We start from the raw sequence: 72,089 nt of genomic DNA, 5'->3' as shown, positions 1-72,089 counted from the left end.
AAGTGATGGAAAAGATGTTTCAAGGGGTCTAACACCTGGAGGGGGGCATGGCGGAGTGGGATAGATGCCAAAAGTCCCCGGGAAAAATCTGGATTTGACGCAAAGCAGCGTTTTAAGGGCAGAAATCACATTGAATGCTAAATGACAGGCCTAAAGTGCTTTAAAACATCTTGCATGTGTATACATCAATCAGGTAGTGTAATTAAGGTACTGCTTCACACTGACACACCAAACTCACCGTGTAACGCACCGCAAACAGCTGTTTGTGTAGTGACGGCCGTGCTGGACTGGTGCGCACCATGGCGAGAACAGGTATGCAGTGGCGGGTTCACTAAACAGGTATACAGTGGCGGGTCCACTGAACAGAACAGGTATACAGTGGTGGGTTCACAGAACAGGTATACAGTGGCAGGATCACTGAACAGGTATGCAGTGGCAGGATCACTGAACAGGTATACAGTGGCGGGTCCACTGAACAGAACAGGTATACAGTGGCGGGTTCACAGAACAGGTATACAGTGGCGGGTCCACTGAACAGAACAGGTATACAGTGGCGGGTTCACAGAACAGGTATACAGTGGCAGGATCACTGAACAGGTATGCAGTGGCAGGATCACTGAACAGGTATGCAGTGGCAGGATCACTGAACAGGTATGCAGTGGCAGGATCACTGAACAGGTATGCACTGGCAGGATCACTGAACAGGTATGCAGTGGCAGGATCACTGAACAGGTATGCACTGGCAGGATCCCTGAACAGGTATGCAGTGGCAGGATCACAGTACAGGTATGCAGTGGGCTGAGGGCTCACTGAACAGAACAGATATGCAGCCAGGAAAAGCTAAGCCTAACTAATCTTTCCCTAGAGACAGACAGCAGCTCGCCCTACTCTCTCTAATGCAGGCACACGAGTGGCCGTAATGGCCGCCGCTGCCTGCCTTATATAAGGGGGGGTGGGGCTCCAGGGGCTAGTGTAGCCTAATTGGCTACACTGGGCCTGCTGACTGTGATGTAGAGGGTCAAAGTTGACCCTCAGGTGCATTATGGGGCGAACCGAACTTCCGCAAAACGTTCGCGTGCGGCACCCGCACGCGAACCACCTAAGTTCGCGCGAACCACGTTCGCCGGCGAACCGTTCGGCTCAACTCTAATTCCCAGGAGAGTTGATCCACGGATTTATCTGACTGCCATCTAGAGTCGGCAAGGGTTTTTTTCCCCCTTTTAAGGCTAATTGGCCCTGGCCTTGTAAGGTTTTTTGCCTTCCCTTGGATCAACTGAGATATGTGTGGGTTTCTCTGATTTAACATGATGGACTGATGTCTTTTTTCAGCCAATGTTTTTTCAACCAATGTTACTATAGGGGATACCTGAAAGCGAGCGCACTGGAAAGCTGGTATATGCTAGTGAAGTGAAGGTGGAATATGCTACGGAGACACTAGAAAGCTGGAATGCACTACTGGGGACACTAGAAAGCTAAAATACATGACTGTACATGACATAACACGATAGCTTATATATTTTGCAGGGAGGAACAGAGCTAGCTGATTAACCATGGAACATGTGAAACTATTGGTGGCTGGATGAATAGTCCAACATACAACAGATACAAATACAGAAGCTGCAGTGTCTCACTTTGCTCTCGAAGGGGCTCATGGTGATCACATTGGCTCCTGACCGGTACACAAAACTCATTTGCAGTGGTATCTAGGGGCGTTTCTTGGGTAGTGCGGGCAGGGCGACCGCCCCGGGCGCAGACCAGCAAGTAGAAGAAGAAAGCGCAGGCAGAAGGACATAACCGCTAGGGAGCTGGTAACACACGTTGCAGGCGAATGGAAGAAGAAAGAAGATTACCAGCATGATCAACTTCCTTGACTAGGCTGCCTGCATCAGACATCAAGTCATCATTACATCACCACCGCGTGATTGATGACACTTGATGTCCTATAGCGGTACTGCAGGCTGTCAGTGTGACGCGCCCATGGAGGAGTCGGCTTTCCGGGCTCTCTTTGCCTGTGTGTTTTCCTGGTCACTGCTTCATCCTGGATGAGTGGCTGGTCATTAGTAAGTAGGCAGATCTACTTGTGACCTGTGGCTGTGTGACTGTTCCTAAAGAACAAGGGTTCGCGTGTCCACAGGGTTGGGGGGAGGGGCACAATTTTTACACCCTTGCTCTAGGTAAAATTTAGACTAGAAACTGCCCCAGTGGTATCAGAAGCACGACTGTGGTGAGTGCGCACAGAGCTGGGCTATAACATTAAAGTTTTTGAAGTATACTTTTAAAAGCTTGCAGTGTTATAGTTTTTATCATATTATTTTGTTTTTATGTCCAGATTTTACGTTATCAAAGATATTATTTCTATGTGTAAAAGGGTGTTTCTGCAGAGAGTGTGGTTTGGGTTAGGCCCCACCAGGGGGGTAGTTAGGGTTAGGCACCACCGTGGGGTTAGGGTTAGGCCCCACTGGGAGGGAGTGGTTAGGGTTAGGCGCCACCAGGGGAGTGGTTAGTTTTAGGAGACACAGCGGAGGGTTCCGTGTGAGGGTAGGGTTGGGTTAAGCTGTATTGCTGAATTGCGTAACAATTTTTAAAGTTAATATCTTTTCATTGTTTTTTCCCACCTGTTTTTAGAACAGTATTTATCATTAACCAAGTTTGACAACTATGTTTATCATTATCAGATTTCGTTATCCACTTTTTTCATGGTGCCCTTTTTTCATGGTGCCCTTTTTTTCATGCACGCGTCTTGGCAAAGAGGATGTATATCTCAATAACATACACTGAGAACAGGTTAAAATATTGCAATGAAAAAAAGAAAAAAATCAGTTCAGGTATGATTCACATTGCAAAAAAAAAAAAAGATTTTTATAAATATGGTTTCACTAGACAATTGCTAGGTGTAGGTCGCTGCACAGACTCGTTGGCTGTAGGCTAGAGGAATGCTTCTCATGGGGAAGATAGAGGGACACTGCACAAGGTACAGCGGGATGTTGCTATGGAAGAGGAAGCCTGCTTCTCATATGGCCATAGGCATAACCAAATCCTTGTTCTTCTGGCTAAGGCCTAAAGTTCATGTGAGAGAAACTCTTCTCTTCTCTATATGGAGGGTGAAGGTTTAGTACATGGAGAGGCTGACCAGGGAAGAGAGGGCTGCTGCATACAGGTGTTGGGAGTTTGGAGAAGCAAATAGTGTAAATCTGAACCTTACATTTTTCCTAACCCCGAGGGAGTTTTGTATGAATTGACATCCTTTATCAACAGATGATTTAGTTACAACCAAAGTTTCTCTTTTGCAGAGCATTGCTTCCGTATGTGTTTCTTACAATAAGTCAGAATCTTGCAGAGCCTCGACAAGCATCCTTCACTTTGTAGGACTTACAGCCAATGAGACACAAATTGGCCCCAATTCACCAAGATAAATCAAACACGTTATCAAACATTTGATAATTTACCTCATGAGTAAAATCTGATTTTGAATTCACTAAGGTGTTATAGATTTATCGAATGTTTTATCAATAAAATGTTCAACAAATCTATAACACCTTAGTGAATTCAAAATTAGATTTTACTCATGAGGTAAATTATCAAATGTTTGATAAAGTGTTTGATAAATCTTGGTGAATTGGGGCCAATGTAGATTTCTTATTAGATAAACTGTTCACCAAAACACGTCAGACAACTGAAATATATTCTTGTAGCTAAGCCACACTACTGCTGTTATGTACTTCCTGTTATTGAGCGTATTTTCATGAGCTCACCTCCATTTTCCTGTATCAGGACTTGTATTCTCATAGAAACACACAGTGCAGTTCTGATAAAAAGTCTGAAAGGGCCAGCCTGGGGTTTTTATTGTCTCTTGCATGTAATTTAACAGAGTAACCAAGCAGCTGAAAACCACTAGAAAAGTATAGGAGAGTAAAAGAGACCGAAAAGCCCCCTATTAAAAAACACTGTTTGGACTGGTTTGCCTTCTTACAACAGAAGATATTTGCGAATTGTGATAATTGCCCCATGTCATTTAAAAATTTAAAAAATAAAAATCTAAAATTGTGTAGTAGAATCTTGGCTCAGTTGATTTGTTTTTTTTTTAATCAATCATTTTTTTTAATTGAAACAAAAGAAAGCATACATAATAAAGCATAATACAAAACATAAGCTCCATTGGAATAGCAAACAGGATGAATATCTTCACAAAGAAAGTGAGTTGTGCAGGAGACATGTGTCCTAATTAGAACACATTTGTAGCAGTAGAAAAGAGATATATAAATTACATATTCTTCCCTGTACAGCTAATAGGTTTGCTAAACAATGCACAACTATGAACATAGAATGAATAAACAAAAACAAACCAAACCAACACATAACCGACCAAGGAGTTTGACTATCAAGAATAACCTACAGATCCTAGAGAATCATGTTGAGCACATCCCCAAACCACCAGAGCTAAAAAAATGACTCTGTATACAAAAAAACCCAAAATGTTACAAAAGGTTATGCGGGCTTAGGTTTATGTGACCGCTTAAAGGGACTCCGAGCTCAAAATAAATAAGAAAATAGTACTCACCTGGGGCTTTCTGCAGCCCAGTGTAGGTCGGGAGTCGGGACGTCCCACAGCGGCCTCCTGGCTCTTCTCCCAAGGCCTGTCCATATATGGCTGTCCGGCAGCCCCCTGCGACACTGAGCCGAGTGTCGGGCTCCTTCTTCCGTATATGTCATAGCTGACGTCACACACCGGCTGCCTCGTGTCATCACGGCGGCCGGCGTGACAGTATGGCGCATGTGTGATTAAATCGCGCATGCGCAGTACTGTCACACCGGCCGCTGTGATGACGCGAGGCGGCCGGCGTGTGACGGTGGATGCTGAGGTAGATGAGGTGTTCTGTGTTAAATAGTCAACTACGTCCTGGCAATATTGGGAGTTGATGGCACGTGCCTTCTGAACACTGTACTTTGGTCAAGGGCCACAACGAAATCACATCAGCAAGACCTCAAACAGACCTGCCGGGTCGCCTGCCTCTGGCTCTGGCTCTGCCTTTTGTTTTGTTCATATTGGGGGGGATGAAGTGAAAGGTATGTACTGGTTAATACAATGTTCGGTCATACAGGTGCAGTGAAAAGTTTGCAGTGACTGCTGGTATAACAATGTGCAGTCAGGTGCAGTGAAAATGTTGCAGTGACTGCTGGTATAACAATGTGCGGTCACAGAAGTGCAGTGAAAAGGTTGCAGTGACTGCTGGTATTGGTATAACAATGTGCACTCAGGTGGAGTGGCAGGCAGGAGGTGCTGTACTGTGTAATTCTGCGCCTGAGCAGTACAGCCCGGAGGACGTCCGATGACGTCAGCGCGCCCGCGTGGGACGCAGAAGAGCCCGGCCATGGAGCGCAGAAGAGCCCGACCTGGCAGCCGGCCTGGCCAGGTCGGGTCGGCCACCGAAGACGACCGGAAGCCTCTGGAGCGGCGGCGTGGGCACCTCCTGCCTGCCACAGGCTGGAGGAAGCCCCAGGTAAGTGGATAGGGATTTTTTTTTTCAAGGTTTCCCTGGACCTTCACTTTAAAGTTCCCTGGAGAGAACTGCTGCCGCATCCGAAGCTTAGATAGATACATTTAAATAAACAGAAAGTAACAAGTGAGGAATGTTACACACTCTTTGGCTGTCCTCCAGCTCCTGCACAGTCAGAGAGAGTGAGTCACATTCCACACTTGTTACATTTTGTTTTGCTTAAATGTATCTATCTAAACTTCGGCTGCAGGGAGCAGTTCTCTCCAGGAACTTTAATGCTCTGTGTGTAACCCTTCCAATGCTGGTCTAGTAAAAAAAAATGCTGGTTGCATATAATATGCTGTAAATAATGTTTTAGAGCAAAGTTGAAATGCAGGGTTATATTCCGCTTTAAACCTTATTTAGTAGAAAAACACATATATTTGCACAGATCTGTACTTCAGTCTTGAAAGAGGGACAAATGAGGGAGAAAGAGGGACAGAGGTTCCCAAAGAGGGACTGTCCCTTCAAAAGAGGGACAGTTGAGCGCTATGAATTACATATCAAAAGAGAGATTATGTGAGGTACACACTATACAATTTTCTGTCATATTTACCTGCCAGATCAATTATTTCTAACATGTCCAATCTGAATTTCTATTGATTTTTTATGTTCTTATTGTTTTTAATTGTTGTTTTAATTGTTTTTACGATCCATTTTCATTCAGTTCTATGAAAATTGATTAAAAAAACAATCGAAAAAATGATGAAAAGAAAAGGATCGGATAATAGAAAGATTGATCGAAATTCAGATTGGACAAGTTGGAAATAATGGCTTTTGCAGGTAAATCTGCCAGAAAATTGTAAAGTGTACCTAGCATTAGATTTTAGATGTACTTTAATTAAATCTGGACTGTGCAATTTCTGTGACTGATACATCATTTTATAAAAAGGAGATCTAATCTTACCTTCCAGTAATGAACACTTAATTATGTAAAGCTGCTGATAAGTTGGAACTTTGACTCCTACCTTTCTCTTACAAAGCAGAAATAGAGACTTGCTGCAGATCTCTGTTACAATCGAAACTGAAAGCTCTAACTTAGCCACAAAGCACTGCAGGACTACCACAGTTATCAGAGTCGTGACAAAGTCCAGGCTATGCACTTCTGCACGCATACAGGTCATTTTATGGCTTTCTTAGTTAATATTTAGTTATAAGAACTGGCAAAGATGTAATCTTTGTTGTTTGTGAAAATTCTTTGCACAGAAGAGAAACATCTCATGAAGCTTGAAAATATTCTTTGAGTTACTTATTGCCATCAGTGTTTTCTCTTGTTTTGTAAGATTTTCATCTATCATGCTATTTTCGCAGCTCCCCACTGCCAATAAATAACTTTTAAACCTTTGGGCAAGATCGCTGCAAGGTAAAGTGCTTGTGGGTCAGTACACAGTCTCCCTGTACTGCTGTGCACGAGAGCTGAGCTAAGCTGAAGCCACACGAGGCAGATCTCCTCCCTGCTGTTAGCCACTTAGCTTCACTGTAGGAGGCAGATCTCCCCCTCCCCATGACTGTCTGTAGCTTACAGAAAGGTCAGGGAATTACTCATCAGATATTGTGCAGCAGGAGGAGGGAGAGGCAGATAGCAGGGAGGAACAGCTGCTGTATTGTCTGGCTCTTCCTGCAGCACACTATTCGTCTACCTAGACGAATAATTAGAAAGCAGCAGGAGAGAGACAGCACATCTGTTTCTAAACAAGACAAGGGAAAAAAGATTTGTACTTATGAAAGGAACATATCTCTTCATTTAAATTGCATTTTGAAAAAGGGCCACAGAACCCCTTTAAGGCTGGTTTTACACTTGATTTTCATATTGTTTTGCATAAGACAGAGCGGTTGTTTCTCTCCTGCTCCTTTCTAATTATTCGTCTAGGTAGACGAATAGTGTGCTGCAGGAAGAGGCAGACAATACAGCTGCTGTTCCTCCCTGCTATCTCTCTCTTCTCCTCTCTTCCTACCACCCTGCCTCAAGCACGCTCATATACATGCAGGAACTACCGCAACATAGACATGCAATCTGCCTCTGATGCCTTGGCACCTCTCCTCACACAACCATTCACTGACCCTGACTCAGCAGCTGCACACTATCACTGCTCAATCATGCAAGTCATGGATGCAATCGCACCCCTCACCAATGTCCGCCCGCACCATGTCAGTCACCAACCCTGGCTGACCAAAGCTACTAAACAGCTAAAGGGGGGCTCTAGAGTAGCTGAACGCCATTGGAGAAAAACTAATACTTATGAGGATTTCATTACTTACAAAAAAGAGTTGAACAAGTTGAAAACCGCTCTCTCTTCTGCAAAACAATCATACTTCTCCTCCCTCATATCCTCCCACTTGCACAATCCAAAGCGCCTGTTCGGTACTTTCAACTCCCTTCTCCGTCCACCTACTCCTCCTCCTTCTTCATGCTTATCAGCTGAAGAATTTGCAACATACTTTACAGATAAAATTGCAAAAATCTGTAGTGTGTTTTCCACGCAGACATCAAACTCCATCTCCACTCCTCTTGTTGACTGCTCTCTTTCCAGTTTCTCTCCACTCTCCGAACATTCGCTCTCTTCCCTTATCTCCAAATCCCATCTAACAACCTGTTTTTTGGATCCTATCCCATCACATCTCATTCCACAGCTATCCACATCCCTGCTTTAACATCGTTGTTTAACCTATCCCTCTCCACTGGAATTTTTCCATCCTCACTCAAGAGGGCTGTTGTAACACCACTACTTAAAAAAACCATCTCTAGACCCCACCGAACTTGCTAACTACCGCCCAGTGTCACTTCTCCCATTTGCATCTAAATTACTTGAACGTCACATTCATGCTGAACTAAGTCAGTATTTATAAGCAAATTGCTTGCTTGATCAGTTCCAGTCTGGCTTCCGGCCAAACCACTCCACAGAAACAACCCTCACCAAAGTAGCTAATGATCTCCTCACAGCTAAATCCAAAGGCTATTATTCCATACTCATCCTTCTAGATCTGTCATCAGCATTCGACACTGTCGACCACCCTCTACTCCTACAGATCCTTTCATCTATAGGAATAAAGGACCTGACTCTCTCCTGGATATCTTCCTACCTCTCTGGAAGGTCTTTCACTGTTTCTTATTCAGATCAGGCCTCCTCTTCACATCCTCTGTCTGTAGGGGTACCTCAAGGCTCTGTCCTCGGTCCCCTCCTCTTCTCCATCTACATGCACGGTCTTGGTAACCTAATCAGCTCATTTGGTTTCCAATACCACCTTTATGCAGACGATACACAACTGTACCTCTCGGCCCCAGACCTTAACTCCCTCCTCACACGGGTTCCCGACTGCCTGTCCGCTATTTCCTCTTTCATGTCCTCTCGCTTCTTAAAACTTAATATGAATAAAACTGAACTAATAGTCTTTCCACCATCCCTGTCCACCCCTTTGCCTGATATTACAATAAATGTTAACAACACGTCTATAACATCAGTTCCCAAAGCACGGTGCTTGGGGGTAATATTTGATTCTTCTCTCTCATTTACTCCTCACATTAACTCCCTAACCAGCTCCTGCCATTTCCAACTGAAAAACATAGCACGTATCCGACCTTTTCTCTCCCATGACACAACCAAAATGTTAGTACATGCTCTTATTATATCTCGATTGGACTATTGCAATATATTGCTTGGTGGACTTCCAACTAACCGACTAGCACCGCTCAATTCTGTACTGAACTCTGCTGCTTGACTCATTCATCTTTCCTCTCGCTCTTCCTCTGCTGACCCTCTCTGTCAAGCTCTTCACTGGCTACCAATTAATGAGAGGATTCAGTTCAAACTCTTAACCCTAACCTACAAAGCTCTCCACAATCTCTCTCCCCTGTACATCTCCTCACTAGTCTCCAGATTCCAACCCAACCGCAATCTCAGATCTGCACACGAGCTTCTTCTATCCTCTTCTATAACTACCTCCTCACATTCACGTGTACAAGACTTCTCACGTGCCTCACCCCTCCTCTGGAATGCCCTTCCACAACACATCCGCCACTCTCCCACCTTTGAAATCTTTAAACGCTCCCTCAAAACCCACCTTTTCCGACAAGCATATTCTCTAGCTTAGGCCATGCACCCACTAAATAACCTAATTACGCACTGCCTGTACATATACTGTATACTTCCCCCACCTCTTGTTTCCACCCCATTCCTTTAGATTGTAAGCTCGCAAGGACAGGGCTCTCATCCTTTTGTGTCATGGAATGTTATTAATTTAATTGCTTGCACTCTGTTAGACATTTATACATTTTAGTCATCATGTTAAAAGAAATTGTAATCAGCAGTGCTGTATCTTGTATCAGTGTTCACATTTAATGTATATCATTGTCTGTATCATTATGTATCCCTTGTTTGTTTTCTTACATTGTACAGCGCCACAGAATATGTTGGCGCTTTATAAATAAATAATAATAATATTGTGGTGCAGTGCTCCTGTCGCATCCCACCACATGCAAAAACATTAATCGGAGTGTGCCAACAGGGTCATATGCATAGTACCAACGCCCCTGCTTAGTGATGTACTCCCTCCTGGGCAGAAAGTACGTACATTGATGTACTCCCTCCTGGGCAGAAAGTACGTACATTGCTGGGATTTCCTTCAGTCCACGCATAAGCACCTTAATGCACCATGCTCCATTGTTTACACTACCTGTGTTGCCTATAGACTTCCAATACCCAAAGTGCTGTGCGTTAAGGGCAGGCAGATGGAATTTAAGGTTGATAAATGTAAAGTGATGCACCTTGGAGGGACCAATGGTAGCGCACCATATAAAATAAATGGCATACAGCTGGGAACATCAGACTAAGAGGAGGACTTGAGAATACTAGTTGATTATCAAACAAATAAAAGCAAATACAATTCTGGGATGCATAAAAATGGAATTAATATCTACTTCATCTGTATAAATCACTTGTGAGGCCACATCTGGAGTATGGAATACAGTTTTTTGCACTACACCATAGAAAGGACATTGACCTTCTGGAACGGGTACAAAGACGGGCAATTACATTAATCTGAGGGAAGAAGGAAGATCTCACTTAGCAAGAAAGGATGGACAAACTGGACTTATTTAGCTTGGAAAAAAAAGGTGACTGAGAGGTGACCTGATTAACACGTTTAAGCACATCAGTGAGCAATACAAAAGCTTGGCAGATTAGCTTTCTGTCCCTAGTGTTATATGACAGACAAGGGGGCATGATGTGCGTATGGAGGAAAAAAGTTTTTGCCAACTATTTAAAAATAAGTCCTTCACAGTAAGAGAGGTTAAAATCTGGAATGCCTTACCTAAGGAAGTAGCTATGCCAAACTCTAAATTTGCATTTAAAGAGGGCTTGGGTGCTTTCCTTGCATTGAAGGGCATCCACAGATATAATTGCTGGGTAAATCCCAGGAGAGTTGATCCAGGGATTTATCTGACTGCCATCTAGAGTCGACAAGGGTTTTTCCCCCCTTTTAAGGCTAATTGGCCCTGGCCTTGTAAGGTTTTTTTTGCCTTCCCTTGGATCAACTAAGATATGTGTGGGTTTCTCTGATTTAACATGATGAATTGATGTCTTTTTTCAGCCAATGTTTTTTCAACCAATGTTACTAGAGAGGACACCTGAAAGCTGGTAGACACTACTAGGGATACTGGGAAACCACAATACCACAAAGGGACACTAAAATGAACTGCTTAAATACACAACTGAGCGCACTGGAAAGCTGGTATATGCTATAGAGGCAAAGTGAAGGTGGAACATGCTACGGAGACACTAGAAAGCTGGAATGCACTACTGGGGACACTAGAAAGCTAAAATACATGACTGTACATGACATAACACAATAGCTTATATATTTTGCAGGGAGGAACAGGGCTAGCTGCTTAACTATGAAACATGTGAAAGTATTGGTGGCTGGATGAATAGTCCAACATACAACAGATACAAATACAGAAGCTGCAGTGTCTCACTTTGCTCCCGAGGGGGCTCATGGTGATCACATTGGCTCCTGACCGGTACACAAAACTCATCTACAGTGGTATCCAGGGCCGTTTCTTGGGCAGTACAGGCAGGGAGACCACCCTGGGCGCAGACCAGCAAGTAGAAGAAGAGGGGCGCAGGCAGAAGGACATAACCACTAGGGAGCTGGTGATGCACGGTGCAGGCGAATGGAAGAAGAAAGAGGATTACCAGCATGATCAACTTCCTTGACTCCTCCTAGGCTGCCTGCATCAGACTAGTGTTGGGCGAACACCTAGATGTTCGGGTTCGCGAACGTTCGCCGAACATCGCCGCGATGTTCGGGTGTTCGCGCCGAACTCCGAACATAATGGAAGTCAATGGGGACCCGAACTTTCGTGCTTTGTAAAGCTTCCTTACATGCTACATACCCCAAATTTGCAGGGTATGTGCACTTTGGGAGTGGGTACAAGAGGAAAAAAATATTTGAAAAAGAGCTTATAGTTTTTGAGAAAATTGATTGTAAAGTTTCAAAGGAAAAACTGTCTTTTAAATGTGGAAAATGTCATGTTTCTTTGTACAGGTAACATGCTTTTTGTCGCCATGCAGTCATAAATGTAATACAGAGAAGAGGTTCCAGGAAAAGGGACCGGTAACGCTAACCCAGCACCAGCAGCAGCACACGTGATGGAACAGGAGGAGGCGCAAGGGGAGAAGAAGGCCACGCTTTTTAAAACACAACAACCCAAGCCTTGCATGAGGACAAGAAGCGTGCGGATAGCATGCTTTGTACCGCCATGCAGTCATAAATGTAATAAAGATAAGAGGTTCCATAAACAGGGACCGGAAACGCTAACCCAGCAGCAGCACACGTGATGGAACAGGAGGAGGCGCAGGAGGAGAAGGCCACGCTTTGAGACACAACAACCCAGGCCTTGCATGAGGACAAGAAGCGTGCGGATAGCATGCTTTTCACCGCCATGCAGTCATAAATGTAATAAAGATGAGAGGTTCCATAAACAGGGACCGGCAACGCTAACCCAGCAGCAGCAGACGTGATGGAACAGGAGGAGGCGCAGGAGGAGAAGGCCACGCTTTGAGACACAACAACCCAGGCCTTGCAGGAGGACAAGAAGCGTGCGGATAGCATGCTTTTTACCGCCATGCAGTCATAAATGTAATAAAGATGAGAGGTTCCATAAACAGGGACCGGCAACGCTAACCCATCACAGATGGTCATTGTTCATGTTACTTGGTTGGGGTCCGGGAGTGTTGCATAGTCGTTTCCAATCCAGGATTGATTCATTTTAATTTGAGTCAGACGGTCTGCATTTTCTGTGGAGAGGCGGATACGCCGATCTGTGACGATGCCTCCGGCAGCACTGAAACAGCGTTCTGACATAACGCTGGCTGCCGGGCAAGCCAGCACCTCTATTGCGTACATTGCCAGTTCGTGCCAGGTGTCTAGCTTCGATACCCAATAGTTGAAGGGTGCAGATGGATTGTTCGACACAGCTACGCCATCCGACATGTAGTCCTTGACCATCTTCTCCAGGCGATCGGTGTTGGAGGTGGATCCGCACGCTTGCTGTTCTGTGGGCTGCTGCTGCATGGGTGTCAGAAAATGTTCCCACTCCAAGGACACTGCCGATACCATTCCCTTTTGGGCACTAGCTGCGGCTTGTGTTGTTTGCTGCCCTCCTGGTCGTCCTGGGTTTGCGGAAGTCAGTCTGTCGGCGTACAACTGGCTAGAGGAGGGGGAGGATGTCAATCTCCTCTCTAAAGTCTCCACAAGGGCCTGCTGGTATTCTTCCATTTTGACCTGCCTGACTCTTTCTTCAAGCAGTTTTGGAACATTGTGTTTGTACCGTGGATCCAGAAGTGTATAAACCCAGTAATTGGTGTTGTCCAGAATGCGCACAATGCATGGGTCGCGTTCAATGCAGTCTAGCATGAATTGAGCCATGTGTGCCAGAGTCCTGCCAGAATCCTCATCATCCTCTTGTGAGCGTTGTGATAGTTGTTGTGATGCATCATAGTCGTCACCTTCTTCCTGGTCTGCTTCTGCTGACCATTCGCGCTGAATTGTGGAAGTCCATTGTGCACCGCTGTGGCCCTCGTCAGTGGTGGCAGGAAATTCCTGCTCCAACTCCAGCTGTTCCTCCTCCTCTTCTTCATCATAGCTGCTGGGGCCAGCGTTTCCTGAGGCGGATGGCCTGATGTTGGTACCATCACGCTGATCGTTTTCTCCTTTAGATTCCTCCAGTTGCATCATGACAGCTGTTTCCTTGATTTTCAACATTGACCTCTTCAGTAAACACAGCAGTGGTATGGTAATGCTGACTGAAGAGTTGTCACTGCTCACAAGCAACGTGGACTGCTCAAAATTTTGGAGGACTTGGCAGAGGTCCAACATGTTGGCCCAATCGGATCCACAGAAGCTTGGCAGCTGTCCGGATGCGCCTTGGTACTGCGCCGTCATGTACTGGACCACTGCACTCTTCTGCTCGCAAAAGCGGGCTAGCATGTGCAGCGTAGAATTCCAGCGCGTAGGGACATCACACAGCAAGCGATGGTGGGGGAGATTGAAGCGCTCCTGCATCTTGGTGAGTGCCCCCGAAGCAGTACTGGAATTTCTACAATGTTTGGCCACTCGTCGCACCTTCAACAGAAGATCGGCCACGCCTGGGTATGTCCTCAGGAACCGCTGAACTACTAGGTTCATCACGTGCGCCAGGCAAGGGATGTGTGTCAGCTTAGCCAACCTTAAAGCGCGAATGAGATTACTCCCATTATCACACACAACCATGCCCGGTTTCAGGTCCAGCGGTGCCAGCCACAAATCCGTCTGTTCCTTTATTCCCCTCCAAATTTCCTCCCCTGTGTGCTGCTTATTCCCAAGGCAGATCAGCTTCAGCAACGCTTACTGACGCATGCCAACAGCTGTGCTGCACTGCTTCCACGATCCTACTGCTGCTGGTGCTGGGTTAGCGTTTCCGGATGAGGTACAGCTTTGAGATGCGTTGGAGGAGAAGGAGTCAGAGAGGTAGGTGCTGCTGTTGTTATCCAGTGGGAGGGACGGCGGTGCAGCTGTTTGCGGCGTGGGCAACACCCGCGCCGTAGCAGGTGAGGAATCTCTGCCAGGCTCCACAAGGTTCACCCAGTGCGCGGTAAGGGAGATGTATCGACCCTGGCCAAACGCACTCGTCCAGGTGTCAGTGGTGAGGTGAACCTTGCAGGCAATGGCATTCTTCAAGCTTCGGGTTATTTTGCTGACCACGTGCTCATGCAACTCAGGCACTGCAGAGCGCGCAAAGTGGTAGCGGCTGGGAACCACGTAACGTGGGATGGCCACTGACATCATGCACTTGAAGCTGTTTGTCTCCACCACTCGATATGGCAGCATTTCCCAGGCCAGAAGCTTGGCTATGCTGGCTGTTACTGCCACGGCCCGGGGGTCATTTGCTGGCAATTTCCTCTTGCGATCAAACATCTCCGAGACAGACAACTGAATCGTAGGGCTGCACACTGAAGGGCTGTTGGTTGTTGTGTTTGATGAACACTGGGAGACCTCAAGAGCACTACTCCGGAAAGTGACAGTGTCAGCGTCTGATGTTTGTGAATGTTGTGAACCACGCAATGGCTGGGCTACTGCTGCTGCTGAGGCGGGTCTGGTGGTGAGTCTGGTGACCCCAAGGGAGGCAGTGTTGCTGGTACCCTGTCCTGCCGCGTTTGCCCACAGAGTGGGATGTTTGGATAGCATGTGGCGGCTCATGCTGGTGGTGGAGAGGTTGTTAATACTTTTCCCCCTGCTCAGGCGGGTCTTGCACACCTTGCAAATCGCCATTGTACCATCCTCAGTGCAGTCTTCAAAGAAAGCCCAGACTTTGGAGCACCTGCCTTGCTGGCGATTTCTGTTTGCGCCTCTTTTGCCTCTCACTTGAACTTCCACGCTTGTGGTGCCTGAAATTGCGCGCCGCCTACCTTGTGGCACAAGGCAAACTCGTGCAGCAGTGGGTTCTTCAACAGACTCATCTGTGCTGCTGCTACGACGGCGATGTTCTCGTTCACAAACAAAATCTGGGTCTATGTCCACATTGTCCATACCCTCCTCTTCCATCTCCTCAAACTCGTCATATGTCATTGTGGGGGGCCGCCGCCGTGGAGTAGAGCTCCCCAGAACAACCTCTGCGCAGCTCACTCCAACGTCGTCTTCCAGATCTTGTCGGCTGACCTCCTGCAATTGCAACCCCTCCTGCCCAACTTGCTCTGGGATTTGGGTTTCAAAGTCCTCGGACTCGCCTTGCATTTCAGTGCGCGGTGCATTTCCCACAGTTAATGGTTGTGAATCCGGGCACAACATTTCTGGCTGTTCCTCCATTGACCTTTGAAAGGTGGAAGTTTGTAGGGCTGGGAATAGCTCCTGCGAATACCCCATTGTGTCCTGAGGTAATTTATCGGACTGGTTATCTGGCAGTTGTGTGCGTGGTGTCGCTGCCGGTTGTGTCAGCTTTGTGCCCACTGGCTCCTTGTAACTGGCTGAGGACTCGGACCTTGTGCGTGATGTGCTGATGCTGCTTAACCCACTGCTGGATGCTTGAGAGGTCATCCAAGTAATTATCTGGTCCTGTTCTTTTGGATTTGTGAGGGTTGTTGTCCTGGACAACATGGGCGGTATTGAGTGGGTTTTCTTGGGTGCTCCCCTGTGGCCTGTACGTGAACCGTCAGGGGAAACACCTCTTCCCTTGCCCCTCCCTCTTTCACCGGATTTCTTCCTCATTTCACTTATCCTTAAAGTACACGCTGACTGGCAGCAGTACAGTGGCAGTACAGTGGTGGGTGAGCGGTGTACCACTATTCCCAGCAGCGACACAGAGCACAATGCTATACAGTGGTGGGTGAGCGGTGTACCACTATTCCCAGCAGCGACACAGAGCACAATGCTATACAGTGGCGGGTGAGCGGTGTACTACTGTTCCCAGCAGACACAGAGTGGCAGTAAAGAAAATTCTATATAGTGTGGCTGAGCAAGGTACACAGAGTGGCAGTAAACACAATGCTATATAGTGTGGCTGAGCGAGCGGTGTACTACTGTTCCCAGCAGACACAGAGTGGCAGTAAATACAATGCTATATAGTGTGCTGAGTGAGCGGTGTACACAGAGTGGCAGTAAACACAATGCTATATAGTGTGGCTGAGCGAGCGGTGTACTACTGTTCCCAGCAGACACAGAGAGGCAGTAAACACAATGCTATATAGTGTGGCTGAGCGAGGTACACAGAGTGGCAGTGAACACAATGCTATATAGTGTGGCTGAGCGAGCGGTGTACTACTATTCCCAGCAGACACAAAGTGGCAGTAAACACAATGCTATATAGTGTGGCTGAGCGAGCGGTGTAGTACTGTTCCCAGCAGACACAGAGTGGCAGTAAACACAATGCTATATAGTGTGGCTGAGCGAGGTACACAGAGTGGCAGTAAACACAATGCTATATAGTGTGGCTGAGCGAGCGGTGTACTACTATTCCCAGCAGACACAGAGTGGCAGTAAACAGAATGCTATATAGTGTGGCTGAGCGAGCGGTGTAGTACTGTTCCCAGCAGACACAGAGTGGCAGTAAACACAATGCTATATAGTGTGGCTGAGCGAGGTACACAGAGTGGCAGTAAACAGAATGCTATATAGTGTGGCTGAGCGAGCGGTGTACTACTATTCCCAGCAGACACAGAGTGGCAGTAAACAGAATGCTATATAGTGTGGCTGAGCGAGGTACACAGAGTGGCAGTAAACACAATGCTATATAGTGTGGCTGAGCGAGCGGTGTACTACTATTCCCAGCAGACACAGAGTGGCAGTAAACACAATGCTATATAGTGTGGCTGAGCGAGGTACACAGAGTGGCAGTAAACAGAATGCTATATAGGGCTTGATTCACAAAGCGGTGCTAACCTACTTAGCACGTCTAAAGTCTTTAGACGCGCTAACCAGGGTGCTAAGTAGGTTAGCACTGGATTTCTCAATCAGATCGCGCGCTAACTTTGCGCGCGCAAAGTTTTACGTGCGCAAAGTTTTATGCGCGCTAAGTTCCATAGGCTTCAATGGGCACTTCGCGCGGTGCGCCCTGCGCTCTGTGCAGTGTGCGCGTAAAGTTTTACGCGCGTAAAGTTTTACGCGCATAAAGTTTTATGCGCGAAAAGCTTGTTTAGACGTGCTAAGGGGGTTTTCACAGGCGTGCTAACAGTTAGCACCGCTTTGTGAATCAAGCCCATAGTGTGGCTGAGCGAGCGGTGTACTACTATTCCCAGCAGACACAGAGTGGCAGTAAACAGAATGCTATATAGTGTGGCTGAGCGAGGTACAAAGAGTGGCAGTAAACACAATGCTATATAGTGTGGCTGAGCGAGCGGTGTACTACTATTCCCAGCAGACACAGAGTGGCAGTAAACACAATGCTATATAGTGTGCTGGGTGAGCGGTGTACACATAGTGGCAGTAAACACAATGCTATATAGTGTGGCTGAGCGAGCGGTGTACTACTGTTCCCAGCAGACACAGAGTGGCAGTAAACACAATGCTATATAGTGTGGCTGAGCGAGGTACACAGAGTGGCAGTAAACACAATGCTATATAGTGTGGCTGAGCGAGCGGTGTACTACTATTCCCAGCAGACACAAAGTGGCAGTAAACACAATGCTATATAGTGTGGCTGAGCGAGCGGTGTAGTACTGTTCCCAGCAGAAACAGAGTGGCAGTAAACACAATGCTATATAGTGTGGCTGAGCGAGGTACACAGAGTGGCAGTAAACACAATGCTATATAGTGTGGCTGAGCGAGCGGTGTACTACTATTCCCAGCAGACACAGAGTGGCAGTAAACAGAATGCTATATAGTGTGGCTGAGCAAGCGGTGTAGTACTATTCCCAGCAGACACAGAGTGGCAGTAAACAGAATGCTATATAGTATGGCTGAGCGAGGTACACAGAGTGGCAGTAAACAGAATGCTATATAGTGTGGCTGAGCGAGCGGTGTACTACTATTCCCAGCAGACACAGAGTGGCAGTAAACAGAATGCTATATAGTGTGGCTGAGCGAGGTACACAGAGTGGCAGTAAACACAATGCTATATAGTGTGGCTGAGCGAGCGGTGTACTACTATTCCCAGCAGACACAAAGTGGCAGTAAACCCAATGCTATATAGTGTGGCTGAACGAGGTACACAGAGTGGCAGTAAACAGAATGCTATATAGTGTGGCTGAGCGAGCGGTGTACTACTATTCCCAGCAGACACAGAGTGGCAGTAAACAGAATGCTATATAGTGTGGCTGGGCGAGGTACACGGAGTGGCAGTAAACACAATGCTATATAGTGTGGCTGAGCGAGCGGTGTACTACTATTCCCGGCAGACACAGAGTGGCAGTAAACAGAATGCTATATAGTGTGGCTGAGCGAGGTACACAGAGTGGCAGTAAACACAATGCTATATAGTGTGGCTGAGCGAGCGGTGTACTACTATTCCCAGCAGACACAGAGTGGCAGTAAACAGAATGCTATATAGTGTGGCTGAGCGAGGTACACAGAGTGGCAGTAAACAGAATGCTATATAGTGTGGCTGAGCGAGCGGTGTACTACTATTCCCAGCAGACACAGAGTGGCAGTAAACAGAATGCTATATAGTGTGGCTGAGCGAGCGGTGTAGTACTGTTCCCAGCAGACACAGAGTGGCAGTAAACACAATGCTATATAGTGTGGCTGAGCGAGGTAAACAGAGTGGCAGTAAACACAATGCTATATAGTGTGGCTGAGCGAGCGGTGTACTACTATTCCCAGCAGACACAGAGTGGCAGTAAACAGAATGCTATATAGTGTGGCTGAGCAAGCGGTGTAGTACTATTCCCAGCAGACACAGAGTGGCAGTAAACAGAATGCTATATAGTGTGGCTGAGCGAGGTACACAGAGTGGCAGTAAACACAATGCTATATAGTGTGGCTGAGCGAGCGGTGTACTACTATTCCCAGCAGACACAAAGTAGCAGTAAACCCAATGCTATATAGTGTGGCTGAACGAGGTACACAGAGTGGCAGTAAACAGAATGCTATATAGTGTGGCTGAGCGAGCGGTGTACTACTATTCCCAGCAGACACAGAGTGGCAGTAAACAGAATGCTATATAGTGTGGCTGAGCGAGGTACACGGAGTGGCAGTAAACACAATGCTATATAGTGTGGCTGAGCGAGCGGTGTACTACTATTCCCAGCAGACACAGAGTGGCAGTAAACAGAATGCTATATAGTGTGGCTGAGCGAGGTACACAGAGTGGCAGTAAACACAATGCTATATAGTGTGGCTGAGCGAGCGGTGTACTACTATTCCCAGCAGACACAGAGTGGCAGTAAACAGAATGCTATATAGTGTGGCTGAGCGAGGTACACAGAGTGGCAGTAAACAGAATGCTATATAGTGTGGCTGAGCGAGCGGTGTACTACTATTCCCAGCAGACACAGAGTGGCAGTAAACAGAATGCTATATAGTGTGGCTGAGCGAGGTACACAGAGTGGCAGTAAACACAATGCTATATAGTGTGGCTGAGCGAGCGGTGTACTACTATTCCCAGCAGCGACACAATGACTGGGGGGACTCTGGCTAGCGTGGCTGGAGCGCGAACTACCCTGCCTGCCTACCCAAAGCTAAACCCACAGACAAATGGAGGAGATATGACGTGGTTCGGGTATTTATTTACCCGAACCACGTGACAGTTCGGCCAATCAGAGCGCGTTCGGGTCCGAACCACGTGACCCATTCGGCCAATCACAGCGCTAGTCGAACGTTCGGGGAACGTTCGGCCATGCGCTCTTAGTTCGGCCATGTGGCCGAACGGTTTGGCCGAACACCATCAGGTGTTCGGCCGAACTCGAACATCACCTGAAAAGGGTGATGTTCTGCAGAACCCGAACAGTGGCGAACACTGTTCGCCCAACACTACATCAGACATCAAGTCATCATTACATCACCACCGTGTGATGACACCTGATGTCCTGTAGCGGTACTGCAGGCTGTCAGTGGAGGAGTTGGCTTTCCGGGCTCTCTTCACCTGTGTGTTTTCCTGGTGCCTGCTTCCTCCTGGATGAGTGGCTGGTCACTAGTAAGTAGGGAGATCTACTTGTGACCTGTGGCTGTGTGACTGTTCCTAAAGAACAAGGGTTCGCGTGTCCACAGGGTTGGGGGGAGGGGCACAATTTTTACACCCTTGCTCTGGGTGCAATTTAGCCTAGAAACTGCCCCGGTGGTATCAGAAGCACGACTGTGGTGAGTGCGCACAGAGCTGGGCTATAAAATATACATCATGGCGGTAGCAGGAAAAAAAGGGCACCGGCTGAGGGTGGACAAAAGGGTGATGCCCTAGACTCTAATGCAATTATTGTTAATGCGGCAAAAAAAGCAGAAAAAAGGGCGCCATGATAAATATCATTAACAACATTATAACATTAAAGTTTTTGAAGTATCATTTTTAAAGCTTGCAACGTTATAGTTTTTAACATATTATTTTGTTTTTATGTCCAGATTTTACGTTATCAAAGATATTATTTCTATGTATGAAAGGATGTTTCTGCAGAGGGTGTGGTTAGGGTTAGGCCCCACCAGGGGGAGTGGTTAGGGTTAGGCACCACCCGGGCGGCAATTAGTTTTAGACATTACCAGGGGGGTGGTTAGGGTCAGGCACCACAAAGGGGGTGGTTGGAGGGTGGTTAGGGTTCGGCACCACCAGGGGGGTGGTTAGGGTTAGGCACCACCATAGGGTTAGGGTTAAGCCCCACTGGGAGGGAGTGGTTAGGGTTAGGCGCCATCTGGGGAGTGGTTAGTTTTAGGAGACACAGCGGAGGGTTCTGTGTGAGAGTAGGGTTGGGTTAAGCTGCATTGTTGAATTGCGTAACAATTTTTAAAGTTAATATCTTTTCATTGTTCTTTCCCACCTGTTTTTACAACAGTATTTATCAGTAACCAAGTTTGACAACAATGTTTATCGTTATCAGATTTCATTATCCACTGGCGTCATTTTGTTATCCAGCCGCGCCATTTTTTCATGGTGCCCTTTTTTCATGCACGTGTCTTGGCAAAGAGGAAGATGTATATCTCAATAACATACACTGGGAACAGGTTAAAATATTGCAATGAAAAAAATAAAAAAATCAGTTCAGGTATGATTTACATTACAAAAAAAAAAAAAAAAAGATTTGTATAAATATGGTTGAACTAGACAATTGCTAGGTGTAGGTCACTGCACAGACTCTTTGGCTGTAGGCTAGAGGAATGCTTCTCGTGGGAAAGATAGAGGGACACTGCACAAGGTACAACGGGATGTTGCTATGGAAGAGGAAGCCTGCTTCTCATATGGCCATAGGCATAACCAAATCATTATTCTTCTGGAAAAGGCCTAAAGTTCATGTGAAAGAAACTCTTCTCTTCTCTATATGGAGGATGAAGGTTCAGTACATGGAGAGGCTGACCAGGGAAGAGAGGGCTGCTGCATACAGCCAGGTGTTGGGAGGTTGGAAAAGCAAATAGTGTAAATCTGAACCTGACATTTGCCATTTTTCCTAACCCCGAGGGAGTTTTGTATGAATTGACATCCTTTATCAACAGATGATTTAGTTACAACCAAAGTTTCTCTTTTGCAGAGCATTGCTTCCGTGAACATTTGCTACTAGTATGTGTTTCTTACAATAAGTCAGAATCTTGCAGAGCCTCCACAAGCATCCTTCACTTTTTAGGACTTACAGCCAATGAACTGTTCACCAAAACATGTCAGACAACTGAAATATATTCTTGTAGCTAAGCCACACTACTGCTGTTATGTACTTCCTGTTATTGAGCGTATTTTCATGAGCTCACCTCCCTTTTCCTGTATCAGGACTTGTATTCTCATAGAAACACACAGTGCAGTTCTGATAAAAAGTCTGAAAGGGCCAGCCTGGGGTTTTTTATTGTCTCTTGCATGTAATTTAACAGAGTAACCAAGCAGCTGAAAACCACTAGAAAAGTATAGGAGACTAAAAGAGACTAAAAAACACTGCATATGGGCCCGTTCACACTGCACGCGTTTCCAGCCGCGTTTTGGAAACGCGTGCAGGTGGCCAAAACGCACGACATCAGACATTGCATAGAGTGCAATGTCTGATGTTCACACAGCATGCGTTCCGGACCTATGCGGTCCGGGAACGCATGCTGCACGCAGATTTTACAAAAACGCGCGGCTGTCCCATTCACTTTTCAGTGATGGGATCAGCCACGCAACGCATACGAACGCGGACATGCGTGCGTTCGTACGCGTTGCGGTCCGCATGCGTTGCGGTCCGCATTTTGTAGTCTGAACAGGCTGGTTTGCCTTCTTACAACAGAAGGTATTTGCGAATTGTGATAATTACCCCATGTCATTTAAAAATCTAAAAAATAAAAATCTAAAATTGTGTAGTAGAGTCTTGGCTCAGTTGATTTTTTTTTTTTTAATCAATCATTTTTTTTAATTGAAACAAAAGAAAGCATATATAATAAAGCATAATAAACAACATAAGCTCCATTGGAATAGCAAACAGGATCAATATCTTCACAAAGAAAGCGAGTTGTGCAGGAGACATGTGTCCTAATTAGAACACATTAGTAGCAGTAGTAAAGAGATATATAAATTACATATTCTTCCCTGTACAGCTAATAGGTTTGCTAAACAATGCACAACTATGAACATAAAATAATTAAACAAAAACAAACAAAACCAACACATAACCGACCAAGGAGTTTGACTATCAAGAAGAACCTACAGATCCTAGAGAATCATTTTGAGCACATCCCCAAACCACCAGAGCTAAAAAAAAAATGACTCTGTTTACAAAAAAAACAACAAAATGTTACAAAAGGTTATGGGGGCTTAGGATTGTGTGATTGAAGCCATAAAGACATATCCCAGTCCTCCCATGGACCCCACAGCTCCCTATGGGCATCTGAAACATCATGCATTCTAGCTGTTAAATCTTCCAACCGCTTAAAGAGTAACTGTCAGGCTGCAAAAGCTAATTTAAACCTCTATTCTCCTGTGTTAAACAGTTTAGAAGGAAGCCAAAAAGGCAATACTGAAGTTAAAAATCTCTCTTACTTTTGATGTGTGCTGAACAGCAAGACCCAAGCTCTTAAAAGGACGACAGGCCGCATACCATACTGCAAAGCATTCTGGGGCTGCTTGGGTCCTCCCCTCGGCTGCTAGTGAGAAGTTACAGTCTCATGTTACAACAGCCAGCACTGAAAAATCTCCGGGCAGAGTATATTGCATGAGTCCGCTATTGTTCCTAGCCACATGACTAATTAATATTCACTGCACAGTAGTGTTGTATTTTTTCTGAGTGTAATCATCAGGAAGCAGGGAGGACATGAGGACACATTTGTCTTCATAGGAGACAGACAAACATGGAGCCTGCCATGAGCTGTCAGGAGCATCATTCTCTGCAAATACTATATAAAAATTCTGTGAAATCCAAACGTGGACAGTGAAATGCATATGTAATGTAAGTACAGCCAATCTTTAGCTACTGATATATGTGTTTTTTTTTCTCTGAGACCTTATACCTAACAGCTCCTCTTTAACATCATTAATTTTGTCTATTGGCATTGGTTTACTAGGGATCGTAGAGGATTTCCAGAATTGAGCAATTAACCTCTTAGCTGCAGAAAATATGTGTAGCAGGAGTTTCCAGCTTTTACGAGGAAAATTCTTAACGGGAAGGCCAAAGACATTAATGGGTTTCAAAGACTTCTGAGATAAGCGAAAAGACAGTATTCCAGAAAGGTTGAATTACAGGACAATCCCAAAAAATATGCATTAACGACCCAACCATATCTTTACACAGCCAGCAATTTCAAGAAACATTTGGAAACCAGCTATGTAATATCTCTGGGGTTCTATACAATAGCATAAGAATTTTATAGTGGTTTTCTTTATGGACCGTGCATAGTGTAGACTTTGCAATAGCATGCCAAATCTTATACCACATTGAAGCTGTGATGTCCATGGAGAGAGCCCGAGACCAATATTTCATATACCTGTGATCAGGTAAAGTGTCATCTGGAAAGGCACAGAGAATCTTATAAATAGAGGAGATTAAATTATGTACATATCCTTCAGGCTAATCAATCCCTCGCTGTCGTCCTGGGCCACATGGATACTCTGTTAGGCGGCCCGATAATTCTGACAGTCAGGGTGTACTGGGCAAGTGTGGAGCGGCCGCACAGATACCCCATTGTACTCTTGTTGCCGGAAGTGTGCTGTGCCTGCGCAGTAGTACTTAAAGTGATCTGAAACTCTGACATAATATTCAGTAAAAATGTGTTTTACTTTGTATTACTCATACAGTTATCATTTTTGCTTTTGTGCACATGTAATATTGTCTGTTTACAAATTACATGTTTCCAAAGTGTAGTTTTTCTTGCCCTGAAAGCTGCCATTGCAGTTTATTCTTTTTCTATTATAACTGCTTTTTATTATATATTAAAATCTTCTAATGAGCTATTCTGAACACTGTGTGTGCCTGAAGAAGAGACAGTTTCACAGAGAGTGTTTATATACAATCCAGTGTTGATACATTTGTGTTTAACAAGTAAAAAAGATACTGTTATCTCCAGTTTGGATGCGGTTTGAAGCTGAATAGAAGGAGAAAGTGCTGTGTTTAACCATTTCAGTGATGTTCTGCTAGAATTTTTTCCCGGGATAGTAGCTTTCAAGCTGTGAGGAATCTTTTAGAGCAAAGTAGAAATGCTGGCTTTTAGACCACTTTAGGGAGCACAGTTGGCTGGACTGCACCTGGCCCGACTGGTGTCGACTGTTGGATTTACCGGGCTGATAGCGTAGGATCCCTCCAAAGTTGCGAGCGGTGATAATAGTGAACTAACATTCACCTAATCTTTGCTTCCAGTTCTCCTTGGCAAAAGAGCATCACATGACATGCTGTCAGGACCTGCCAGGGTATTACACGCTGGCATATCCTGATGTCACATGATGCCCTGTTGCCATGGAGACCCAGTACTGAAAGTGGCGATTAGGTGAGTGTTAACCCACTTTTCTTGCAGCTCGCAACTCTGGAGGTAAATTTAAAAAAAATAGAATGCGGGCGGTGGACCGCTGCCGGCTGCCTGGACCGCTTAAACTGTTTATGTTACTACTGCAAATAAATGGACCTTTGTTTTATACAACTGTGTGCTGGCTGCGACCCCTCTATACTTCACAATTTTCTGAACGCTAAACCCTGCCTTATGTCACTTACTGTCCTTAGATTCTTACACTCCAGTCACTGTCTCATATCATCCTTAGTGACATGAGACAAGGATTGGGGTGTAAGTACCTGAGGTTAGTGACATGAGGAAGAGATTAGACTGTAAGCTCCCGAGGTCAGTGATTTGAGGGGGGAGGGATGCCTCTTGCACATAAGGCTTCTGTAGGCATGTGCCTTATGGAAAATTCGGCCCTGGCCAGGGTAAAATAACCAAATGATCACTTGAATGCTCATTTACAAGAATTTCAAGTGGTGACCAATACATCTACTCAACGCTACTTCACCAAAACTGCTCTGATGAGATATAACAGAGAGGGTTGAAAGAGCTGCTGTCAAACGAATGTTGCTATCTGTACTATGTGCTTTATTTTTATATGTGCAGAAGGAGATAAAGAGAAATGAGCAGATATAACTTCTCACATGAAGCATCGTAGAAGCAGGTGTGGTTGATAGCGGATCTGTTCCTTTCACTTTCACTTGTGTATGACTGTCTATAAAAGCCTAGCTATCACCAGTCATATAGAGCTCTGCATCTTCTACCTCCTGCTGCAATAAGAGTCTCCTCTGCACCAGCACCAATACACACCAGTGTGAGTACCTTGCACCATATTGCATTTTGTTTTTTCTGTGTTTTTAAAGTTACACTTTCTTTTGTTGATCATTATCTGTATGCATTGCAAGGATCTTAGCAAAATGCATTAAAGAAAACCTCTAACTAAAAAACATTCCCCTGGGGGTACTCACCTCGGGTGGGGAAGACTCCGGATCCCATCGAGGCTTTCCTCGTCCTCCCGTATCTTCGGTGGTCTCGCTGTGCCCCTCTGAACAGCGGGGATGTAAATATTTACCTTCCCTGGCTCCAGCACAGGCGCAGTATTGACTCTCCGCTTGGAGATAGGCGGAAATATCCGAACGCTGTCGGCCCGCTCTACTGTGCAGACGCCTATCACCGTGCAGAGAGCCGCAACAGCGCCCCCGCTGGAGCCAGGGAAGGTAAATATATAAAGCCTTGTCAGGCTTGTCGAGCGCGGATTGCGGGACACTTCGGGGGAGCCAGCGCTGGATTACCTGCAGCTTCAGGGATGGGGGGAGCCTCATTGGGACCCTGAGGCTTCCCCATCCCGAGGTGAGTACCCCCCACACATACAATTCATTATATGATTTTTTTTTCACTTCTGTGTCACTTTTTACAGTTTTAAACTGGAGCTCAGGGCTTAAAGGGTCAGACAGAAGTCCACATCTGCATAACAAGGCTCAGTTGATAATTTTTGTCATCTTACCTTCTGTCTCCACCCCATTCCTCTCTAAGCATATAAGAAGAGTTTTCTAATGTTATGTGTTTCTGTTTTCTAGTCAGAGCCAGATCATCCACAAGGCAATTCTAGGCAGCTGCCTAGGGCCTTAAGAGAGTCTAGGGGGCCTGTGGATGCTAGCCCCCACCAAATCTAACTTAAAAAGCCAGGTGACCATCAGTGTTGGGCAAAAAGTGTGATCTTGCCTAGGGCTCCATTTTATCTTAAACATTTTCTGTTTCTATTGCTAGTGTTTCGGTGGCAAATTAACCCTGACTTAAATGAGGGCAATGACAGGAAGCCTGCAGAAGTTGAAGTATGTTACAGGAAAGCATAGGCCAGGTTCAAGGAGGGGTCAAGACAGGAAACAGACAGAAATTGGTCAAGTTGCAGCAAAGCTAAAACGAGGCAGCAGACCGTCATTAGTAAAGTTCAGATGGAGGTCAGTGTAGGTGGTATGGTGGCAGACATGCTTAAAGGAATACTATCGATACCCAAGTGTTCTAAAATGACAATGTACAAATAATGTCTAAGTTGTTGTGTAAACATTTTCCTACCTTTTATGTTAAATATCAGAGGCAAAAGCTGTAATTTATTGAGGGTAGGATTAAGCTATATTGGGACAAATCAATTGCAGAAGGGGTGTCTGCTTCAATGCACAGCCAGAGTTGCATATCAGACTACAGAAAGCAACTATCAAACTCTGAAAGCAAAAACAGTATGAAAAAGCTGTGACAATTAGTTACATTTCCTGTGCTGTCTTCAGACACGTCAGTCAGAAACACAGGACACAGGAGCTGCAGCTGTTGGGAGCTCTCTTCTCTGTCACACACAGAGCTACACATAGAGTTAACTGATCAAGTGTGAGGGGAATTTCCCCTCTCCTCATGGCTCAGTCAGCCGTCAGTTTTGGCGTCAGTAAAGTTTAAATGTATATTGATAACAGTAAACAAAGAAGTTGCTACTAAAATGTATACACCAGTACTTAGCAGCACTTCCCAAACAATTCCTGTGCAGATTGAAAAAAATATGTGAATCGATAGTATTCCTTTAAGTTGGGCTAGTTCAAAGATCAAGGCAGGCAGCAAAACATCAGGTTCAAGCAAAGGCTGAGTCAGGAAGCAGACTGGCATAGGTCAAGTTCAGGAAAAGGTCAAGGTGATTCAAGGTTATCAACAAGTCTTGGACCTGTTATTATTATTATAATACTACTCCGCTGCACCCACCCCTTATTACCATTACCCCCCCCCCCCCCCCTGGATCATGATGTGGACTGACTAAAAGTTAATCCTGCATTTATTGATGATGGATAGCTGTATGGACTGATGTCATGGATTCAAGCTGTATGCACCTGTTTCCATTACACTGCTCCGGAAGCAATTGAGCCCGGCAGTGCATGTTTTTTTTTTTTTTTTTGCTTTTATTAATTTTTAGTATTTATAGTGCCAACCTCTTCTGCAGCCCTGTACAGAGTATATTGTCTTTTCACTTATCTGTCCCTTAGAGAGACTCACATTCTAATCCCTGCTATAGTCATATATCTATGTATGTATTGTGTAGTGTATGTAATGTCTAGGGACATTTTTTGGAGGAAGCCAATTAACGTATCTACATGTTTTTGGGATGTGGGAGGAAACCAGAATGCCTGGACAAAACTCACACAGACACAGGGAGAATATACAAACTCTGTGCAGATAGTGCCCTGGCTAGGTTTCGAGCCAGGGAGTCTGCAAGGTAAGAACGCTAACTAATATGCCACCATGCTGACCACTATGCCACCATGCAGACCTCTATGCCCCCATGCTGGTATTGGAATAGTCACCACACGCTGTCAGAATTAACAGTATAGGGTGCAACATGCAACAGTGTAGGGTTTTCAATACTTACTGTGGTGTAGGAGCCAAGCCAGATCACCCTAACCAGCAGTGCAGTAGGCATTGTATGCTTGTGCCCACAGACAGTCCTTGGGTAAACGACAGCTCATTGGCCCCCGAAGTCCCCCTCGCTGCTCTCGCTCCCTCTGCAGAGTGGCAAGTGGAGTGTTAATGAGACAAAACTCACAGCCTCCTGATGTTACACAGTGAAATCTCTCCAAAGCAGTGCCCCATGGTCATCTCCTTGGTGACAGCAATGTCATGTGATGCACCAGTTCATGTATGTGTCACATGATGAAACCCACTGTTACCTGACTAGGTGTGTGGGAGACACATCTGGCAATCCATGAAGGAGAAGGGGTGGACATCTGACTACCAATAGAGGGGCACATCTGATTATATGGTAGAAGGTGGGCACATCTGACTATCTATGTGAGGGAAACAGGGAGGCACATCTGGCTATGGGGGAACATCTTATTATGGGACTTCTGGCTACCTATATGGTAGGAAGGGAAGAGGGGCACATATGACTACTTTTTTTTTTGGGGGGGGGTAATAGCAACATTACCTTGTATGGTTTAATGTAATAAGGAAAGGGAAAAAGGGGTGGGGAGAAGCATGAATTAAAAGGCATGGCCTGTGTTAAGGGGTGGAGATTAGGGCACCAAAGCTTATGTGCCTATAGGCTCCTGAGCTGTAAATCTGGCCCTATTAAGCACACAACAAGTTGAGCACTATTTGTTGTTCTTTGCTCCTTATTTTTGAGATTACAGTGAATTATTTGACCATATTAGGACAATTTATCCTCCAGAACACAACAGAAGTCTTTGACAGCATGCATTTTCTTGGATAAAGCCCGATTAAAAAAAATGTATATGTATATGATCTCCCCAAATAATATTAAGTAAATTCAAATCAAATGAACAATAATGTTGTGCTATGTGTATGTGCAGATTACAAATATTTAAAAACCGATCTAGTTTTTGAATTTGAAAAATTAGCTCAATTTATCTTTATCCTTTCTTAGTAGAGACTAATCTGCACCTCTTAGTATGGAACCTGTAGTGAAAATGGACTCTCCTATTTGCCTGATTGAAAACACGGAGGAAAAAGGGAGACCAAAGCTCGTGGTGAACCAAGAGGCCATTAACATTCTTGCCAAGATCAACCAACCAGTGGTGGTCGTGTCCATTGTTGGTCTGTATCGAACAGGGAAGTCCTACCTGATGAACAAGTTGGCCGGAGCTCAGAGAGGTGAGTGCTCAATGATTAGACAGAGGATTGACTTACGAGGTTGTAGAACACTGAAGAACATGCTTAAATGATTACAGGCCTGGTGCCCTGACATCATTGGTCATGGAAGCATTTGAAAAACTGATAATGACTTATCTGAAGTCCATCACAGATTCCCTGCTGGACTCTTTGCAATTCGCCTACAGGCCTAATAGATCTGCAGACGATGACGTGAACATGTGTATGCATTATGTACTACAGCATCTAGACACCCCAGGAACCTACACCAGGATCTTATTTATAGATTTCAGCTCTGCATTTAATATCATAATTCCATCACTGCTGCACAGCAAGCTCTCCCAGCTACACATACCTGAATCCATCTGCAAATGGATAACCGATTTTCTAACCGACAGAAGACAGCGTGTCAGACTTGGTAAACTCACATCAAGCTCTCTGACAGTCAGTACTGGTGCACCCCAGGGCTTTGTGCTTTCCCCACTGCTCTACTCACTTTACACCAATCACTGCATCTCCACAGATCCATCTGTTAAGGTCCTGAAGTTTGCAGACAACACAACAGTAGTTGGTCTCATACAAAACGGGGACAAGTCTGCATACAGGCATGTAGTGGGACAGCTTTCCTCCTGGTGCAGCAGCAACGACTTGGAACTAAACGCTCTCAAAACTATGGAGAGGATAATAGACTTTAGGAGATCTCCCCCCCAGCACCTCCCCTTAACCATAAATGGATCCACAATAACCCAAGTAGAGTCATTCAAGTTTTCAAGTTTCTTGGGTCCACGATCTCAAACGACCTAAAATGGGACAACAACACTGCCACTATTGTCAAGAACGCTCAACAGAGGATGTACCGTCTACGGCAGCTGAAAAAGTTTGGCCTACCTCAAAATCTAATGGTGCAGTTCTACACTGCAATCATCGAATACACCATAACATCATCTATGACTGTATGGTTCGGCTCCTGCTCAGCATTAGAAAAGGGGAGGCTGCAGCGGATCATCATCATCATCAATCAGCGGGAAGGATAATTGGCTGTAGTTCACCTTCCATGCAGGATCTTTACGCTAGCAGGTGCAGAAAGAGAGCACCCAAAATTGCCTCTGACCCCTCTCACCCAGCTCACTCCATTTTCCAGCGCATGCCTTCAGGAGTAAGATTCCGGTCAATCGCTACCAAAACCTCTAGACACAGGAACAGCTTTTTTCCTCAAGCAGTAGCCATACTTAATGCTGAACCACGCTAGAGCTGCTAGGACCTGAAAGTAATCAGCTAGAACTGAAAATGAACAATTCTCACATTGCTTACTGCCAATATACTTGCATAATGTCCTTGACTTGTAATATACACACTGCCTGTCCTTGTATTATTTTTGTTTATGTTTGTTAAGCAACTGCCAAGACAAATTCCTTGTAGATGCTAACTTACTTGGTGAAAATAAATTGATTCCAATTCTGATTCTGATTCTGATAGGAGTTCATAAACAAAAAAGGCAGGGGTGCCTACTGCCAGTCACTGAAACTTTGCAACACTCACCCTGGTCATATCATAACTCAATGAGAATTATTGTAAGGTTAGTTAATAGATTTTTCTCTGTTGAATTATCTTGTGTAGACAACTCAAGGCAGCAATGCCTCGGCTGGCTTAACTCCGGCTGCCTCCTGTTCAGTATATGCAGAGTGGCACAGGGAGCTCTTTCATATTTACCCATTCTGGGCTCTGAATCTGATCTCTTCTTCCGCCATGCAGCAGCACTGTATGCGGACATTCTCCTTTGGGCTCTGATCACATCATGTGATCGTAAACCAAAGGAGAACGTCTGCATACAGCACTGCTTCATCTGCATCCAGATTCATCACCTGGAATAATTTAATAGGAAAGCGATCCTAGTGCTTTCTTTGCATATGGCTTGTGAAGGCTGAAGAGTAGGCGTATGCTGAAGAGAGAAAATGGGGGTGGGGGGGGGTGACAGGGTTCCTTATGCAAATGTGTCAGCATGACTGTGGCCATGCAACTATTCCCCATCTAATAACAAATATTTAAGAAAAGTCAGCCCACATTTGCTAGATGACTTTATGTTCTTTAAAACTGTGCAACCCGAACTGGTTAGGGCTCATTCTCAAATTCCATTCATTGTTTTCTTTATTTTATATCTTAAGGCTTCGCTCTGGGCTCAACAGTTCAGTCCAAGACCAAAGGCATCTGGATGTGGTGTGTTCCTCATCCCATTAAACTGGATCAAACACTGGTCCTCTTGGACACAGAAGGTCTGGGAGATGTAGAGAAGGTAAACCATAAACTAAGGTTTCTTAGGACACCTGATCTGAAAATAAACTAATGAAATAAATGATTGTATCGATCTTCCTTTTCCTAAAAATATTTTCTTTAGATTTTCCACAGTTTTATTTTATGTTTAAATCTACTTTTTAAGTTTTAACTGTTTTATTTTATTTTTTATTTTTTTGCTCAATGTCACATTCATTGAAGTATGCCAGAGCTAAAAATCCATGAACTATTGACCCTTTTTATCTCTTCTACTGCTCTCAAAAGCCATTTTCTTCTAGAAGAGTGTTTTATAGTTGGAAATTCTGATCAGTAGTCACTTCCTGTCTGAGTCAGGACTGAGTCAGCCACTTACATACCTGATATTTAACCCTTTCAGGCAGAGAAATAAGAAAAGGAACACAGCATGATTATTTGTGTGGTAGGGACTGTACATACCAATGTCTAGCTCATCATGTTACAGGTCACTTTGGATATCCTTTAACACACATAGAGCAGGTCATATATTATGACCTAAAGCAGATAAGTACTTTCACCACATTTTCCTTTTCCAATAGGACCTCAAGGATACTGTCCCCTGGTGTCCTTATATCATCTGTGTGGCCTTTTATTAGGACTCTCATCTTGGTGCTTCATATAGAGTATTTGTTTTTCTTCTATGCTTCTTATTCCCATTCTTCTTTTATTGATTTATTGCTTTGATTTATTGCTTTGCATTTTTATTTATGTGCTCTAACTTTATAAAAATATATATCCACAACGCTATTTGGTAAAAGTACTCACATTTTTATTAAGAATTGTTGTGCATAACATGAAAAAAACATTGATTTTAAGCCAAATATCACCTGTCCCCTTTAACATATTATGCCACCAATCACATACACACCTCACTCACACTCTAACTGCAGAGAATTGTTTTGGACAAAAAAAAGTTTGATTGTCCACTTAAAATAATGTCCACTCCATATATATTTTGTACTTTGGCTGTTTAGTATTTGGGGGATAATTTTACCCACTTCTCCAGCTAACTTTCAAAGTACTTAGTTCCCATGCAATGCTAGTGGATTCCACTGGATTCCACTGGATTCGGCCTCCTTATACCTGAAAAAGTCACTGTTTCTTGCTACTGATTTACACCCTTAAACAAAATTCTATTAGCGAGTGATTTATGTGACCATTTTTGCATTATCATAGTTTTTGCTATCATAGACATCCTAATTTCAAAATAGTGAGAAATATTGTAAAATAGACAATTCATTTTTTTAAAAAGGCATTGGTGCAGACAACATTATTATTTTCATAAAAATGACTGTTTTTTGTGTAATTTTTTTCCCCCAAACATTATTTAGTGCAAAATATGAAGGTTCACAAAAATGTCTCCTCTGGTTAAGTTGTGTTTTGTTTTGTTTCCCAGCAAAAACAATTCCCGTTTTCCCACATAGTACACACACATATATATATATATATATATATGTATATACCACATACCATCTTACCTATGCTATTGATCTCTACACATAATTTGCATTTACAAAATTGTATTAATTCAATTTCTTTTAGTGCATGTATTGTTCACTTTCTGATTTCTCTGAATTTATCCCACCTGGAAAGTTATGGAAGGTTCTAATTATGAAAAAGGGCCGATCATTTCCATTAATGTTTTTCCATTTTTTTAGGGGGATAACAAAAATGATATCTGGCTATTTAGCCTGGCTGTGCTTCTGAGCAGCGCCCTGGTGTATAACAGCAAAGGCACCATTGACCAGGATGCCTTGGACAAACTAAAGTATCCTTTTATCACAGGCTGCAAGGAAGTATTCTACGTAAGACCATAATACATGGACATTAACTAGTAGCAGTCAGCAGACTTAAAGTGTACCTGAAGCCACATGTGACATGATGAGATAAACATGTGTATGTACAGTACAAGACATATTAATGACCAGGCTGTTTTACTTGCTTTTTTTGCTGCCTGAAAGAGTTAATATCTAGGCATGCAAGTGGCGGCTTCTGTTTTGTCTGTACCTTGTCAGGAATATAGTAAACATCACTGATAAGCACATTACAGCCATAAAAGTTCTCCTGGCAGAATACATCTCATAAGGGCAGGGAGGGATAAAATACAAGAACTATTAGCCTATTCTCTAACACTGGGACACTTAATAGGCTGCCACTGATTAGAGACAGTAAAACATTCAACCTACTCTGTAAATGTTTAAATATAAAAGAAAACCCTGGGATACTTAAAACAAAAAGTAATTTTTAGGAGTAGGAGGATAAATATAATTGTTTATCTTATCAGTTTATTTTCCCTGTGGGTTCACAATAACTACATTTTATTCAAGTTCAATTCTCAACCAGATCTTTACTAAAAGAACACATTTGTAGCATTAAATACATATAAAATATAACTTTTATTTAATATCAATATATTTGAAGTTATATAATAAAAGTTCGGGCGCACCAACTTAACGCGCAATCAGTAACAGCTTTGGACATGCAAACGACTTAGCACCCTAGTTTGCATGTCCAAAGCTTTTAGGCGTGCTAACTATGTTAGCACCCTTTTGTGAATCAAATTGCAAATTTTTTCACAAAATGGAAAATAGCATTTTTGGTGTTAAAATTACTTTGGAAAAAGTTTGCAAGCAACACTGTTTTTTTTGTTTTTTTTGTTTTTTTTAAACGTTGGACTCTATTCACAAAGGGCAGTTTGGTAAAATCATTTTGTTGGGTAAAATACCTTATTCAGTATTTTCCAAATTCACTTAAGTTTTTCCGCATGAGGCAGAAGAAGTTTGCCGAACAAACATGCCTAAATTCTTTAAGACCTTTACCAGTCGTCTAGCAGGGCAGCCATGGAGCTGCATGTATGTTTCTCTGCAGTGTATCTTGTCATCCCTTTAGATGTGCTGCAGCCACCAGGGGGAGCTCTTCTGTACAACAGTATACAGATTTTAACATCTAAAGGGATGCCGAAAAGCCCTCAAAATTATTTCCCTCCTCTGCTTTGCTTCAGTGAAAGACCCACCTGATTCTCCATCGCATCAAATCAGAATGAGAAGCAGGGCTGTGGCTCACCCCATTGGCTGCCTGTCTCTCCCTAAAGGCTGTCTGTCAAATCTACCGCACAGAGACGGCATGGAGAGAGCGGGTTATCGGCTGCTATGAGCTGGAGAAAAATACCAAACACTTTTGCCCGGTAAACCAAATGTGGAAATCTTTGTGAATTGCAATTTCTTGACATTTCTTGAGACAATTACAGCACAAGTTAGTAATTTACCTCACCTAATATTAATTTTCTGTGCAGTAATCAGTTTAGTGAATTATAATTAGGTAAAATCACATGAGGCAAGACAATGCAACCCAAATGTTAATAACATGAGATAAAATGTTAAAACTCCTTATTTCAATGCAACAGATTAGTAGGGGAAATCACTGAACTAATAAAGGTGAAATCAAAAGACAATGAGGACGAAGAGGGAGAATATTCCAGGTATTTCCCCATATTCATCTGGGCAGTCAGAGATTTTATTCTGAAGCTGGAGATTGATGGAAAACTGGTCTCAGAGGATGAATACCTGGAGAATGCTTTAAAGCTTAAAATGCGTATGTATTACAATCTTACAATGCACATCATGTGAACACAATCTTAAACTTTTGATGAACATTCTTGTAAATGAGATCTTATAGCATTAGAACCAGGCATAATAGAATAGTAAGCAATGTTGCGTATTTGGCCAGCTTAAGATTCAAGGTATATGTGGTTCACTGTAATGAGGTTGAGATCAGTGAGCTGTCTACGGTGGCACCTACAATTTACATAAAGAGATCTTTGTTTAACCACTTGCCGACCGCGCACTCATACCGCGCGTTGGCAAAGTGGCAGCTGCAGGACCAGCGACGCAGTTCTGCGTCGCCGGCTGCAGGCTAATTAATCAGGAAGCAGCCGCTCGCGCAAGCGGCTGCTTCCTGTCAATTCACGGCGGGGGGCTCCGTGAATAGCCTGCGGGCCTCCGATCGCGGCTCGCAGGCTAAATGTAAACACAAGCGGAAATAATCCGCTTTGTTTACATTCGTACAACGCTGCTAACAGTAGCAGCGTTGTACCAGATCAGCGATCCCCGGTCAATCAGCGGCCGGGGATCGCTGTCACATGACAGGCAGGAGCCTGTTAGAGACTGCACAGGACAGATCCGTTCCTGTGCAGCCTTGGATCTCCGGGGAAGGGAGGGAGGAGAGGGAGGGGGGGAATTTCGCCGCGGAGGGGGGCTTTGAGGTGCCCCCCCCGCAACACCCAGGCAGGCAGGACCCCCCCAGCACATCATCCCCCTAGTGGGGAAAAAAGGGGGGCGATCTGGTCGCTCTGCCTGCACCCTGATCTGTGCTGGGGGCTGCACAGCCCACCCAGCACAGATCAGCTAAAACAGCGCTGGTCCTTAAGGGGGGGTAAATGGTGGGTCATCAAGTGGTTAAGGACAACCGAGGTGACATGTGACATGATGAGATAGACATGGGTATGTACAGTGCCTAGCACACAAATAACTATTCTGCGTTCCTTTTTTTCTTTCTCTACCTGAAATAATTAAATATCAGGTATGAAAGTGGCTGACTCAGTCCTGACTCAGACAGGAAGTGACTACAGAGTGACCCTCACTGATAAGAAATGCCAACTATAAAACACTTTCTTAGCAGAAAACGGCTTCTGAGAGCAGGAGAGAGATAAAAAGGATCAATAGTTAATACATTTTAGCTCTGTCATACTTCAATGATTGTGTCATCGAGCAAAAACAATAAAACAGTTACAACTTAAAAAGTAGATTTAAACATAAAATAAAACCGTGGAATATCTTAAAAAGTCATTTTAAGGAGAAGGAAGATAGAAACAATTGTTTATTTCATTTGTTTATTTTCACCTTAGGTGTCCTTTAAATACACTTCTGTATTACCAGTTAGACCAAATAAGAGATGCTCTTCTTCTCATCTTGTGGGTGCTGTGGAAGCCATTGTAGTGATCCAACACAACTTTTGAGCCTTAGGCCATTTTCACACCAGCAAAAGCATTATAGGTGCAGTTCACTATAAGTGAGGCTCTTTAGCGCTCACTTCCTGTGGCCAAAATAAGAACTGCATGGAAATGTATTGAAAACATACGCTTCCATGCATGTGTACCACAACAGAAGCGCAATACAGTTTGAAAAATCTAACTAACTGTAGGGCCCCCTAGGTGTCACCATCTAATACTCCCTTGGATCCCTGCAGAGTTTTGCCAATGGAGCACACTCACCTGCCTCATCCGTCCACTGGCTTGCTGCTCCTGTGTCTTGTATCCATACCCACTAGCAGCCTGCACCCTGTGACGCAACGGCATGTACATTGTATGACCACATGTATGCGGCAAGGTCAGATGGTAAAGGTGCCCTGATGGCTGAAGAGAGGACGCAGGAAGAGTGTGCTGGTGGGCTGGTGAGTGAGCATCCTGCTGCCAACACTATGCCCGAGCCTGGGGAGCACTATGTTAGGTGGAGGAAATTATTACACAATAATATAAAAATATAATAAAAAACACTTACACTTTGTCCCAATTATTCAAAAATACTTACCCATGTCATTGATGTTTTCCCATTGCTATCATAGCACAGACATAGGAAGAGCTTGGCTTTTTAAAGGAACCTTAGGGGTGACCGCTTAAACCAGACAACTAAAAAGATGTGGGTGACAGAAATGGGAATTCTGCAAGTGAATGTAAGGAAATAAAACTGATACTGATATGGTGATACCCTAAATGACCCTGATTTCTCTTATGTTTTATTCAATTTACAAAAGCTGAAAAATCACTGAAGAACATGGAGTACAACCATCCAAGGAACTGCCTCCGGATGTATTTCGGAAAGCGGAAATGTTTTGTGTTCGATCTGCCGACTGCAGATAAGGAACGTCTCCAGGCGCTAGAGGAAGTGTCCGAAGGGGAAATCAATCCTAACTTTTTGTCTCAGAGCCAAAAGTTCTGTGACTATGTTTTCCAGAACTCTAAGGTGAAGAGGGTGAAAGATGCAATGATAGTCACGGGACCACGTAAGTTCATCTATGGTTCTCTAAAGGGAAATTAAACTACATACTAGAGATAGTTTGCAACTGGCGGTAATGCTAAACACAAGAACAACTGGGAAGGAGAGAGAAGAAAAAGGAATGGGCAAAGAAGGTGAGCACTGTAGATAGAGCTGGAAGTGGGTTTGAACACAGAACTGTCAGAAAAAGTAAACAGAAGGCATTTTACTAGCACATAAGACCAATCCAATACCAGAGGACTAGTGGACAAGGTGAGCCAAAGGAAGGGCATTCAAAGCAGACAAGTGAAGATTATCTGATGGGGTAAGTAAGGGAGAGGGGACTTGCAGAGATAGGAGCACAGGAGATGGCTGAAAAGATGGTGGCATAAAAGTGGCAAAAAGGGTGAGCACATGGAAAAGAGACTGCCAATACGGTGGTGAATATAGGAAAGGGCATAGACAGGGAGGATGAAGAGACTGGCTGAGTTGGAGAGTACAGAAGAAGAGGCTGGCAGAGGGAGTGAATATAAGGGGAATACCACAGAAAAGACAGGAGAACGCAGAAGAGGGGACTACAGGAACCTGGCTGAGAAAGTGAGCACTAGACAGGCATGGTGGAGATGTTAAAGAGAGGTTAAGAACAGGAAAGGGGACTGGCTGAGAGGTTTAATACAGAAAAGCAGACTTGATGACAGGGTCATAACAGGAGAGGGGACTGGCTGAGAGGGTGAGTATAGAAAAGGGGACTGATTGAGAGGGTGAGAAGAGAGGAGGGGACTGTTAGAGGGGAATGGTTGAGAAGGTGAGTAGAGAAAAGGGACTGATTGAGAGGGTGAGAAGAGATGAGGGGACTTTTAGAAGGGAATGGCTGAGAGAGCAAGTAGAGAAAAGGGGACTGGCTGAGAGGGTGAGAAGAGATAAGGAGACTGTTAGAGGGGAATAGCTGAGAGGGTTAGTAAAGAAAAGGGGACTGGTCAAGAGGGTGAGAAGAGATGAGTGGACTGCTAGAAGGGAATAGCTGAGAGGGTGAGTAGCAGCAGGGCGCCTGGTCCACCAGGCCGACCAAGTAATTGCCTGGGGTGCCATGTGAGAGGGGGTGCTGCCGCGGGGGAGGGGGGGACCCACCAGATTGTGGGACCACCATGGGAAACTGGCTTCCTGCGTCTGATAGACGCCGCACCACTTCTCTCCCGCAGCCCGCATCTCACCAGGAGTCTTTCGGCAGGCAGAGCAGGGCTACGGGAGATGGCGTCCAAAGCCCTGCACTGGAGACTATTTGTGTCTCCAGTACAGGCTTCAGGTACCATCTTCTTATAGCCCTGCTCTCTGCCTGTCAGCATGGGAGATTCATAGCCACTGGCTGCAGGCAAATCATCGGGGAAGCTGCGCATTGGAGGAGTCTTCTGCAGGTAAGTAAATGCTTTTTTTTAAAGGTGCATTAAATTTTCTGGTGAAATGCTGCCCACATTACGATTATTTTCTGGTGAAATACTGCCCACATTATAGATTATTTTCTGGTGAAACATTGCTGCATTACGATTATTTCTAGTGAAACATTGCTGCGTTATGATTATTTTCTGGTGAAACATTGCAGCATTAAGATTATATTCTGGGGATACATTGCTGCATTACGATTATTTTCTATTGAAAGATTTCTGCATTATGATTATTTTCTGGCGAAAGATTACCACATTACGATTATTTTATGGTGAAACATTGCTGTGTTACGATTGTTTCTAGTGAAAGATTACCGCATTACGTTTGATTTCTAGTGAAACGCTGCTCACATTAAGATTATTTTCTGGTGAAAGATTGCCGCATTAAGAATTACAGCGCTGCGCAATATGTTGGCGCTTTATAAATACAATAAACAAATAAATAATAAATAAATGAATATTTTCTGGTGAAAGATTGCCGCATTACGATTATTTTATGGGGAAACATTGCTGCACTACAAATATTTTAGGGTGAAAAATTGCCGCATTATGATTATTTTCATGAGGTGGCACCACGGGGTTGGGGGGGGGGGGGATCCAAAGGTTTTCTTAACTGGAGTGACAAAAGTGGTGAGTAGAGAAAAGGGGACTGGCCGAGGGAGTGAGAAGAGATGAGGGGACAGTTAGAGGTGAATGGATGAGAGGGTGAATAGAAAAAAGTGGACTGGCCGATAGAGTGAGAAGAGATGAGGGGACTGTTACATGGGAATGGCTGAGATTGTAAAAGAGAAAAGGGGACTGGCCAAGAGGGTGAGAAGAGATGAGGGGACTGTTATGTGGGAATGGCTGAGAGGGCGGGTAGAAAAAAGGGGACTGGCTGAGAGGGTGAGAAGAGATTGAGGGGACTGTTAGAGGGTAATGGCTGAGAGGGTGAGTAGAGAAAAGGGGACTGGCCGAGAGGGTGAGAAGAGATGAGAGGAATGTTATATGGGAATGGCTGAGAGGGCGGGTAGAGAAAAGGGGACTGGCTGAGAGGGTGAGAAGAGATAAGGAGACTGTTAGAGGGGAATGGCTGAGAGGGCAAGTAGAGAAAAGGGGACTGGCCGAGAGGGTGAGAAGAGATAAGGAGACTGTTAGAGGGGAAGGGCTGAGAGGGTGAGTAGAGAAAAGGGGACTGGCTGAGAGGGTGAGAAGAGATAAGGAGACTGTTAGAAGGGAATGGCTGAGAGGGTGAGTAGAGAAAAGCGGACTGGCTGAGAGGGTGAGAAGAGATAAGGAGACTGCTAGAGTGGAATGGCTGAGAGGGCGAGTAGAGAAAAGAGTGACTACAGAGAGGATTGTCTGGCTAAGAACACATGAAAGGGCAAGATAAGATTATTATTATTATTATTTATTTGTAAAGCGCCAACAAATTCCATGGTGCTGTACAAAGTAAGGAACAAAATTGAGGCACTTTAAATAATACAGACAATGGTGTACATCAAATATAGACAATGGTACAAAATACAGAATTGGTAATTACAGTGACAAGTGTAACACTATAAATTAAATGTACAGTAGAATCCCTTTTATAGTAAAAATGGTCAAAGTTGCTAACTATTAGTGATGACGAGCGCAAATTTCACATAATCATAATTTTGCATCGTAATTTGAAATTATGATACAAAACCGCAATGCAAAATTTCAGGAAAAATCTTAATTAATTTTGTTTGTAAACGTAAATAGCAATTTTTGCAATTCTGCATCATTTTTGCTATCATCACCATTTTTAAAATGCAAAGGAAAAATTATTTCTAAACTGTAATTTTTCCACCAATTTTGCATAATTATGCACAATTGTACGTAATTACACAAATTACAAATGGAGGACTATTTTAGGTAGATGAAATTATTACAAAATAATAATAAAAAATAATAAAAATGTACACTTTGTCCCAATTATTCAAAAAACACTTAAAGAGGAACTCCAGTGAACATTTTTACTGTTGGCAGGTGATGTAGCTGCTCCATGGTTTTTTGGCAGTTGGAAACAGCTGTAAACAGCTATTTCCCACAATGCAGCAAGGTTCACAGACAGGAAACTGCCAAGAGTACGTACTTTTCTTGTGGGAGGGGTTTCTTGTGGGAGCAGTTTCACCACAATATCAGTCATGTAGCACCCCCTGATGGTCTGTTTGTGAAAGATTTCTCATGTAAAAGGGGGTATCAGCTACTGATTGGGATAAAGTTCAATTCTTGGTCAGAGTTTTTCTTTAAGCATGTCATTGTTTTTTTACATTGCTATCATAGCACTGACATGGGAAGCGCTTGGCTTTTTAAAGGAACTTTATGGCTGACCATTTAGGGGTTCCAGCCCACCCACTTGTGTCTCTGACTGACATATGACACATAAGCTCGGCCACTTTGCACTATAGGTGGGTAAAGAATACCGCAGGGGCCAAAAAACTACAGCAGAACTTCTATTTTATCTGGGTTTACTATACTAAGCATTACTTCCATATACTTGTAATGGGGCTTGGCCGAGACTTGGACATTTAGTTTACTATACCCAAAGTATTACTATACCAGCAGTTACTATAATGAGATTATTATGTATAACAAATTGGAAGACACAAAATGATTAATAAATTCCTACACACCAAAGGATGAGAGAGCCCTGCCCTTCAGAGCTTACAATCTAAAGCACAGAGAATGTGAATTATTGATATATGCTCAGATCACTCTACATGATAGACACATTCTGCAGGAAAAACATGCCATGCACATCCTTCAGAATTTAGCTAGTTACACTTTCAGAATTCAAACATGTAATGCTTACTGTATTTTTCTTCTGAGCAAACCTAGAATTAATAATCTTTATAATCACTCTGGAATGCACAAGCCTAGAAATGAACACATTGTTGCGTGAGCACAAATCCGAAACTATTAAAAATCAATCAAACCGCTGTGGGCTTCAATCTACTGCAACTCATGTACTTGCTTCACCTTAGATCTACAGTATGTCCTGTTCGATCGATACAAAATCAATTGAAAGTCAATCAATGTGACATTTTGGGGTGGAAATAAATTCCCAGCAGATGTTATGATATGTTATGTTTTTACCAGTGCTGTACCTCCATTATACCCACCTTTTGAAATTTCAATTATTACCTTTATTTAGATGTTATGATAGTCATGGAATCTGCTGGGAATGGAACTGGAAAATACTGTATATTCCTGCATATAAGACTAGTTTTTAACCATTGAAAATCTTCTGAGAAGTCAGGGGTCGTCTTATACGCCGGGTGTCATTGATGCCGGGTGATACGCCCTGTCCTGTTACCGCCTCTCAGATCTCCCTGCTGAGGGAGCGCAATCTATTCTTCTATACCGCTCTGATAAACAGGTAGACAAGGAGAGCTGACCAGTCTACTTAAGGAGAGTTGACCAATGCAACAAGTCAATTGACTATATACTGTTATATATTGGGTAACACATACAGTACAGCACCAGTATCTGTTCATACACAGCACCAGTATATGATTTAATTTTAATTTGGTGTACGTTGAAAGAGGGGTAGTCTTATACGAAGAGTATATCCAAAACGCTATATTTTAACTGGAAAAGTTGGGGGGTCGTCTTATACGCCCAGTCGTCTTATACGTTGGAATATACGGTATATAAGTATATAACTGGAAAATGATAAGTATATGGACACTTTAACCCCCTCCCGCCTGCCAAATGCCGATTGGCGGTGGGAGGGTGGGAGCTACAGGACCGCCTAACGCCGATTGGGGTCAGGTCCTGTGGGTGGAGATTAGTGGGGATCGCACGTGTGTTTATGACATTACCACTAGAGATGGCCCAACCTTGGAGAACTCATGGAGAAGCACATGATCAATTTGATCAGCTGATAGATTTGTAAGGCTCTGATTTTCTGGTCATGATCATGTGTTAAACCAGGAAGTCCTCACAGCAAATCAGAGGCTTACAAATCTATCAGCTGATCAAACTGATCATGTGCTTCTCCATGAGTTCTCCAAGGCTGGGCCATCTCTAATTACCACCAGCACTTTATGTTCAACTGCTTAGTGAGGGAGCATGTGATTGTTGCTGGTTTTCTAGGCTATTATATAACAATTAAGTCCTTGTGCCTCTTTCCTTTAATAATATTTTTTTCTAATTTAGGCTATATTTAATTTTATACGTTTTTTTTTCCCATTCAGGATACTTATCAGTTGTTGATACAGTGCCCCTACGAATTCATTTTGTGAAGTAATTTCAGTTTCAAGGTATCTTTTGGACTGTAATCATCTCTTTAAAATCATTTACTTTTTTATTTTTGAAGGATTGGGTGAGCTGGCAAAAATTTACACCGAGGCCATAACCTCTTCAAATTTTGCCTGCATGGAGGATGCTGTGCTTTCCCTATCTGAGAAAGAGAACAAAATGGCTGTCCAGGAAGCCGCCCAGTACTATGAGGACAGGATGAAGGAAGTTGTGCTGCCCACTGAGACACTCGACCAGTTCCTAGACTTAAGCAAGAAGATCAAAAATGATGCTGAGAAGATATTCTTGAAAAGATCCTTCAAGGATGAAGATCGCCACTTTCTTGGAGAGTTTCTGGTGAGTCTTGATGTAAAAAGGATGACTCCTTATAGATCTTTTGCCACGAAGAATGCAGATTTTACTTCGTTAAAATATTTGCAACTTTCTGATATTTCATGGTAGATCACATTCTATTGAATAACCCATATAGATTGCTGCTGTGAAGAAATAGTGGCATTCTCTCTCTTTTAGTTGGTAACATTTTGTTTCAAGCTGCCATAATAAGAGGGTTTCTCCTGCTTGTGTTAAAGTAAAATTAATTAAAGTTAATAAGAAGCCTTTCAGCAAAGGAAAATATTTGGATGGAATTCCTACAAGTAAATTCCAAAAGTTATGCAAAATTATGTTTTTTTGCATAAACAGTGAAAATGTTTGCTTGACGTGCTTGATGGACTGTAGAATTGTATTAAAGTGAAAATGCAAAGATCCTAAGAAAAAAATCTAAAATAAAAAACACAACAATTCAAAAGACATTGTAACATATGGTAAACTTATTATTAAAAAAAAATGCAAGAAATTACAAATTTGTAATTTAGCAATGCAAACGTATCATTCGTGAAATTCAGAATGTGTTCAAAATTCCTTGCGAAATTTCAGAATTTTGGCAGATTCTGAATTTGGTAATTCCAACCAACCATTCATTTTAATCAAGTTATTGTATAGTAAGCTTGAGAATATATTTCAGCAACTGTGGCACTAAGCAGTGGTCTTTTGGCGGGTTAAGGCTGTTTTATCTGATGTCCTGATTCAGAAATCTGACTTCTAAAGTTCTCCCAGCATAAGTGATGTCATGCGTTTTTTATGTAAAAGGGTAGACTAGTACAAGAAGCTATTTTTTAATGGGCACCAATCGCAAAATGCTGTACACAGCTGTCAAGTATACTTATTTCTGCTCCAAGTAGTAACTCACATTGTGCTCCACCCTAATGGTTTCACTGCCAAGACATCCTCAGAGGTGGAGTACAGGTAGAAAAACATTGTCATTGTAAAGCACTTAGTAATTGATATTGCAGAAGCTTGACTGTAAATTATATCCTTGTCTAATATTGCATGATTGGAGGAACATTAACCTCACTTAACGACCGCCTAACGCCGATAGGCATCGGCGGGTCGTTAGCGGTATAGCGTGGGAGCGGCCTTTCCATGCCAGTTCATGGAGGGTGTCTCCGTGAACAGCCGGAGAGCCGCCGATCACGGCCAGGGCCGGTTTAAGCAACAATGGGGCACTAGGGCAAAATAAACCTGGGGGCCCCCCCAACAGATACCCCGGAACAAAAATCGGCATTAAGGGGCCTTTTTTACAGCTGGTATAGTCAGGGTGTGAAGCCCCAATCGGTCGGAGCTCCACATTCTGGCTACCCCAGCCTGCATGGGGGACAAGGGGTTAAAAACTTGAAATGACAAAAAATACAGGGAGATCGGGAGCCCAATCTGGTGTATTAACGTTGGACTGACGTCAGGTAACTAGTAGTATAAGAATAATACTCACAAGTGTGGGTTGCTGTAGGCAACCACTCGTCTTGGCATGTGGGGGAGTACCGCCCTCGCTCGGCCTTTTCCCGTCCGGTTTGGTCGTCACTCCAGAAAAGTTCAGATATGACAGGGTATACCTGGTATCTGTGGATCCTCTAGGGGGATATAGCGTAAACTTGAGAATGGTTGGAGGCGCCCGTGTCGGATCGGGAGGACTATAAATATCGTCCCCAGTTTGTGTGCATGTATGTGGTACTGATATTACCGCTCTACAACTTTAAAGGTAGCCTACCTTATTAGTAGTAATCAAACCATATGAAAGGAAGTTCAAAGTTTATTGGTGCACATCGACAACGCGTTTCACGGTCGTAGCCGCTTCATCAGGTCATATATACGTGCTGCAGTATCCTGTGGTGTGCTTGGGCGCCCAAGCACACCACAGGATACTGCAGCACGTATATATGACCTGATGAAGCGGCTACTACTAATAAGGTAGGCTACCTTTAAAGTTGTAGAGCGGTAATATCAGTACCACATACATGCACACAAACTGGGGACGATATTTATAGTCCTCCCGATCCGACACGGGCGCCTCCAACCATTCTCAAAAAAAAAAGGGGTTAAAAAGTTTCAGGAGGGGGGACCCCACATAATTTAAAAAAAAATAATTCCTGCACTCTAAACATAAAAAAAAAATTGGGAAAATAGGAAAAAATGCCAGGGGTCTTCATACAGCCATATTGCAGCTGTATATCATCCCTGGCCAAAGCACTGCGGCTGCATATGGGCCTCCTGGAGACCCCATCAGGAAATTTATTGCTCTTTCTTTTGATGCATGTAAAATTACACTACCGTTGGGTTTGCTACTAAAAGAGACATTTACCGCATTTAAAAGTATACTTCTTTCGTTTGAAACTTTAAAATCGATTTTCTCAAAAACTATAAGGTCTTTTTGAAAAATTGTTTTTTCCTCTTATTCCCAATGATCTCCTTAACATATCCTGCAAATTTAGGGTTTCTAGCATTTAAGGTGGATTTGCTATTAACCATTAAAGTCGGCGGGATTTTAAATGTGTATTTTTTTTCCTTTGAAACTTTAAAATCAGTTTTCTCAAAAACTATAAGGTCAATTTGAATTTTTTTTCCTCTTGTAGCTACTGGGGGCCCCTACAAGCTCTGGGGCCCTGGGGCAATTACCCCATTTGCCTCTATGGTAGCGCCGGCCCTGATCGCGGCTCGCCGGCGAAATGTAAACATGCGGGGAAGAAATCCCCGCTGTTTACATCATACGGCGCTGCTGCGCAGCAACGCCATAAGGCAGATCGGCAATCCGCGGCCTCTGATTGGCCGGGGATCGCCGGCATCTGATAGGCCAAAGCCTATCCTAAGATGCGCAGGACGGAAGTCCGTCCTGCACATTACAGAGCAAGAGGGAGAAAAATTCCAGTTGGAGGCAAGCACTTCCAAAAGTATAAAAAGCTCTTTTATTGAATCATCAATAAAAACATGTGGCTATACGGCGACAGCCCGCTGTTTCAGGACTCAGCCCTTTCTCAAGCCGAAGTGCCCACAAACTGACAAAACAAACACCATCCTTATATAGTGATCTAACTTCCCCTTTATACTTTTGGAAGTGCTTGCCTCCAACTGGAATTTTTGTCTACTGGATCCCAGGTGTGGGGAACCCTTGAGGCTTGAGCACGCCATTCCCCCTTTTGAGTGAGTGCCACTCTTTTTACCACATACTTAAAGACTGCTGTCACACCATAGAGGATGAGCACCACGGGGGATACGTTGTCTGGACAGATACCGGATACTTTTTCTTATACGGAGGAGCATGCAGCTCGGGTCCTGGCAAGGACGGGTGAGGGTGCCCATTTTTTACAAAAACCGGATGCTAAACCTTTAAAGCGAGAGCTGGAGATTATGAAAAAGAAATGGGTGGAGCTGGACATGCACGCCAAAACATTGGCGGAATATTGCCGCACTAGAAGGATTCCAAGGACAATTCGCTCTCAGGTGTCACCTATGATGTTCCTTGGTGACCAAGACTTTTGTTCAACATTTGAGAGGATATGGAACAAGGCGGCTTTTGACACCATGATCCTCACTATAGAGAGGATCCATCAGGAATTACCTGTATTGGAGAGAAGGAGTCTAGCCTTACTCACCCAATTAACAGCCATTCTACCAGCTGAGGAAATGCAATCATTTGTGGATCAGTTGGCGAAAAAGATGGTGGCTCACACAAAGATGATAGAGGAAACCAAACGTTCTAAGTTCCACCGGGATGCAAAACTGGAATTTTTGTCTACTGGATCCCAGGTGTGGGGAACCCTTGAGGCTTGAGCACGCCATTCCCCCTTTTGAGTGAGTGCCACTCTTTTTACCACATACTTAAAGACTGTTGTCACACCATAGAGGATGAGCACCACGGGGGATACGTTGTCTGGACAGATACCGGATACTTTTTCTTATACGGAGGAGCATGCAGCTCGGGTCCTGGCAAGGACGGGTGAGGGTGCCCATTTTTTACAAAAACCGGATGCTAAACCTTTAAAGCGAGAGCTGGAGATTATGAAAAAGAAATGGGTGGAGCTGGACATGCACGCCAAAACATTGGCGGAATATTGCCGCACTAGAAGGATTCCAAGGACAATTCGCTCTCAGGTGTCACCTATGATGTTCCTTGGTGACCAAGACTTTTGTTCAACATTTGAGAGGATATGGAACAAGGCGGCTTTTGACACCATGATCCTCACTATAGAGAGGATCCATCAGGAATTACCTGTATTGGAGAGAAGGAGTCTAGCCTTACTCACCCAATTAACAGCCATTCTACCAGCTGAGGAAATGCAATCATTTGTGGATCAGTTGGCGAAAAAGATGGTGGCTCACACAAAGATGATAGAGGAAACCAAACGTTCTAAGTTCCACCGGGATTCACAGGATTATAAAGATGGATATATCTATTTGTGGCAAAAGATGGTCCCTGCTAATACCATTAGAAGGTACAATAAACCCAATAGACCTAAGGGAAAAGTACCACGTCCCCGAGGAGGTAATCCAGGATCTTCCTCAGATTTTTTGTCCTCTCGGGAGAGTTCACCCACAGGAAGAGGAGCAGTCGGAGGGGCGGAAGTAGGGCAAGGTACAAACGCACGAAGAGAACCCAACAGGAGCCAAATGGAATTACGCAAGAGGCCGTGATAGATCAACCACAGTTGGTTGTCAATATTTCTGGACATGTATTGACACCAACAGAAGAAAGGATCCTGAACTTTGGTTTGAACTTCAGTCCCACCAATACTCCTGACTTCTTTAAGTTAGATCAGGAACTCTTTAGATTTTTTAGGACCATTAAACTTAAATATTTTTTTGGGATGGCTCCACAATACAACAATACAGAGGAGGGACGGGATGAGTTCCAGTTTACCTTGAAAGAAACAGGTTTAAGAAATAGGAGTCAGTTTACTCCCTCAGGCAATATGATAATAGATAATTTTTGCACTAAGGTAATGGAAGATCTTAAAATGCTAGAACGAACACAGCAGAGGACAAGGACACAATTTAATCTCACCAGAGATGAACGAATAGCATTGGACAATCTCAAGAGGAGAACTGAATTGACCATCCGTCCAGCTGATAAAGGGGGTGCCGTAGTGGTGCTAGATAGCATCTACTATGAGGAGGAGATCAGGGGACAATTGGCACAGTCTGAGATTTATTGTAGGATACAAGAGGATCCCATTGTTTCTATACAGGGAAAAATTAAAAGCATAGTTGAAAAAGCAAAGTCCAAAGAAATTATTGATGAGGGTCTAGCCAAATTTTTGATAGCAGAAAACCCTATACCTCCAAGGTTCTATACTTTGCCTAAGATTCACAAGGACCCGTGCCGTCCACCGGGGAGACCCATTGTGGCCGGCACGGGTTCGGTATTTGTGCCCATTGCCCAATTTCTGGATAGGATATTACAGCCTATTGTTCTGACTCTAGATTCATACATCAGAGATACAGATATGTTTCTTCAAAAGATCAGGGACTTAGAGATTATAGGGGAGGATCTCCTTCTAGTGACATTGGATGTCGAGAGCCTCTACACCTCCATCCCACATGATGGGGGTGTAGAGGCCATAGACTGGTTCCTGATGACTAGGTCAGACGTGTCTAGCGACCAACAAGTGTTTTTGTTGGACTTATTGAATATTGTTTTACGCTGTAATTATTTCTCGTTCCAGGGTGAATTCTACTTGCAGCAACGGGGTACGGCGATGGGGTCGAACGTGGCCCCGTCCTATGCTAATCTCTATATGGGTTTGTATGAAGAGGCTTTTATATATACAAATCGTCTGTTTCAGCAATATGCCAGATGTTGGCTGCGCTATATAGACGACATTTTTTGCGTGTGGGCGGGGCCACGGTCGACCCTTGATGCATTCCTGTTTAATTTATCCCAGAGCTGCAATGAGATTAGACTGACTAGCCATATTAGCCCTGATAGAGTCTCTTTTTTAGATACTTCAATAGAGAGAAAGGGTGATGTCCTTGTCTCTGATCTGTTTGTGAAAGACACTGACCGTAATTCTTTGTTACATTATGCTAGCTTTCATCCCCCTCATGTTAAAGATGCCATTCCAAAGGGACAATTTAAAAGGTTATCTAGGATAATATCTGATCCAGATACATTGGAGAGACGACAGCAGGACATGGACCTAAAATTTCGACAGAGAGGATATCCACGACAGGTAGTGGGAGAGGAAACTCATTCCCCTAGGAAGATCCACAAGCAATTTAGGCTCCCATTTGTTTCTACCTACAATACATGTAGTCAGGAGGTTGGGAGGATCATTAGACGCCATTGGCGCCTATTAAGTGAGGCCTTTCCACGCATTCCAGAATTTAGATATCCTCCACTTCTGTCCTTTAAAAAGGCCCCTACTGTTAGGGACAAGGTGTTCCATCATGCCACACCATCCTTGGAGACAGGTAGGAGAGTGGGAACATATCCGTGCCTCGGGTGCCATCTTTGTGGACATGTCATAAAAGGCTCAGAGTTTAGACACCCTTCTAAGGGTACTAAATATGGGATCAGGGATTTTTACACATGTGATTCCAGTTATGTAGTATACCTACTAAAATGCCCTTGCGGGTTGGGATATGTTGGGATGACTACCCAAAAAATACGAGACAGGATATGTTCCCATAAGAGTGCTATAAGGAATGGAGATAGGAAACAGGCAGTCTCAGCTCATTTTCTTGAAATGCATCATAATGTATCCCAACTCCGTGTACAGATTATTGATGGAGTTCCACATAGTTGGAGAGGTAGACATAGTAGGGTGAAAGAGCTATTAAAAAGGGAGGCTGGGTGGATTAGAAGATTGGGAGTGTTGGGGGAAGGGGGGCTAAACAGAGAATATGACCTTGGTTTTTGCATCTAACTAGATCTCTGCTTAGGACAAAATGTGTTGCATGCTCCTTTAATGTATATATTTGCTCTTTATATGCAGAGCTTCATCTTGCTGGTTTGTGGGGGGATCGTGGGAGAGTTTATGGCTTAACACTAATCGCTGTGCCGCCGCTGAGAGGTAAAGTACTAATGTTCTGTTTATGTTTATGTGTGACGCTGGTTGCTATGGACGCGCTTCCCGTGAGCTGATGGACAGCCCTGATTGGCTGCTTTAACAGGCGAAGTGCACGCTGGGGCTGATGAGTGTGAGTGGCGAGTCCCCGCCTCTTGGGGGTGTCGGCTTCATGACGCCAGCCGACACTGTGCGCGGATTGCCTGACCCCGCCTTACACATGACGGGGATGAATAGTATAGCACACGGGAGCCGGACTGGCTCTGACGTCAGTAGTGGTGGCCTCTCTGCGCCGTTGCAAAGATACAGCAGTGTTAATATATAGGCCACATAGTCTGTGCGACTAGAGGTGGATATTTGCATATAAGGCCAGGAGTTCTCTCTCAGGTCCGCTTGTGATACCAGGTAAGGTGATTGGCTGCTGACTTTTTGAATTCATTGGTTAAGGGGAAGTTAGATCACTATATAAGGATGGTGTTTGTTTTGTCAGTTTGTGGGCACTTCGGCTTGAGAAAGGGCTGAGTCCTGAAACAGCGGGCTGTCGCCGTATAGCCACATGTTTTTATTGATGATTCAATAAAAGAGCTTTTTATACTTTTGGAAGTGCTTGCCTCCAACTGGAATTTTTGTCTACTGGATCCCAGGTGTGGGGAACCCTTGAGGCTTGAGCACGCCATTCCCCCTTTTGAGTGAGTGCCACTCTTTTTACCACATACTTAAAGAGCAAGAGGGAGAGGGAGGTAAGGAGAGGGAGGGCGAAAATGGCTGCGGAGGGGGGCTTTGAGGAGCCCCCCCCCCGCTACTCCGTAATAGCCGGCGGCGATCAGACCCCCCCAGCAGGACATTTCCCTAGAGGGGAAAAAAGGGGGAAAGTCTGATCACCCGGTCACAATCCTGATCGGTGCTGCGGGCTGTAGAGCCCATGCAGCACCGATCATTAGAAAACCCCCTGGTCCTTAAGTGGTTAAGGACCACAGGCTTACACCCCCCTAGTGACCAGGTGATTTTTTACACTTCAGTGCTCTGCAGCTTTAAAAGCTTGATACAGAACCATACAACTTAGCAGCCAAATTAATCTTTGCTCCTTGTCTGCCCATCAACAGGGATTTCTGTTAGTAAACTCTGATCGCAGCTGCAGGCATTACTTTTTTTTTTTTCTATAAATTGTATTGTCTTTTTTTATTGATAAAAATTGTTTTTTAAATTTTTTTTTTAAATTTTACTCCCTCCCCCAAGAGCCAATCAGGGTGATCACCTCTTAGCCTATGAGAGGGATCGCATTTTGAGCCCATCCAGGGGACAGCCAAGTGAAAGGGCTGTCCCCAGTACAGCGCTGCAGTAGATCGCAGCACTCTAAAATGAAAAGAAACTGCCTTTTTGTTTTCAGTCTGCTAGCGGCCTCTGGCAGACTATTGACAGCTCCCTGTTCCACCAATCAAGCGAGGATGCGCACATCGGCGCGAATTCCCCTGCAAAACACTTCCACAGGACTTGACGCCAATCAGCATTATGCACTCCTCAGGGAGCCACTTTGCAGCTGCCAATCGGTGTTAGGCAGTCGTAAGTTGGTTAAGCACCCAATATTGTATGAATATGTGCAATAGTGTCAGGCAGGGAACACACTTGACTGTTTTCGTGCGCGTTTTCTGCACAGAAAAACTGAGAACTCATGTTAATCAATGTGCTAGTACACACTTACTGTGTTGTTCGCGCGCAGAAAAAAAACCTGACATTCTGCATCCTGATTCTGCACATTTTGGCAGTTTCCTCTATCATTTACATCAGCTGCTGTGAAAAAACGTGCGCGTTTTCCTGCATGGAAACACACTTAGTGTGCAGAAAAAGTATGCAGAAAAACGCGTGCGGAAAACTGAAAGTCAAGTGTGTTCCCTGCCTCAACTGCCAAGGTTCCCTACAGTGCAGGTCAGTAGACCAGCAGGAAAGGCTTCTGCTGACTGAAGGCATACATTTGTGAGCCACAGGTGGAGTTTCCACACCTGGTGTGTAGCTTTAGCCATAGAGGACTTAAGAAGCTGTGCTCCATTTGCAGAAACCCCACCTTTGTTTGTCAGAAGCCTGATCTCATGAAACACCTCCCATCACTTATTGTTTACAACAACTAACCGTCAAGTAGTGAGACAGTAGGCAACAAAGGTCAGGTCGCTGTTTCACACTCTGCATCAGGGTTGGCAATATCACCTTTTTGTGTCGGGAGATTCCTCTTAATTCCTGCCTAATCTGCTAAATGTGGATTGGGAAAAAACATGGATACTTAGGAAGAGGGAAGCCTCTGGATCCTGCACAGGCTTCTGTGTCCTCCTGACCTCCACTGCTGCCACACGCAGACCCCTGGAAGATATCCAATAAGAGCTTGTTTGATATTTATCGTGGTCAAACTCCACACATGTACGAATGTGGCCATGAGGCACAAGCGGCTCTGCGCTACTGTGCAGGCATGGCCATACTCATTCGAGCACAGGACTGCCACACTTGTGTGTGAAGAGTAGCATGGCCACTAACTTTCTGAGGGCCCTGTCAAGCGGTGGTGGGCTGGAGGAGGACAGCGGAATGCCTCTGGAGAATCTTCCTAGGTAAGAATTTTTTTTTATTTGTGTGTGTGTTTCATGCAGCCAGGTTCTCTTTTAAATATGCCAAAGATAACAACTGTGAGATGCAAAATTAAACATTACACATGACCGATATTTTTCCTCATCAGGAAAGTATAAAGAATATGAAAGAGGTGTTTTCCTCAGCGAATGAGGAGAAGTCTCGGGAGAGATGTAAAGTTCTCATTGAGAAGTATTCTACAAACTTTGAGAAAGCTTTGGACGAGGGAGTTTATCTCATCCCTGGTGGACATGCTAAATATAAGGAGGATCTGAAAGCCATACTAGAAGCGTATAAGACGGAAAGTGGAAAAGGTGTAAAGGTGGGTGGACTATACAGAGTATCTAAAAATTATGGAGAGTTTAACTCCAGACCAAACCCTTATTGCTTTGCCTTGAATATAGCTGGGAAGAGGTAGGAGTTCTGTAAGGGTTAAATTCTGTCTGTATTCCCCTTGACGAGATTCCCTTTAACGTAGTATGAACCACGCAAAGTGACAGCAGAATCGCTCTAGTACTTAGAAATAATAATATTAATAATAATAAACACTTATTTTGCAATAACACATTTTTAACTGTGCTGTAATTTGTTCTAAATAGTTCATAAACGATAAAACGAACTTCAAGAAAGGAAAAAAATATATACCTTTTGACTATAAACAGTGTGTACTAATATTTTTATACCTTAACTTGTCTATAATCTTTTATGTTGCAGTCATCGGCAAAATAAATTAGCGTAGCCACTTCCTGTTTCCTAATCTCCCCCCTGCTGTCCTTAGCTGACAGGCAGCATCCTGGACTTAGAGTCCCTTCTTTATGTGTAGCAGTAAGGTATTGTACCGTGTTAGCCATCAGTAAAAGCAAGAATTTTAAAATTATAAATGGTATCGTCCTGATTTAAAATTCTTTCTTTATGTGTGTGTACCCCAGAAGTCATTGACTTTTTTGTGTTTTTGACCTGCATATGCACAGTTACAGCTAGCTGGTGATTGTTGGACTACAATGTGGCACAAATGAGCACACCTATTGTGACAATGAGCAGATGTTGACCGGAAACTAGTCTAGCATACATATAGGACTCTTCTGGCAGCAGGACACAGTTGTATACTCTGCTCAGATTGTATCCATGGCTCTGCGAGTGACTGCTATCAGATTTGCTAGTTGTCTTCTTGTTTTGACCCAGCTCCTATCATCAACCTTGTTGTATTCTGCCTGCCCGGACCCTTGGCTTGTATTACAAACGTAGCTTATTTGCCATCTACTGTGTGGATCTTGACTTGTTTAACAATTCTTATCACTGGTACTGACTTTCAGCTTGCTTCTAGACTAGTTTCCTATAGGCAACAGTTTGCGAAATCTTCATACATCTGTTCTTCCTGTCTCTTGTGGGTAGAGCCATAGCTAGAAATGAAAGGCCCCATAGCAAATTTTGTTCATGCCCCCCCCCCCCCCCCCGACCACCATGATGCCTATTGCCTAACCCTAAGGATTTTCCTGTTGATTCTTAACCCTAAGACCCCCTGGACAATGTGTAACCCTAAGAAGCCCCCCACCTCCATCTCCACATATACACACACACAAAATGCCTGACCCTATCTGCTGATAATATGGGCCCAAATCACTGAATTTCCTTTCTCAGTCAAATACAAAGTTACAACAAGCATCGTCCCACCCACAATGTTACAACAAACATCCCCTCCTCCCACACACCCCTCACCTTCTTCCACAGAGAAAAGGTCCAGCTGCTGCCCTACCTGTGGTCACCTGACCCAACTAAAAAGTGCCTGCACCTCACCACATACACATACAAGACTGGGGGAAGCAGGAGTGGAAGGTGGGCAGCAACAATGAAGCAGTCAATGCTGTCCCAACAGACCTTTAGATCTCAGAGGCCAGGCAGCATCATCTAGCAGAGGAGAAGGTACTGGCAGTGCACATGTCAGTAGCGTAGCCTCCCGCTGGGTCTTCCATCCTGGACTTGCTCATTGACTGCCCCTTAAACTTTTTGATCCCAGCGGCATCTGGCATCAGGGAACACTTCCTGCATACACTTTGTCACTTCATGGGATAGGCTGTTGATGGGGCTGCTCATATCTTCTCCACTTCTCTGATGCCAGGTGCTGCTGGGATCAAACAGTCTGACAAGGAAGTGAGCAAGTGCAGAACAGAAGGCACTTAGGGTGAGAGGCTGCACCACTGACACGTGCACTGGACACTTGATTCTCTTTGCTTGCTGAGGCTGGGTGGCTGCTGAAGGTAACCTTCTCCCCAACAGCCTCTTGACATGGCAGCATCACTATTGTAGCCACATGCAACCAGGCAGGGGTGTAACAATAGGCCCTGCAAGGGATGGAGCTGCAGGGGGGGTCAAGAAGTCACAGAGGGCCCTGTCCTGAGAGACTGGCAACTAAGGGCAAGGAGAGAAAAAAAGTTCTGCTTTCTGCACAATTGTTCTAATGCCTGCGCCTGCTCTGCCACTGATAAGGAATCATACAAAGTTTTGTAGACAGTCCCTATTCATTGTGTTGGGGAGGGGGCCCCATCCAAAGTTTTGCAGGGGGGGGGGCCCAGTGATTTCTGGTTATGCCCCTGCAACCAGGGAAAGAAGGATCCCATAAGACCACACCAGTTCATAGAATAACCAGATAAACTTTACTGATACATAATGTTACAAAAATATTGCTAAAAACTATTAAAAGCAGTAATACCAGAGTGAACAAACATACCTGAATTGCTAAGATGCATGACAAATCTCCCAGCTCTCTCACCCCTATATAATTCAACCATAAACAATGATTGAGCAATATAAAGTGTCAGTGCAAATTGATCCACATAAACGTATCCACTTAAAAAATCTCACTTATAGAAAGTGCAATTGCTACAAAAATAGGCAGCACGCAAAGCTGCATGAGAAAGAATAAAAGACCACGTGAATGCCAGAAAAAAAAGAACATGTGAAAAACAAACTGGAGATGAAGGACAGCAATAGCCCCACAGACAGGAAATAGAAATGCACCTGGGTAATACGGGTCCATATAAGACCAACAGAAAGTGGTAGGACAAAAGTGAAAGCAGAGAACCGCTAGAGTGAAGAGTACAAGAAAAAGAGGAGCTCACCAATTGCTGCAGGGGGAGGAAGCTGGCTTCACCATGGAGACTACCCCCTCGTCGTATGCTGTGATGGTGTGACCGGGCAGACAGCTGGAAAGGAGGCGTAGCTAAACACACAGCTATGCAAGAGGGGCAAAGCTATGTGTGGGAGGGGCGGGACTACGTGCAGGAGGGGCAGAACCACAGCCAGTGCTACTCATTTGATGGAACTATAAAGTATGTGTCAGGCACCAGCAGTCAGGGGAATGTGCAGAAAGGTGGCAGGTGGAAAATAGCCCCATTTCACCTGCCAACTTCTCTGCAATGCTGCTGCGATGGGGAGGGGCCCATGGGTGGGGGTGTCACTCTGGCAATCCTGGACGGGCCCTGGGCCTATGATTTTAAAAAAGCACAATTAACATAGGCAGCAGGACAGAGGGCCCCCCTAGTTATGGTGAAGGGATCCGGGCCCCATAGCAATTCATATGGTTGCTATGGTGAACCCTATGCCACTGCTTGTGGGTTGATCCCGGGGGCTGCAACCTAGTGGTTATGAGGCAGCAGAAAAGTCCAATTCCACCCAGGGTAGTTGCACATTGCTTGTGCTCTGGTGAAGGCCACCTAAGCTGGTCACCCTGGGAGAGCCTAGGCTTACAAGTGGTGTGACGACCAATAGTGCTCATAATTCCTTCTGTTGTTGTCACGTGCTGGACAGCAGAGCTACAAGATAACAAAAGCCATACAAATTTAGTGTTGTCATGCTGAATCCCCACCCATATTATTTGCTCTTTGACATGCCTCTTAAGTGTGGAGCGTTAGCAGATAGCTGCTGCTTACACTGAGGATCTTGAAATACATATTTCTGTGTCCATCAATGCAGCAGATAGCATAAGTTCCTTCCAATATCTCTGTTACTGGGATGGTTTGGAATTATTAAAATGTTGATGTCATCAGAATACGCTAAACAATTTTTCAAAGTGAACTTGGTCAGAGATAAAGACGGTATATGTAGTATTGTCTAAAAGTCTTAATAATGTAATCTTGAGAAAAGTGATTGAGAGTTTGGCTTTCTTTGAGGACTTCAGGTAACCTTGGTTTGAAAATTGACCATTAAACACTTTACTACAAAGGTGATGTTAAATTTTTACTATTAATGATGTTTTATAGGCTGAAGAGGTGCTTCAGGAATTCCTAAAGTCTAAACAGCGCATAGAAGCTTTGATAATAAAAGAGGACAATGCCTTGACCCAAAGAGAGAAGGAAAAGGAAGGTGAGAGACAGCCTTATCATCTTCTGTCACTTTTTTTTCCCTGAAACCCTTACTCCCTATGTTAATATAATTGTTGTCAGTGTCACCTCTTTGCTTTTAACAAAGCCTTTGTTCTTCTGAAAAGGCTCTCCGCTAGTATTAGGAGTATAAGTGAGGTTGAGCAATGACATTGTGTCCTTCACATTTAGCATTCTTTTTATATGTACTCAAGTATAAAATAATGTCAGGGTGGCGGGAACATTAGGTGTGCTGGACTTTGGTGTGAGTCAGCTCTTCTTTCACCCTTCCCATTCTAAGGTGCGCTCAAGGCAGGGCTGTGGAGTTGGTACAAAAATCTTCCGACTCCAACTCCGACTCCTCAGTTTCTGAAACCACGACTCCGACTCCAACTCCAGGTACCCAAAATTGCTCAGACTCCGACTCCTCGACTCCGACTCCTTAGACTAATGCTTAACAGGGCTTTGGATTTTGTACAAAAATCATGCGACTCTGACTCTCGACTCCGACTCCTCAGTTTCTAAAACCACAACTCCGACTCCAACTCCGACTCCGGGTGCCCAAAATTGCCCCGACTCAGACTCCTCGACTCCGACTCCAACTCCGACTCCACAGCCCTGGCTCAAGGTGGTAGTTGTGTCGTGGTTATGATTGGTTCGAATTGGCCTTAGGTCAATTGGGGGGAGGAGGGGGGGGGGTTGATCCTGGTATATGACTGTAAATGTATGTTCTATAGCTATATACTGTATACCTGTTTTCTTTTCACGCTTCTATAGGTGAAAGATGAGAGCCAAATTGTTTAGGCTATTGTTATATACGTTTCACCTTTCTTTGTTCGTAAGTTAAGTGTACGGCTACTAGGTGATTGGAACCTCGACGGGGTGTTGTATGATAAAAAAATAAAATAAAAAGAAATGTTTGAAAAACACTAAAAAGTTGGATATTGTGCATTGTTTTTTAGGGCAGTAATATTATTCAATGTCTGTACATATTGGCCATTCTGACTTTTCAATAGAAATGCATTTATTTGAAAAGAAAAAAAAGTATATCAGGCCTAGTGTAAAATAAATGACCCCTCAAAACTCAACTAATCTGTAAAGACCATTCTATGTGGCATTATGATGTTAAAACAGAAAATGACTTTCCCCTAAGACCTAGGTTCTCAACATGTGGTACCCCAGGGGGTACGTATGATGCCTCCAGGGGGTACTCAGGCTTGATATACTTAATCAAGAATAACAGGCAGCAAAAAGTCCAATTCCACCTAGAGTTTTAGAAAATGATAAATATTATTGAAACAATACCAAATTAGTGTTTTAGCTAATTAAAAACAATAGTAAATGCTAGTAAATTGTTAGAACTAATTATCATATACTATGATTAAATATATATTTGTCAAGGGGTACTTGTGATAATGTTTACTATGCTAGGGGGTACTTGGTGAGTACAGGGCTTTAAAAGGGGTATATACCAATACAAGTTTTCTTCATAAAGCGCAAAAAGAGAGTGCACACCAATATTATGCCTGGTAAACAAATCACAACTTTCCCAAGTGGTGCAACAGAAACAGATTAGGTCTTGATAAAGCCCCAGTGGCGGGGCAAAACGATCGTCGACCGCTACACCTCCGCGCCACCGGTTGACCTCATCTGTATTGCTGCATCAGTTGCCTTTGGATGTGATAAGTATTATCTTTTTACTGCTGCCATGGTTTTTGAAGATATTAGATTAAAGTGTTAAAGTTTTTATCATACAAATGAATTGCTCCTGGACTCTATATCTGTTGTGTGGAATACATACCAATAAAATGTTAAACACTGCCCTAAGACACTTGAAGGGCCAACAACATCATTGTCAGCTGTGTTGTAAATTTCGCTTTTACTAGTTCGAAGAGTGCACCAAAAGTAATATGCAGAGGCTGATTTATAAAATATATCACCATGGGTTACCCTATTCTCCCCATGGACTTTGACCCATGAGCCTTTGGTGCCTTTGCCCCTGTTACAAGTCCACAGGTTATCCTTCCCGATCTCTGTATGATGAACATAATCAAGTGTCATGCAGGAAAACAGGAAGTAGAGAGGAGACGGCTACTGGCGGGGACACATCACATGGAGGAAGTGAGCAAGTGAGTTAATTACAACTCACACCCCTGCCAGTGCTGCAAGGGTTACAGGAGGGGAGCCCATGAAGAGGGAGGAATTATGTCGGCCCTCTCCCCACTTTTGCCAGGCAGCCCGCAGAAGGGAAATGAGTGGTGGCCAGGGAGGGAGGGGTGAGATGCCACCTTGGCGCATGATGCCGCTTGAGGAAAAGGCATCACCTGGCTTCATGGGCAACCTGTGGCTGCTGCTCGCAGAGTAATTTTAGGCAGTCAAGTGACAGGTAGAGCAAACTAAAATAATTTTTCTGGCTTGTTTTTGATACATTGAACTAAGATGTAACATGTTGGTTTACTTTTTTCGTCAGAGGAATACTCAGCTAAAAATTTGAGAGAAATGGAGAAAAAATTGCAAGAGTTGGAAGAAAGTCAGAAGAAGCAAAATATGGAGATGGAAAAGGCTGGCTTCCAGGAGACCATCAAACAGCTAATGGAGAAGATGTCAGAGGAGAGGAAGTTCATGAATCAAAAACTGGAAGAAGCTATCAGTGAAAAGAGCAGGGTAATAGTAATGCATTCATATATATCAGTGCACTGTGCCACAAAGGTAGACAAGGAGATGTCACAACTAAAATATGGTTCACTTTGGGTGGCCAGATAATTCCCATGCCACTAGTTATGATGGATGAACATCCAATTTTCGCGTTTGAGAATGCGTTTGAGAATTTTCCGCAAATGTTCGTGATCTGGCCGTTTGCTGCAGGCTCTAAAGATTCAAATGGGTAGGAGAACTTCAAAACTTTTAGAGGATCTCTGCAGCCACAATTTCTTTAAAAAAGGTGTAAAAAGTGTACCAAAACCTGAACAGTGGCATGGCAAAGGAGGATCAACTGTGAAATAGTGGGCAAAAAAATACGTATTTTGCGCAATCACTTTTTTAATGGTTATTTGTAAAGTTTAATGGCCGCCAAATTTAGAGGTTAATCGCAAAGCCCCCACACACGCTACAAACACCAAATGGTGCTAGAAGCACCCATGGCACCCATCTAAGCTGGCACCCTGGAACACCCACAGGGATCTAATATCAGGTGCTGTGGATGCTCCAGGGTGTCGGCATTAGTAGACGCGATAGATGCAGAGGAGGGACAGGGAGGAGAACAGGAGCCCTGCAGGGACAGAACTAGAGCATAAGCATCTTTAAATTTCCCTCCAGGCTCCCCATTGGTCTGTTAATAGATCGATGGGGAGCCTAGAAGGAAATTTAAAGATGCTTATGCTCTAGCTATACTTAGTAAAAAAAAAACTTTACAAGGCATGATCCAATTAGCCCCAAAAGGGAAAAAATTCCTTCCCGACTCCAGATGGCAATCAGATAAAATCCCTGGATCAACACCACTGGGCATTACCTAGTAATTATAGCCATGGATGTCTTTCAATGCAAGGAAAACATCTAAGCCCCCTTTAAATGCAGATATAGAATTTGCCATATCTACTTCCTGTGGAAATGCTGCATTCCACATCTTAATCACTCTTACTGTAAAGAACCCTTTCCTACATAAATGGCTAAAACGTTTTTTCCACTATGTGCAGATCATGTCCTCTAGTCCTTTGTAAAGGCCTAAGGACGAAAAGCTCATCCGCCAAGCTTTTATATTGCCCTCTGATGTATTTATACATGTTAATTAGATCCACTAAATTAACCCAGTTTATCTAACCTTTCTTGGTGAGACCTTCCATCCCTCATATCAATTTAGCTGCTCATCTCTGCACCTGCTCTAAAACTGCAATATCTTTCCTGTAATGTGGTGCCCAGAACTGAATTCCATTTTCCAGATATTAGAGCACAGGTGTCAAACTCCAAGCCTGGAGGGCCAGATCCATGCCAGTGTTTCGGATGGACTGAGAAAGAGAGAAATGGGTTCTTACCTGATGGACCACACCTTTCCTGTTTCAGACCCATCAATTAGTTTGAGTTGTGCCAAAAATGTGTGAGGACCTCGGCCCTCCAAGGAACGGTTTGACACCCCTGTATTAGAGAGTTAAACGGGCAATATTATGCTAGCATCTCGAGTTTTAATTTCCCTTTAATGCATCCCAAAAATGTATTAGCTTTAGCTGCAGCGGCTTGGCATTGAATATGACTATTTAACTTGTTGTCGATGAGTACTCCTAAGTCCTTCTCCAAGGTTGATGTCCCCAACTGTATCCCATTTATTTTGTATGGTGCTAGACCATTGGTTCAACCAAAATTCATGACTTTACATTTTTCAACCTTGAATTGTATCTGCCATTTATATGCCCATATAGCCATCCTATCTAGATCCTGTTGCAATATGTCACTATCTTCCTGAGAGTTGATGATTCTGCACAATTTTGTATCATCTGCAAAAATAGCAACATTGCTTTCTACTGCATCTACTAGATCATTAATAAATAAATTGAAGAGCACTGGATCCAGTACAGACCCCTGTGGGACCCACTGCTAACAGTCACCCATTTTGAATATGATCCATTGATTACAAATCTTTGTTTTCTGTTCATTAGCCAGTTCCCTATCCATGCACTCTTCCGCAGTCCTTGCATCCTCAACTTTTGCACCAGACTTTTGTAGGGAACAGTGTCAAAGGCCTTTGCAAAGTCCAAGTATATCACATTTACAGCATTCCCAATATCCACATTACCGTTCACTACCTCATAAAAGCTGAGCATGTTAGTCAAACAGGACCTGTGTTTATTAAACCCATGCTTATGCTGAGAAATAAGATTATTTTCTACTATGAAGTTGTAACGATCGGTGTAACAGAGAGGATCTGATTATTGGCGATCTGCAGTATCACCAAAAATACAGATATATACCTGATTATTGATGATCTGCAGTATCACCGATAATCAGATATATCACTAACCTCTGGACACCTGAGGTATGAGTGTTTGGGTGCAACAGTAATACTTTGAGGACAATACCTGGAGTACAGGTACAAAAGCAGTAAGGAATACTGCGCAAGAGAACAAATTCCTTCCAGTAGCCAGAGAATCTCCCGAAGGGAGGAGTCAGGCTGGGGGTAGGAAGGACCAGAGCGTGAGTGACACCAAGGAAGGTGTCACTAACTGATCTGTGAACAATCTCCTAACTGGGGAGATAGTTCTCGAGGTCGGGCAAGCCAGGCCGGCAACACACAGACAGATAATGTACACAGACAGAAGGCTGGTTCGGTAATCCTAAGGAACGCAGGGTTTGGCAACAGAGTATCAGATATAGCGAAGTACCGAATCAGTGATCAGAAGAGTAGTCAGGAAAGCAGAAATTCATAACAGATAATAAACAATGCCTAATCTTGGGTGTGAGCTCCGTGATCATCAACACCCTGGAACTAGTCTGGTATATAACAGAATGGTAACTCAGATTCCTAATCTTGGGTGTGAGGTCCTTGATCATCAACACCCTGGAACTAGTCTGAAGTATAACAGAATGGCAACACAGATTCCTAATCTTGGGTGTGAGGTCCTTGATCATCAATACCCTGGAACTAGTCTGAAGTATAACAGAATGGTAACACAGTATCTGACAATAGGTCGAGAGGGCTTCCACGTAGTGATCGCAACGGCAGACAACCAAAGAATGATCAGCACCCAGTATATATAGTAAGGCGCTTTCCAGCGCCTCCCCTAAGTGCTGGACCAATGGGAACTGGTTGAATCGTCAGTTGACCAGCTTGGTCAGCTGACTCCCTTCTGGCTGTCATAAAAGTTCTGCCTCTCAGCGCGCGCGCGCGCGTCCTTCTGAACCTGTGTGGACTATCAGTCCCAGCCACACCAGACATGTGTTGTAAAGCACCCGTCGCGCTGGACGCGGAACCGGCCGCACCGCTATCAGAGCATGCGGCGGTTTCTCCGCGTTCAGCCATACTAGTGGATGTAGGCCTACGCGTGCAAACCGCCGCGTTGAACGCGGAATCAGCCGCCTTGTTCTGAGTACACGCGGCGGCTTTTCCGCGTTTTCTCACAGAAGTCTTGTATAGTATCCCTTAGTAACCCCTCAAATAGTTTGCACACAACTGATGTTAAGCTTACAGGTCTGTAATTTCCCAGATCTGATTTTTTTGCTCTTCTTAAATAATGGGAAAACGTGGGCTGTACGCCAATCTACTGGAACTCAGCCAGTTGAAAGGGAGTCACAAAAGATAAGATAAAGGGGTTTATCGATAACTGAACTTAATTCCCTTAGGACCCGAGGATGTATGCTATTTGCTATCATAAGTTTTTTACTATCGATTTTCTCCAAAACTACAAGGTCTTTTGAAACATATTTTTTCCTCTTTTCCCCACTTTCCTCCTTAATATACCCTGCAAATTTGGTGTAGCTAGCAAGTGGCTTTACTCTTAACCATTAAAGTCAGTGGACATTGAATTTAGTGTTAAATGTGAACGCAAACTTTTGACAAAAAAACTCACTTTAAATGTGAACAGCCCAAGTTCATTGGGACCTGCAGAAGATGTCAGTACTATATAAATACTTAATAATTATAAGGTAAGACATTAGACTAGGATTTTTGTAGGGATTAGAGATGGCCTGAACAGTTCGCCAGCGAACAGGTCCTGGCAATCATGGGCTGGTTGAAATTAACATTTAATGCTATTTTTTTTGGTAAAAAATTTGCCTTTGCATTTTTTAAATTAAAGTCACTGTCTGTGGTTCATATCAAAGCCCCATATGTGCTAGGATCCTCCTGATCCCCACTGGTCTGTTATTAGACCAATGGGGAGCCTTGGAGCCTAAATTTAAAGATGCTTTTTGCTCTAGGTATACTGCTGTGCGTCGAGGAGCGGCGGGTGCATGGAGCAATGGAGATCTTTAATCAAGATCAAAAGATAGAGGATATTGGCTTGGGACTTTTCCGAGGCTATTGGCGTGTGAACCCCCATGGCATTGTTGCACCCCACCTCCCCCTGTGGCACTGGAAGTGGGGAAAAGCCCATTGTCCATGTACGTTGGGGGAGAGAGGGATGCTTGGCCATCCCTCTCCTCCGGAGCCCCCCCCCCCATACCATAGACCATGCGGGCTGGTATAGCTCAGGGTGCGAAGACTCATACAGCCGGGGCTCCGCATTCTGGCTATTCTGTCAATTTGGTGTTTCTAGCACATTCGGGGGCTTTGCTGTTAACCACTAAACTCGGCAGCCGTTAAAACATTTCCCACACTCAGCACAAGAACTTTAAAATTGATTTTTCTCAAAAACTATAAAATCTGTTTGAAAATTGTAATCCCTGTTCCCAATGTCCTCATTAGAATACCCTGCAAAGTTGGTGTTTCTAGCATGTATGGGGCTCAGCTTAGCTATTAACTGCTAAAATTGGCGGCCATTCCCCTGCCATTTAAGTCTTTGGAGCCCCCCCCCCACACACACACACACACACGAACAGCCAGTTCACAAACATTTGTGGTAAATTTGCATTCTCATTCGCAAAGGCAAAATTTGATGTTTGCTACATCATTGGTGGGGAGTGGGACTAGATTATTAGCTGCTCAGAGGACAGTCAGTGACATGACTATGTACCCCGTAAAGTGCTACAGAAGACAGTAGAGCTGTATAAATATACAATAATAATATGAAAGGACATTAGACTATGATTATGGTCAGAATTGGATTGTAAGCTCCTCCAAATACAGTCAATGACATGACCATATATGCTGCAAAGTGCTGTAGGAGCTTTTGCTGCTATATAAATACATAATGATAATATAATAGGGACCTCACACTATTACATACACAAAGATGTCTGCGCTATATCCAAGATACATTTCAAGCGTGGGTGCCCTACAGGTTGCACAAAATTGCTGCTCCACAAACCTCCTGGGTTGGTTGGCAAAAGTGTCTAAAAAGAAGCATGGAAATAGAGGGCTCTCTTGTGCATTAAACCTTTTATTCAGAGCAGATAATTAAAATTGCACTTACAAGAAGATGGCAAACATCAAACATATCATACTTCAATGTGCAGGATCAAGGTCTCCTCAGAGTGCATCTGTCCAAAGGATTTCCCACTCACTGCATCAGATCTGATGAAGGCAGAGTTCTGCCAAAACACGTAATGATGCAATTGGCACAGTAAACGATCAAGCTCCTCCATCTGCAAGCGCCCGAGGAACATCTACACTGCTGGCCACGGTGCCACAAGGGGGAAATCATTAGGATAGATGTACTCTGAGGAGACCCTGATCCTGCACATTGAAGTGCGATATGCTCGATGCTTGCAATCTTCTTGTAAATGCAAATTTAAGCTCAGTTTGTCTTGCCTGGGCTACCAAATAGGTCAGAAATAGCCCTGTAGAAAACAATACCTTTTACTTTTAGGGCCCGTTCACACTTAAAAATGCTCCAATTCAGTAGGGCAGAAATGGATGTGTGAACATATCATATGGCAAACACAGGATACGTTTATGCTTGCCAATTTTAACAGAGCAGAATACGTAGCAGGAGCAGATCGCATGTTCCTGAACGGCATGATTTTTCCGTAGCCCAAATACGCCGTGGATGCTCCAATAAGTGCAATCCTATGAGAATGGACAGTGTCTATTCCCACTAGGCTACTTTACCCATTTTTCCTGTTCTACTCACCTGTCATCTGTGTTTCTGGTCTCTATTCGCATCCTCCACATGCACTGACCACTGGGCTTGGTGACTGGGGCTAGTATTGGGGCCCCGGTAGAACCATATTGCTTTCATTTGTTTACTAAGGACCAATGGGAATCCTCTTTAGAACCAGGGAAGATTTTCATTGGTTCACTGAGTGGTGGGCCAATGATAATCCTCCCTGTTTCTAGGTAGGATTCCCTTGATCTAGCCAATGATAGCCTTATGTTGCTGGGGCTCTAAACTTATCGTTGCTTGTGCCTGAGCCAGCAGCAGTAGCAGCAGCGGGATGACTCGAATAGCAGCAGTGGCGATGTAGGTGATAGCGGCGGACCAGATGCACAATGGTGAGTAGTGTGAATACACTAACCGTACGCTGCTACAGGGCACAGCACATCCACCCAGGATACACTGAAAGCCCCATTGTGCTTCCCGCCTATAGTGTGGGAACCTAGCCTCATTGTTCTCCCTAAGTTCCTGCATCTAACACAGGCATGGGCAAACTCGCCCCCCCAGCTGTTACGGAACTACAAGTCCCACAATGCATTTGCCTTTATGAGTCATGACTGTGGCTGTCAGACTCCTGCAATGCATTGTGGGGCTTGTAGTTCCTTAACAGATGGAGGGCTTGCCCATGCCTGATCTAACATTTACTTGCCTAAGATGTTATTTTAAACAGTTTTAATTAGAACAAAATGGCTGATCTTGCAGATTGTGTCATTGGAAATTTTAGGAATCAAAACATACAGACTGAAAATGCCATGTTTCTTAATTTCACTTATTCCTGCTCTACATTCATATACATTGTTGTGTATTGACAGGAAGTTCAGTTATACGGACAGCAAGGTCTGCAGAAACACGCCAACATGTACCAGGAACAGATTAAAGACTTGCAGCAAGAGAGGAAGAAACAGAATGACCCAACGTGGTACGACCCTATTGTGAACACCTTGAAACGCGTTGCCAGTCAGGTGGTTCCTGGGATCATCAGTGTTTGGGGAGATGTAGTTAAACAGTCAGTCAATGATTATTGGATGGACTATGAAGAAGATGACTTTTGAATTTATTTTACCTGTAATATTTACAGACACAAAACATACACAAAATTAAAACTACTGTTAGTGGAAATCTAGACAACATTTTTTTTAAGTTTTTGATAGAGAGGGAAGGGTAATAGCTGAACATATATATCTTCTATTTCTGTCTTGATTTTCATTAGGAAGTTTTAATTGTATTTCCTGTCTCAGTGATTGTGGACACTTGTGATGAGCTAACATGGCCAATTTAGTTTTGCCATAATTTTCACACAAATGTGACATTTTTGATGAGTATATTCAAGAAACTATATGGACATGAGAAAGCATTTTTTCACCAAATGTATTGAACACATTTTCAAAAAAAGTGCTTATTTTATTGCAAAAATGCTATTATATTTCTATGCAAAAATAGCAAGTCAGGCAAACAAAAAAAGTTTTTGATTTGAAAATGTGACAATTCAAGCTCAACATTCACAGCGAATGTAAAAAACACTTACCCTATATATTTTAAATAAAGTGGAGTATTTTATACTCTGTTTTAACTTTACAGTGCTTTTGTTTTTTTATGTAAAGTTAAGAAATAATAGAAAAGAAACATAAGGTCTGATACAATTCACTGTTTCTCCTAAGTTTTCTCCTAGGTGGTATTTCACATCTATTAATAAAATGCCTTTTAACCTACCCAGCGTTCAATTTCCCCAGGATTTCTGTGCAAACAGTGATAAAATTTATTTTTAAAACTTTTTTTTTTCCTGTAACTTGCCAAAATGTGTCAAGCAAGGGTCTAGTATACAGTGCAGGAGAGTATTGATGTGTATGCATGTTTATACTGTTCACAGCATGTTTTTTTAAACGGACATTTCTGTCCATACCGCTAGGGAGGTTAAAGAGACTCTGAAGGGAGAATAAATCTCGCTTCAGAGCTCATAGTTAGCAGGGGCACGTATGCCCCTGCTAAACCGCCGCATATGCGCCGCTAAACGGGGGTCCATTCACCCCCAATTCCCCCACTGCGACACTTGGTCGCAGGCTTGGTCGCTCCTGGAGGCAGGGCTAACGGCTGCAGCCCCTCCTCCATTCGCGTCTATCAGCCGCGCATCACCGCCTCTCCCCCGCCCCCCACAGTGAAGGAAGACTGAGAGGGGCGGGGGAGAGGCGGAGATACGCGCTGACAGACGCGCGTGGGGCAGGGCTGCGGCGGTTAGCCCTGCCCCAACCAGGAAGTGCTCCCCCGCTACACGGAGGCGGATTTGGGGGTCAAGGGACCCCCGTTAAGCCGCAGGATAGCGGCGGTTTAGCAGGGGCACACAAGCCCCTGCTATATATGAGGTCTGAAGCGAGATTTATTCTCGCTTCAGACTCTCTTTAAGCAACAGGCAAGAAAATACTCAGAATAATTTAGGCAGTACTTTTTCTCCTACTTTTTGGTACTTATTCAATTGCAGAGTAGTGAAAAGTTATTTAAAATAGAACAAAATTATCTCCTAGGAGAAAACTTAGGGGGAATGTGAATCGGATCGGACCCACAGAGTCGTAGGGATTAAAATGGGAACATGTGAGCAGGGGTGCTCAGATACCCCTTTTTAAAATCCGAATTGATTCGGATCCAGATACCCAGATATCCGGATCCAAATCGGATATCCGAATGTTCTGGTATCCGCATACATGCGGATATCCTAATGCATTATCCGGGAAATCCGAACTGATTCGGATATCCAGATAGAAAACCGGAAGTGGCCTTTAACCACTTCGCCGCCCGGGTACAGCCCAAAGCAGCCCTCCGCTACCGCCGCTGCCACTGATGTCCACGCTCCCTCTTGCACGTGCGCGTGCTCCAACGCTCGTGCACACCGCCGCCTGCTCACCCGGAGATCAATGAACGGGAAAAAACATTCCCGTTCGTTGATCTCTGTCCCCCAGCAATGATCGGTTGCTTCTATGAGAAGCAGCACGATCATTGTGAAAAAAAAAAGTTTTCCAGCCTCCCTGAACTTCTTGCAAGCGTACTTCCTATGCTTGCAGGACACATTTACAAAAAATTACTGTGGCCGTCTTGTGGCCAAAAAGTAAAACTACACCGAAAAACATTTTTCATATACAAATACATTACTTTACAATATAAATGAACTCATTAACTGCCGCACTCCCCAATTGTTACCAATTTTTTTTTGTAATGAAAAAATAAAAAAAATTACAATTAAAAAAAAACATAGTTACCTTAGGGACTGAAATCTTTAAATATTTATATCAAGTGGGTATAACACTGTTACTTTACTTAAAATATGGGCTTGTAATTAGGGATGGATTCAAAACTAAAAAAAATGCACCTTTATTTGTAAATAAAATATTGTCGCCAAACATTGTGATAGGGACATAATTTAAATGGTGTAATAACCGGGACAAATGGGCAAATAGGTTACATGGATTTTAATTACAGTAGCATGCATTATTTAAAAACTATAATGGCCGAAAACACATTTAGAATAAAATAATTCTTGGCATAATGTACCACCTAAAGAAAGCCTAATTGGTGGCGAAAAAAACAAGATATAGTTCATTTCATTGCGATAAGTAATGATAAAGTTATAGGCGAATGAATGTAAGGAGCGCTGAAAGGTGAAAATTGCTCGGATGCTGAAGGGGTAAAACCCCTCAGTTGTGAAGCGGTTAAATTGCTTCTAAAACGTTTTTTAGGGTAAATGATGCATGTAGCAAGAAGAGAAACACTAACCAGAAGAGAAACATTAATTGATTATGTGGGGAGTTAAAATACAAAAAAAAATGGCTGTAAATTAACATCAGGACTAGGTTCCAGACAGCGGTCGTGCAGCTCACATTCTGTCCAAAGTCCAACCGCACAACTGGGACATGACAGTTTTCAGCCCAGACACCTCAAAAAAATTATGTCAGAATTGTGTTTTGGGTTAAATATAGGTGTATCAGCACAGCACAGCAGCAGTGGCCTGTGGCACCCTGGCGGCGGGAGCAGCACAGGCAGCAGGAGCAGGGCAATGCAGCAGCAGCAGGTGTAACGTGTGCCAGGAGCATGCCAGATGTGGCACGTGTATGTGACACGTGGCACATGTACGTGGCACATAGCGTTGGTACCACGGCTGTAAAAAAATTGTGAACCAGGCAGCTTAGTTAGTAATAGTCAACAATCAGGAGGAGCCAGGAGTTTGTGGTGGTGGTGGTAAAGGGTGGTAAAGCAGACATAGTGATTCCCAGCCACTTCATGTCTCCCTCTTGCCAACAACAGGGAAAGACTTGCCAAACAGGGTCTGGCGGTGTTTTTTCCTTGCATGGGAAGCGGTGGAGGGAGAAGAGAAGGCCACTGAGGACTCGCTGCCTGAACAGGCCTCAGTGTCGGCAGGAGTGGCAGAGGGGGTTCTGGTGCTCTGACTCTGACCACTGCCAGCGCCAGCTTGCTTCAGCCAGAGGATGTGGGGTACTAGTACTTTATTAAAATCAGGGTTGGACTTTAAAGCAAATCAGCACAGAGTGACAGACAGCAGAGGAGAAGACAGTGCACACTAACTGTCTAACTGTCACACTGAAACTGCTCAGCACAGCAGCACTGCTCTAACAACTAACTAGCACTGCAGTACTAACTATACAATAACACAGTAATCCTATTCCATAACCTATACTGTAGCTAAGGCTAACAGCAGGCCAGCAGCAGCAGGCAATGGCCTGCACACACACACAAAACCTAGCAGC

The 72,089-nt window shown here is 44.0% G+C and overlaps 1 protein-coding gene across 2 annotated transcripts; it reads left to right on the top strand.

Moving 5' to 3' along the window:
• The first annotated feature begins 26,314 nt into the window (after positions 1 to 26,314).
• On the top strand, positions 26,315 to 68,715 carry LOC137525497 (guanylate-binding protein 1-like). 2 transcript variants are annotated; one of them, XM_068246616.1, is made up of 11 exons: positions 26,338 to 26,394; positions 29,998 to 30,224; positions 32,384 to 32,511; positions 34,184 to 34,293; positions 35,929 to 36,116; positions 38,334 to 38,582; positions 44,321 to 44,598; positions 54,355 to 54,567; positions 58,502 to 58,604; positions 61,071 to 61,264; positions 68,154 to 68,715. In XM_068246616.1, the coding sequence occupies exons 2-11, from the start codon at positions 30,023 to 30,025 to the stop codon at positions 68,391 to 68,393; spliced, it is 1,905 nt and encodes a 634-aa protein (XP_068102717.1). In that variant the 5' UTR covers positions 26,338 to 26,394; positions 29,998 to 30,022; the 3' UTR covers positions 68,394 to 68,715. The 2 variants fall into 2 exon arrangements, with proteins under 2 accessions (XP_068102718.1, XP_068102717.1); XM_068246617.1 differs by lacking the exon at positions 29,998 to 30,224 and having other exon boundaries at positions 26,315 to 26,394.
• Positions 68,716 to 72,089: the final 3,374 nt, after the last annotated feature.

The sequence above is a fragment of the Hyperolius riggenbachi genome, chromosome 7, assembly GCF_040937935.1.
Source record: "Hyperolius riggenbachi isolate aHypRig1 chromosome 7, aHypRig1.pri, whole genome shotgun sequence".
NCBI classification, from domain to species: domain Eukaryota; kingdom Metazoa; phylum Chordata; class Amphibia; order Anura; family Hyperoliidae; genus Hyperolius; species Hyperolius riggenbachi.
The sequence above is the reverse complement of the archived record's forward strand: the minus strand, read 5'-3'. Positions and strand labels throughout refer to the sequence as shown.

What these genes read in the sequence shown, in the direction of transcription:
- LOC137525497 (XM_068246616.1), top strand. Translation starts at nt 30,023, where the DNA reads ATGGAACCTGTAGTGAAAATGGACTCTCCTATTTGCCTGATTGAAAAC. An exon ending in TGCTTTAAAGCTTAAAATGC is followed by an intron (nt 36,117 to 38,333) that starts GTATGTATTACA and finishes AATTTACAAAAG; the next exon opens with CTGAAAAATCACTGAAGAAC. An exon ending in AAGAGAGAAGGAAAAGGAAG is followed by an intron (nt 58,605 to 61,070) that starts GTGAGAGACAGC and finishes TTTTTTCGTCAG; the next exon opens with AGGAATACTCAGCTAAAAAT.